The sequence below is a fragment of the Triticum urartu genome, chromosome 2, assembly GCF_003073215.2.
Source record: "Triticum urartu cultivar G1812 chromosome 2, Tu2.1, whole genome shotgun sequence".
Lineage (NCBI taxonomy): Eukaryota > Viridiplantae > Streptophyta > Magnoliopsida > Poales > Poaceae > Triticum > Triticum urartu.
Window position 1 is genome coordinate 94473143 of NC_053023.1, and position 70628 is coordinate 94543770.

Below are 70628 nucleotides of genomic sequence, written 5' to 3' on the forward strand. Positions count from 1 at the left end.
CCATCAACATCTTCACCAGCACCATCTCATCTCAAATCCTAGTTCATCTCTTGTATCCAATCTTTGTATACAAACCTCAGATTGGTACCTGTAGATTGCTAGTAGTGTTGATTACTCCTTGTAGTTGATGCTAGTTGGTTTACTTGGTGGAAGATCATATGTTCCGATCCATTATGCATATTAATACCCCTCTGATTATGAACATGAATATGCTTTGTGAGTAGTTATGTTTGTTCCTGAGGACATGGGAGAAGTCTTGCTATTAGTAGTCATGTGAATTTGGTATTCGTTCGATATTTTGATGAGATGTATGTTGTCATCCCTCTAGTGGTGTCATGTGAACGTTGACTACATGACACTTCATTGTTTGGGCCTAGAGGGAGGCATTGGAAAGTATTAAGTAGATGATGGGTTGCTAGAGTGACAGAAGCTTAAACCCCAATTTATGCGTTGCTTCGTAAGGGGCTGATTTGGATCCATATGTTTCATGCTATGGTTAGGTTTACCTTAATACTTATGTTGTAGTTGCGGATGCTTGCAATAGGGGTTAATCATAGGTGGGATGCTTGTCCAAGTAAGGGCAGTACCCAAGCACCGGTCCACCCACATATCAAATTATCAAAGTACCGAACGCAAATCATATGAACATGATGAAAACTAGCTTGACGATAATTCCCATGTGTCCTCGGGAGTGCTTTTTTCTATAAGAAATTGTCCAGGCTTGTCCTTTGCTACAAAAAGGATTGGGCCATCTTGCTGCACTTTATTTACACTTGTTACTTGTTACTCGTTACCAATTACCTTATCACAAAACTATCTGTTACCGATAATTTTAGTGCTTGCAGAGAATACCTTGCTGAAAACCGCTTATCATTTCCTTCTGCTCCTTATTGGGTTCGACACTCTTACTTATCGAAAGGACTACGATAGACCCCCTATACTTGTGGGTCATCAAGACTCTTTTCTGGCACCGTTGCCGGGGATTGAAGCGCCTTTGGTAGGTGGAATTTGGTAAGGAAAAAATTATATAGTGTGCTGAAATTTACTGTCACTTGTTACTATGGAACATAATCCTTTGAGGGGCTTGTTCGGGGTATCTTCACCCCGACCGGTAGAGCAAATAGTGGCTCCTGAACCTACTGAACCTACTAAAAATGTTTACTTTGAAATTCCTTCGGGTATGATAGAGAAACTGCTAGCTAATCCTTTTGCAGGATATGGAACATTACATCCCGACTTACACTTAATCTATGTGGATGAAGTTTGTGGATTATTTAAGCTTGCAGGTATGCCCGATGATATTATCAAGAAGAAGGTCTTCCCTTTATCTTTGAAGGGAGATGCATTGACATGGTATAGGCTATGTGATGATATGGGATCATGGGACTACAAATTGTTGAAATTGGAATTCCATCAGAAGTTTTATCCTATGCATCTTGTTCATTGTGATCGTAATTATATATATATAATTTTTGGCCTCACGAAGGAGAAAGCATCGCTCAAGCTTGGGGGAGGCTTAAATCAATGTTATATTCATGCCCCAATCATGAGATCTCAAGAGAAATGATTATTCAAAACTTTTATGCTCGGCTTTCTGACAACAATCGCTCCATGCTCGATACTTCTTGTACTGGTTCCTTTATGATGAAGACTACTGAATTCAAATGGAATTTATTGGGGAGAATTAAACGCAACTCTGAAGATTGGGATCTCGACGAAGGTAAGGAGTCAGGTATAACACCTAAGTTTGATTGTGTTAAATCTTTTATGGATACCGATGTTTTCCGTAAATTTAGCACTAAATATGGACTTGACTCTGAGATAGTAGCTTCTTTCTATGAATCTTTTGCTACTCATATTGATCTCCCTAAGGAGAAGTGGTTTAAATATAATCCTCCCATTGAAACAAAAGTAGTTGCACCTATTAAAGTTGAAGAAAAAACTATCACTTATGATGATCCTGTTGTTCCCACTGCTTATGTTGAGAAACTACCTTTCCCTGTTAGAATTAAGGATCATGCTAAAGCTTCAATTGTAGTCAACAAGAGTAATATTAGGACACACAAACCCCCTGAGCAAGTTAAAGTTGAACCTAATATTGCTATGGTTAAAGATCTCTTGGCCGATAATATTGATGGGCATGTTATTTACTTCTGTGATGAGACTGCTAGAATTGCTAAACCTGATACTACAAATAAACATAGACCTGTTGTAGGCATGCCTGTTATTTCTGTTAAAATAGGGGATCATTGTTATCATGGCTTATGTGATATGGGTGCTAGTGCTAGTGCAATACCCCATACCTTATACAAAGAAATTATGCATGATATTGCACCTGCTGAGATAGAAGATAGCGATGTTACAATTAAGCTTGCCAATAGAGATACTATTTCACCGATTGAGATTGTTAGAGATGTTGAAGTATTGTGTGGGAAGGTTAAATATCCTGCTATTCTTGTTCTTGGTTCCCCACAAGATAGCTTTTATCCCATTATATTTGGTAGACCCTTCTTAAATACTATTAATGTTAAGATAGACTGCAATAAGGATATTGTTTCTGTTGGTCTAGGGGATATGCCTCATGAGTTTAATTTTGCTAAATTTTGTAGACAACCCCATGATAAAGAATTTCCTAGTAAAGATGAAATTATTGGTCTTGCTTCTATTGTTGTGTCTCCTACTGATCCATTAGAACAATATTTGCTAGACCATGAAAATGATATGTTCATGAATGAAAGAAGGGAAATAGATGAAGTATTCTTTAAATAGGGACCTATTCTGAAACACAATTTGCCTATTGAAATCCTAGGAGATCCTCCTCCACCCAAGGGTGATCCCATGTTTGAGCTTAAACCATTACCTAATACTCTTAAATATGCTTATCTTGATGAAAAGAAAATATATCATGTTATTATTAGTGCTAACCTTTCAGAGAAGGAGGAAGAGAAATTATTGAAAACTCTGAAGAAGCACCGTGCTGCTATTGGATATACTCTTGATGATCTTAAGGGCATTAGTCCCACTCTATGCCAACACAAAATAAACTTGGAGGAAGACGCCAAACCAGTTATTGATCACCAACGACGGCTGAACCCTAAGATGAAAGAAGTGGTAAGAAAGGAAATACTAAAGCTCCTTGAGGCGGGTATAATTTATCCCGTTGCTGATAGTAAGTGGGTAAGTCCTGTTCATTGTGTCCCTAAGAAGGGAGGTATTACTGTTGTTCCTAATGATAAAGATGAATTGATTCCGCAAAGAATTATTATAGGTTATAGGATGGTAATTGATTTTCGCAAATTAATAAGGCTACTAAAAAAGATCATTACCCTTTGCCTTTCATTGATCAAATGCTAGAAAGATTATCCAAACATACACATTTTTGCTTTCTACATGGTTACTCTGGTTTCTCTCAAATACCTGTGTTAGCTGATGATCAAGCAAAGACCACTTTTACTTGCCCTTTCGGTACTTTTGCTTATAGACGTATACCTTTTGGTTTATATAATGCACATGCTACCTTTCAAAGATGCATGATGGCTATATTCTCTGACTTTTGTGAAAAGATTTGTGAGGTATTCATGGATGATTTCTCCGTTTATGGATCCTCTTTTGATGATTGCTTGAGCAACCTTGATCGAGTTTTGCAGAGATGTGAAGAAACTAATCTCGTTTTGAATTGGGAGAAGTGCCACTTTATGGTTAATGAAGGTATTGTCTTGGGGCATAAAATTTCTGAAAGAGGTATTGAAGTTGACAAAGCTAAAGTTGATGCTATTGAAAAGATGCCATGTCCCAAGGACATTAAAGGTATAAGAAGCTTCCTCGGTGACACCGGTTTTTATAGGAGGTTCATTAAGGACTTCTCAAAAATTTCTCGGCCTCTAACTAATCTATTACAAAAAATATATTCCTTTTGTCTTTGATGATGATTGTGTAGAAGCATTTGAAATACTTAAGAAAGCATTGATTTCTGCACCTTTTGTTCAGCCACCTGATTGGAATTTACCCTTTGAAACTATGTGTGATGCTAGTGATTATGCTATAGGTGTTGTTCTAGGGCAAAGAGTTGATAAGAAATTAAATGTTATTCAATATGCTAGTAAAACTCTAGACAATGCCCAGAGAAATTATGCTACTACTGAAAAGAAATTCTTAGCAGTTGTATTTGCTTGTGATAAGTTCAAACCTTATATTGTTGATTCTAAAGTAACTATTCAGACTGATCATGTTGCTATTAAATACCTTATGGAAAAGAAAGATGCTAAACCTAGACTTATTAGATGGGTTCTCCTTCTACAAGAATTTGATTTGCATATTATTGATAGAAAGGGAGCTGAGAACCCCGTTGCAGACAACCCGTCTAGGTTAGAAAATGTTCTTGATGACTCACTACCTATTGATGATAGCTTTCCTGATGAACAATTAAATGTCATAAATGCTTCCTATACCGCTCCATGGTATGCTGATTATGCTAATTATATTGTTGCTAATTTATACCACCTAGTTTCACATACCAGCAAAAGAAAAAGTTCTTCTATGATTTGAGACATTACTTTTGGGATGACCCACATCTTTATAAAGAAGGAGTAGATGGTATTGTTAGACGTTGTGTACCTGAGCATGAACAGGAACAGATCCTACGCAAGTGTCACTCCGAGGCTTATGGAGGACACCATGCTGGAGATAGAACTGCACACAAGGTATTGCAATCCGGTTTTATTGGCCTACTCTCTTCAAGGATGCCCGTAAGTTTGTCTTGTCTTGTGATGAATGTCAAAGAATTGGTAATATTAGTAGACATCAAGAAATGCCTATGAATTATTCACTTGTTATTGAACCATTTGATGTTTGGGGCTTTGATTATATGGGATATTTTCCTTCCTCTAATGGGTATACACATATTTTAGTTGTTGTTGATTACGTTACTAAGTGGGTAGAAGCTATTCCAACTAGTAGTGCTGATCATAACACCTCTATTAAGATGCTTAAAGAAGTTATTTTCCCGAGGTTTGGAGTCCCTAGATATTTAATGACTGATGGTGGTTCATATTTTATTCATGGTTCTTTTTGTAAAATGCTTGCTAAGTATGACGTTAATCATAGAATTGCATCTCCTTATCACCCACAGTCTAGTGGTCAAGAGAATTGAGTAACAGAGAGCTAAAATTAATTTTGCAAAAGATGGTTAATAGATCTAGAAAGAATTGGTCCAAGAAACTTGATGATGCATTATGGGCCTATAGAACTGCATATAAAAATCCTATGGGTATGTCTCCGTATAAAATGGTTTATGGTAAAGCATGTCACTTACCTCTTGAATTAGAACATAAGGCATATTGGGCTATTAAAGAGCTCAACTATGACTTCAAACTTGCCAGTGAGAAGAGGTTATTTGACATTAGCTCACTTGATGAATGGAGAACCCAGGCTTATGAAAATGCCAAACTATTTAAAGAAAAAGTTAAAAGATGGCATGACAAAAGGATAAAAAGGCGTGAGTTTAATGTAGGTGATTATGTATTGCTATACAACTCTCGTTTAAGATTTTTTGCAAGCAGACTTCTCTCTAAATGGGAAGGTCCTTACATTATCGAGGAGGTCTATCGTTCCGGTGCCATAAAAATCAACAACTTCGAAGGCACAAATCCGAGGGTGGTGAACGGTCAAAGAATCAAACATTATATCTCAGGTAATCCTATAAATGTTGAAACTAATGTCATTGAAACCGTAACCCTAGAGGAATACATAAGGGACACTCTCCAGAACGTTTCAGACTCTGAAAAGGAATAGGTATGTGGTACGGTAAGTAAACCGACTCCAAAACAATTCTAATGGCAATTTTTCTCCATTTTGGAATATTTAGAAAAATAGGAAAATAAGAAGCAGACCGGAAAGGACACGAGGCTCCCACGAGGGTGGGAGGCGCGCCCTACCCCCCTGGGCACGCCCCCCCTGCCTCGTGGGCACCTCGTGCGCTCTCCGGACTCCGTTTTCTTGCACGATACTTCTTTTAGTCGGTAAAATTCATTATATAATCTCCCGAAGGTTTTGACCACCATATCACGCAAATATATCTTGTCTTTGTTTCGAGCTGTTTTTCTGATAGATCCAGGTTGTCATGTCGTCTTCAAGTGCCCCCAAGGACCAGTTCTTCGAGAAGGTCATCAACCCCTACCTCACGGAGGTGCTGCAACACCCTCAAACCATTGAGACGCATGAGGGGTTGTTGCACATCCGCGATGTTGAGGGACCATGGAGGACCAGAAGCACAGAGGCAAGGCTCGAGGCATTGGAGCAGCAAGTTTTCAAGTGTCAGGAGATGGTGGAGCGTGGACTCAACTCCAATCACATTATGATCACGGAGTTCACCAACAAGCACGAGCTGGACGTCAAGGACATTGGGGAGGCCATCTTCAAGCTTCATGAGAAAATCAAGCACCTCCAAGCCCATATCTATGACCTGCAAAATCAAAACTGTGAGTATGAATATAGATTCAAGAGGATGAGTTTGGCTGCAGATTTGAGGATTCAGGAGACTCGATCATCCATCTATGATGGCGAGCCTATGCCTTGGAAGAGGGATGACAAGCCTACATCATCAATAACTCCACCCTCTCCACCAACAAAGAAGAACTGAGTATCTGGTATGGGCATTCCCCTTGGCAACTGCCAAGCTTGGGGGAGTGCCCCGGTATCGTATCGTATCACCATCACTTTTATCTTTACCATTTTTCTTAGTTCGATCCTTTTGATAATATCTTGATCTAGTAGAATAAAGTTTTAGTATGATCTAGTTGTGAGTTTTGCTTTATGATCCTTCTATGTAATTGAGTCCGTGAGCTATATATAATAAAGATTAGTGTTGAGTCAAGGGCTTGATTATTTTGCTATGACCTTGAGGGAATAAAATAAAAGAGAAAGAAATAAAAAGAAATAAAGAGATCATATGGATCTTATGGAGAGTAATGACTTCACATATAAAGAGTATGATGAATAAAAGTTGTCGAGAGTTGACAAACATAGTTTTGGTAATTGTTGCAATTAATAGGAAGTAATAAAGAAAGAGAGGTTCACATATAAATATACTATCTTGGACATCTTTTATGATTGTGAGCACCCATTAAAGTATGACATGCTAAGAGTTGACGTTGGACAAGGAAGACAACGTAATGTGTTATGTTTTCTTTCATCTGAGATGAATTATATTGTCATGGATCATCCAACATGTTGAGCTTGCCTTTCCCTCTCATGCTAGCCAATTTCTTTGCACCAAGTAGAGATACTACTTGTGCTTCCAAATATCCCTAAAACCAGTTTTGCCACGAGAGTCCACCATATCTACCTATGGATCGAGTAAGATCCTTCAACTAAGTTGTCATCGGTGCAAGCAATAAAAATTGCTCTCTAAATATGTATGACTTATTAGTGTGGGAGAAAATAAGATTTATACGAGCTTGTGATGTGGAAGAAATAAAAGCGACGGACTGCATAATAAATGTCCATACCACAAGTGGCAATATAAAGTGACGTTCTTTTGCATTAAGATTTTGTGCATCCAACCATAAAAGCGCATGACAACCTCTGCTTCCCTCTGCGAAGGGCCTATCTTTTACTTTTATCATCTACCTTACAAAAGAGTCATGGTGATCTTTGTTGGAAATATGCCCTAGAGGCAATAATAAATTAGTTATTATTATATTTCATTGTTCATAATAATCGTTTATTATCCATGCTAGAATTGTATTGATAGGAAACTCAGATACATGTGTGGATACATAGACAACACCATGTCCCTAGTAAGCCTCTAGTTGACTAGCTCGTTGATCAATAGATGGTTACGGTTTCCTAACCATGGACATTGGATGTCGTTGCTAACGGGATCACATCATTAGGAGAATGATGTGATGGACAAGACCCAATCCTAAGCCTAGCACAAAGATCGTGTAGTTCGTATGCTAAAGCTTTTCTATGTCAAGTATCATTTCCTTAGACCATGAGATTGTGCAACTCCCGGATACCGTAGGAGTGCTTTGGGTGTGCCAAACGTCACAACGTAACTGGGTGGCTATAAAGTTACACTACAAGTATCTCCGAAAGTGTCTGTTGGGTTGGCACGAATCGAGACTGGGATTTGTCACTCCGTGTAAACGGAGAGGTATCTCTGGGCCCACTCGGTAGGACATCATCATAATGTGCACAATGTGACCAAGGAGTTGATCACGGGATGATGTGTTACGGAACGAGTAAAGAGACTTGCCGGTAACGAGATTGAACAAGGTATCGGGATACCGACGATCGAATCTCGGGCAAGTATCGTACCGCTAGACAAAGGGAATTGTATACGGGATTGATTAAGTCCTTGACATCGTGGTTCATTCGATGAGATCATCGTGGAGCATGTGGGAGCCAACATGGGTATCCAGATCCTGCTGTTGGTTATTGACCAGAGAGTTGTCTCGGCCATGTCTGCATGACTCACGAACCCGTAGGGTCTACACACTTAAGGTTCGATGACGCTAGGGTTATAGGGAAAGCATGTACACGGTTACCGAATGTTGTTCGGAGTCCCGGATGAGATCTCGGACGTCACAAGGAGTTCTGGAATGGTCCGGAGGTAAAGATTAATATATAGGAAGTATGGTTTTGGCCACCAGAAGTGTTCCGGGCATCACCGGTAGTGTACCAGGACCACCGGAGGGGTCCGGGGGTCCACCAGGTGGGGCTACCAGCCCCGGAGGCCTACATGGGCCAATAGTGGGAAGGGACCAGCCCCTAGGTGGGCTGGGGTGCCTCCCACCAAGGCCCAAGGTGCCTCCAAGAGGGGAAGGGGGCAAACCCTAGGGCAGATGGGCCCTAAGGCCCACCCTAGGTGCGCCCCCCTCTCTCTCCCCCTTGGCCGCCTCCCAGATGGGATCTGGGGGCTGCCGCCACCCCTAGGGAGGGAACCCTAGGTGGGGGCGCAGCCCCTCCCCTCCCCCTATATATACTTGAGCAAAGGGGCGGCCCAATACACGATTCAATCTCCCTGTTGGCGCAGCCCTACCCCTCTTCCTCCTCGTCTCTCGTAGTGCTTGGCGAAGCCCTGCTGGAGTCCCGCGCTCCTCCACCACCACCACGCCGTCGTGCTGCTGCTGGATGGAGTCTTCCCCAATCTCTCCTTCTCCCCTTGCTGGATCAAGGCGTAGGAGACGTCACCGGGCTGTACGTGTGTTGAACACGGAGGTGCCGTCCGTTCGGCACTAGGATCATCGGTGATTTGGATCACGACGAGTACGACTCCATCAACCCCGTTCACTTGAACGCTTCCACTTAGCGATCTACAAGGGTATGTAGATGCACTCTCCTTTCCCTCGTTGCTAGATTACTCCATAGATTGATCTTGGTGATGCGTAGAAAATTTTGAATTTCTGCTACGTTCCCCAACAGTGGCATCATGAGCTAGCTCTATGCGTAGTTTCTATGCACGAGTAGAACACAAGTTGTTGTGGGCGTCGATTTTGTCAATTTGCTTGCCGTCACTAGTCTTATCTTGATTCGGCGGAATCGTGGGATGAAGCGGCCCGGACCGACCTTACACGTACTCTTACGTGAGACTGGTTCCACCGACTGACATGCACTAGTTGCATAAGGTGGCTAGCGGGTGTCTGTCTCTCCCACTTTAGTCGGATCGGATTCGATGAAAAGGGTCCTTATGAAGGGTAAGTAGAAATTGGCATATCACGTTGTGGTTTTGGCGTAGGTAAGAAACGTTCTTGCTAGAAACCTATAGCAGCCACGTAAAAACTTGCAACAACAATTAGAGGACGTCTAACTTGTTTTTGCAGCATATGCCTTGTGATGTGATATGGCCAAAAGGATGTGATGAATGATATATGAGATTGATCATGTTCTTGTAATAGGAATCACGACTTGCATGTCGATGAGTATGACAACCGGCAGGAGCCATAGGAGTTGTCTTAATTTATTTATGACCTGCGTGTCAACATAAACGTCATGTAATTACTTTACTTTATTGCTAAAGCGTTAGCCATAGTAGTAGAAGTAATAGATGACGAGACAACTTCAAGAAGACACGATGATGGAGATCATGATGATGGAGATCATGGTGTCATGCCGGTGACAATGATGATCATGGAGCCCCGAAGATGGAGATCAAAAGGAGCAAAATGATATTGGCCATATCATGTCACTATTTGATTGCATGTGATGTTTATCATGTTTTACATCTTATTTTGCTTAGAACGACGGTAGCTTAAATAAGATGATCCCTCTCTAAAATTTCAAGAAAAGTGTTCCCCCTAACTATGCACCGTTGCGAAGGTTAGTTGTTTTGAAGCACCACGTGATGATCGGGTGTGATAGATTCTAACGTTCGAATACAACGGGTGTAAGCCAGATTTACACATGCAATACACTTAGGTTGAATTGACGAGCCTAGCATGTACAGACATGGCCTCGGAACACGGAAGACCGAAAGGTCGAGCATGAGTCATATAGAAGATACGATCAACATGAAGATGTTCACCGATGTTGACTAGTCCGTCTCACGTGATGATCGGACACGGCCTAGTTGACTCGGATCATGTTTCACTTAGATGACTAGAGGGATGTCTATCTGAGTGGGAGTTCATTAAATAATTTGATTAGATGAACTCAATTATCATGAACATAGTCTAAAATGTCTTTGCAAATATGTTGTAGATAAATAGCTCACGTTGTAGCTCCCTGTTTCAATACGTTCCTAGAGAAAGATTAAGTTGAAAGATATTGTAAGCAATGATGCGGACTAGGTCCGTAGTCCGAGGAGTGTCCTCACTGCTACACAGAAGGCTTATGTCTTTGATGCACCGCTCGATGTGCAAACCCCTACAACGTCGTCTGTGGATGTTGTGAACACCTGACAGACACATCCTGATGACTACTTGATAGTTTAGTGCACCATACTTTACGGCTTAGAATCGGGATTCCAATGACGTTTTGAACGCCATAAGACATATGAGATGTTCCAAGAGCTGAAATTGGGATTTCAGGCTCATGCCCGTGTTGAGAGGTGTGAGACCTCTGACAAGTTCTTTAGCCAACAAGATGGAGGAGAATAGCTCAACTGGTGAGCATGTGCTCAGAATGTCTGGGGGCTACAATCACTTAAATCGAGTGGGAGTTAAACTTCCAGATAAGATAGTGATTGATAGAGTTCTCTAGCCACTATCACTAAGCTACTAGATCTTCATGATGAACTATGACATGCAAGGGATGGAGTTGATCCCGGAGCTGTTCGCGGTGCTTAAGACCGTAAAAGGTAGAAATCAATAAGGAGCATCAAGTGTTGATGGTTTAACAAGACCACTGGTTTCAAGAAGGGCAAGGGCTAGAAGGGAAACTTCATGGATGGCAAACCAGTTGCCTCTCCAGTGAAGGAACCCAAGGTTGAACCCAAACCCGAGACTGAGTGCTTCTATTGTAAGGGGAACAGTCACAGGTAGCGGAATTACCCCAAATGTATGATAGATAAGAAGGCTGGCAACTTTAACAAAGTATATACGTGTTATTAATGTGTACCTCACTAGTACTCCTAGTAGCACCTGGGTATTGGATACCGGTTCAGTTGTTATTATTGGTGACTTGAAGCAAAAGCTATGGACTAAACGGAGACTAGCTAAGGGCGAGGTGACGATGTGTGTTGGAAGTGTTTCCAAAGTTGATGAGATCACCATCGCACGCTCCATCTGCCTTCGGGATTAGTATTGAACCTAGATAAATGTTATCAGGTGTCTACGTTGAGCATGAATATGATTAGATCATGTTCATTGCAATACGGTTATTCATTTAAATTAGAGAATAATAGTTATTTTGTTTACATGAATAATACCTTTCATGGTCATGCACCCTATGTGAATGGTTCATTGAATCTCGGTCGTGGTAATACACATGTTCACGCCAAAGGATGTAGAGTTAATAATGATAGTACCACTTTCTTGTGGCACTGCCGCTTAGGTCATATTGGCGTAAGATGCATGAAGAAACTCCATGTCGATGGATGTTTGGAGTCACTTGATTTTTGAATCGCTTGACACATGCGAGCCATGCCTCATGGGTAGGATGACTAAGACCCCGTTTTTAGGTACAGTGAAACGGACAAGTGACTTGTTGGAAATCATGCATGCTGATGCGTGTGATCTAATGAGAATTGAAGCGTGCGGTGGATATCGCTATTTTCTCATCTTCACTGACGATTTGGGTAGATATAGGTATATCTACTTAATGAAGCACAAGTCTGAAACGTTTAAAAAGTTCAAGCGATTTCAGAGTGAAGTTAAGAATCATCATAACAATAAGATCATGTTCCTACGATCTGATCAAAAGGGGATTTTCTGAGTTACGAGTTTGGCAATCACTTAAGACATTGTGGAATTGTTTCACAGTTGAAGCCTACTGGAACACCACAAGGTAATGGTGTGTCCGGACATCGTAATCGAACCCTATGAGATATGGTGCGATCTATGATGTCTCTTACCAATCTACCGTTTTCATTTTGAGGTTATGTGTTAGAGACAGCTGCATTCACTTTAAATAGGACGCCATCTAAGTCCGTTGAAACGACGTCGTGTGAACATTGGTTTGGCAAGAAACCAAAGTTGTCACTTCTTAATGTTTGGGGCTGCGATGCTTAAGGCTTCAGCCGGAGAAGCTCGAACCCAAAGCGTACAAACACATCTTCATAGGATTCCCAAAGGTGACAGTAGGGTATACCTTCTATCTTAGATCCGAGGGCAGATTGTTTGTCGCTAAAAACGGGTCCTTTCTCGAGAAGGAGTTCTCTCAAAAGAATTGAGTGGGAGGAAGATAGAACTTGATGAGGTTGTCGAACCTTTACTTCAACCAGAAAGTGATGCAACACAGAAAGATGTTTTCTGTGGCACCTACGTCTGTTGAATAGGAAGTTAATGATAGTGATCATGAAGCTTCGGATCAAGTTGCTACCGAACCTCGTAGGTCGACAAGGATATGTACTACTCCTGAGTGGTACGGTAATCCTGTCTTAGATATCATGTTGTTAGACAATAATGAACCTACGATCTATGGAGAAGCGATGGTGGGCCCGTATTCCGACAAATGGTTAGAAGCCATGAAATCCGAGATAGGATCCATATATCAGAATAAAGTATGGACTTTGGTGGACTTGCCCGATGATCGGCAAGCCATTGAGATAAATGGGTCTTTAAGAAGAAGACGGACGTGGGTGGTAATGTTACCGTCTATGAAGCTCGACTTGTGGGAAAGAGTCTTTTCACAAGTTCAAGGAGTTGACTACGATGAGAATTTCTCACCCGTAGCGATGCTTAAGTCCGTCGGAATCATGTTAGCATTAGCTGTATTTTTCGATTATGAAATCTTACAAATGGATGTCAAAACAAGTTTTCTTACCAGTTTTCATAAGAAAAGTTGTATGTGATACAATAAAAGGTTTTGACGATCCTAAGAATGCTAAAAGGTATGCTAGCTCCAGCAATCCTTCTATGGACTAGAGCAGGCATCTCGGAATCGGAATATATGTTTTGATGGAGTGATCAAAGCTTTTAGGTTTATACAATGTTTGCTAGAAACTTGTATTTACAAGAAAGTGAGTGGGAGCACTACAACATTTCTGATAAGTATATGTGGATGACATATTGTTGATCCAAAATGATGTAGAATTTCTGGAAAGCATAACCGGTTGTTTGAAGAGTGTTTTTCAAAGGAAGACCTGGATAAAACTGCTTACAAATTGGGCATCAAGATCTATAGAGATAGATCAAAACGTCTGATGATACTTTCAAAGAACGCACACCTTGACATGTTTTTGAAGGAGTTCAAAATAGATCAGTCAAAGAAGGGGTTCTTACCTGAGTTGTAAGGTGTGAAGTTGAGTAAGACTCAAAGCTTGACCACGGCAGAAGAAAGAGGAAGGACGAAGGTCGTCCCCTATGCTTTTGTCATAGGCTCTATACGGTATGCCATGCTGAAGTACCGCACCTGATGTGTGCCTTGCCACATGTCTGGCAAGAGGGTACAAAGGTGATCTAGGAGTAGATCACCGGGTAGCGGTCAAAATTTATCCTTAGAGGAATAAGGAAATGTTTCTCGGTTATGGAGGTGATAAAGAGTTCGACGTAAAGAGTTACATCGATGCAAGCTTAACACCTATTCGGATAGCTCTGAGTAGAGATACCGGATACGTATAATGGAGCAATAATTTGGAATAGCTCCAAGTGGAACGTGGTAGCAGCATCTATGATATAAAGTTTTGCGAAATACATAGGGATCTGAATATGGCAAGACCCGTTGACTACAACCTCTCTCACAAGCATAACATGATCAAACCCAAAACTCTTTGAGTGTTTATCACATAGTGATGTGAACTAGATCACTGAGTCTAGTAGACTCTTGGATGTTGGTCACATGGCGATGTGACCTGTGAGTGTTAATCACATGGCGATGTGAACTAGATTATTGACTCTAGTGCAAGTGGGAGAATGTTGGAAATATGCCCTAGGGGCAATAATAAATTAGTTATTATTATATTTCATTGTTCATGATAATCGTTTATTATCCATGCTAGAATTGTATTGATAGGAAACTCAGATACATGTGTGGGTGGATACATAGACAACACCATGTCCCTAGTAAGCCTCTAGTTGACTAGCTCGTTGATCAATAGATGGTTACGGTTTCCTGACCATGGACATGGATGTCGTTGATAACGGGATCACATCATTAGGAGAATGATGTGATGGACAAGACCCAATCCTAGCCTAGCACAAGATCGTGTAGTCCGTTGCTAAAGCTTTCTAATGTCAAGTCAAGTGTCATTTCCTTAGACCATGAGATTGTGCAACTCCCGGATACCGTAGGAGTGCTTTGGGTGTGCCAAACGTCACAACGTAACTGGGTGGCTATAAAGGTACACTACAGGTATCTCCGAAAGTGTCTGTTGGGTTGGCACGAATCGAGACTGGGATTTGTCACTCCGTGTAAACGGAGAGGTATCTCTGGGCCCACTCGGTAGGACATCATCATAATGTGCACAATGTGACCAAGGAGTTGATCACGGGATGATGTGTTACAGAACGAGTAAAGAGACTTGCCAGTAACGAGATTGAACAAGGTATCGGGATACCGACGATCGAATCTCGGGCAAGTATCGTACCGCTAGACAAAGGGAATTGTATACGGGATTGATTAAGTCCTTGACATTGTGGTTCATTCGATGAGATCATTGTGGAGCATGTGGGATCCAACATGGGTATCCAGATCCCGTTGTTGGTTATTGACCAGAGAGTTGTCTCGGCCATGTCTGCATGACTCACGAACCCGTAGGGTCTACACACTTAAGGTTCGATGACGCTAGGGTTATAGGGAAAGCATGTACGCGGTTACCGAATGTTGTTTGGAGTCCTGGATGAGATCTCGGACGTCACGAGGAGTTCCGGAATGGTCCGGAGGTAAAGATTAATATATAGGAAGTATGGTTTTGGCCACCGGAAGTGTTCCGGGCATCACCGGTAGTGTACCGGGACCACCGGAGGGGTCCGGGGGTCCACCAGGTGGGGCTACCAGCCTCGGAGGCCTACATGGGCCAATAGTGGGAAGGGACCAGCCCCTAGGTGGGCTGGGGCGCCTCCCACCAAGGCCCAAGGCGCCTCCAAGAGGGGAAGGGGGCAAACCCTAGGGCAGATGGGCCCTAAGGCCCACCCTAGGTGCGCCCCCCTCTCTCTCCCCCTTGGCCGCCTCCCAGATGGGATCTGGGGGCTGCCGCCACCCCTAGGGAGGGAACCCTAGGTGGGGGCGCAGCCCCTCCCCTCCCCCTATATATACTTGAGCAAAGGGGCAGCCCAATACACGATTCAATCTCCCTGTTGGCGCAGCCCTACCCCTCTTCCTCCTCGTCTCTCGTAGTGCTTGGCGAAGCCCTGCTGGAGTCCCGCGCTCCTCCACCACCACCACGCCGTCATGCTGCTGCTGGATGGAGACTTCCCCAACCTCTCCTTCTCCCCTTGCTGGATCAAGGCGTAGGAGACGTCACCGGGTTGTACGTGTGTTGAACACGGAGGTGCCGTCCGTTCGGCACTAGGATCATCGGTGATTTGGATCACGACGAGTACGACTCCATCAACCCCATTCACTTGAACGCTTCCGCTTAGCAATCTACAAGGGTATGTAGATGCACTCTCCTTCCCCTTGTTGCTAGATTACTCCATAGATTGATCTTGGTGATGCGTAGAAAATTTTGAATTTCTGCTACGTTCCCCAACAATCTTCACCTTTCCTTTTTACTCCCTCCGTCCCAAAATTCTTGTCTTAGATTTGTCTAGATACGGACGTATCTGTTAGATACATCCATCGTATCTGTTAGATACATCTGTATCTAGACAAATCTAAGACAAGAATTTTGGGACGGAGGGAGTACATTTTATCCTTTGGCAAGCACAATATGTTGGAAAGATCCTGATATATATAGCTAATTGGATGTGAGTCTTCATGAACTATTATTGTTGATATTACCCTTGAGGTAAAACGTTGGGAGGCAAAACTATAAGCCCCTATCTTTCTCTGTGTCCGATTAAAACTTTATACCCATAAATATTGCGTGAGTGTTAGCAATTGTGAAAGGCTAAAAGATGGTTGAGTATGTGGATTTGCTGAAAAGCTCTTATATTGACTCTTTCCAATGCTATGATAAATTGCAATTGCCTCAGTGACTGAGATTAGAGTCATAAGAGATCATGTGACAATATATATATATATATTCTAAGAATGATCATGATGCCCTCATGTACGTATTTTATTTTTATCCACACCTCTATCTCTAAACATGTGGACATATTTTTTCGATTTCGGCTTTCGCTTGAGGACAAGCGAGGTCTAAGCTTGGGGGAGTTGATACGTCCATTTTGCATCATGCTTTTATATCAATATTTATTGCATTATGGGATGTTATTACACATTATGTCACAATACTTATGCCGATTCTCTCTTATTTTACAAGGTTTACATGAAGAGGGAGAATGCCGGCAGATGGGATTCTGGACTGGAAAAGGAGCAAATATTAGAGACATATTCTGCACAGCTCCAAAAGTCATGAAACTTCATGGAAGCTATTTCCAGAATATATAAAAAATATTGAGCGCAAGAAGTTCCAGAGGGGGGCCACACCCTGGCCACGAGGGTGGGGGCGCGCCCTACCCCCTGGGCGCGCCCCCTACCTCGTGGGCCCCCTAGTGGCCCTCCGATGCCCATCGTCTGCTATATGGAGTCTTTCATTGAGGGAAAAAATCATAAGCAAGCTTTCGGGACGAGACTCCGCCGCCACGAGGCAGAACCTTGGCGGAACCAATCTAGGGCTCTGGCGGAGCTGTTCTGCCGGGGAAACTTCCCTCTGGGAGGGGGAACTCATCACCATCGTCATCACCAACGATCCTCTCATCGGGAGGGGGTCAATCTCCATCAACATCTTCACCAGCACCATCTCATCTCAAACCCTAGTTCATCTCTTGTATCCAATCTTTGTATCCAAACCTCAGATTGGTACCTGTGGGTTGCTAGTAGTGTTGATTACTCCTTGTAGTTGATGCTAATTGGTTTACTTGGTGGAAGATCATATGTTCAGATCCATTATGCATATTAATACCCTCTGATTATGAACATGAATATGCTTTATGAGTAGTTACGTTTGTTCTTGAAGACATGGGATAAGTCTTGCTATTAGTAGTCATGTGAATTTGGTATTCGTTCGATATTTTGATGAGATGTATGTTGTCATCCCTCTAGTGGTGTCATGTGAACGTCGACTACATGACACTTCACCATTGTTTGGGCCTAGAGAGAGCCATTAGGAGGTAATAAGTAGATGATGGGTTGCTAGAGTGACAGAAGCTTAAACCCTAGTTTATGTGTTGCTTCATAAGGGGCTGATTTGGATCCATATGTTTCATGCTATGGTTAGGTTTACCTTAATACTTCTGTTGTAGTTGCGGATGCTTGCAATAGGGGTTAATCATAAGTGGGATGCTTGTCCAAGTAAGGGCAGTACCCAAGCACCGGTCCACCCACATATCAAATTATCAAAGTATCGAACGTGAATCATATGAACGTGATGAAAACTATCTGTTACCACTTATTTCAGTACTTGCAGAGAATACCTTGCTGAAAACCGCTTATCATTTCCTTCTGCTCCTCGTTGGGTTCGACACTCTTACTTATCGAAAGGACTACGATAGATCCCTTATACTTGTGGGTCATCACCCCTCCTCTCTTTCCACTAAGGCCCATAAGGCCCATTAAACTCCCCGGGGGGTTCCGGTAACCCCCCCCCCCCCGGTACTCCGATATATGCCCGAACTTCACTCAGAACCCTTCCGATGTCCAAACATAGTCGTCCAATATATCGATCTTTATGTCTCGACCATTTAGAGACTCCTCGTCATGTCCGTGATCAAATCCAGGACTCCGAACTACCTTTATTACATCAAAACACATAAACTCATAATACCGATCGTCACCGAACGTTAAGCGTGCGAACCCTACGGGTTTGAGAACTATGTAGACATGACCGAGACATGTCTCCGGTCAATAACCAACAGCGGAACCTGGATGCTCATATTGGTTCCTACATATTCTACGAAGATCTTTATCGGTCAAACTGCATAACGATATACGTTTTTCCCTTTGTCATCGGTATGTTACTTGCCCGATATTCAATCGTCGGTATCTCAATACTTAGTTCAATCTCGTTACCGGCAAGTCTCTTTACTCGTTCCGTAATGTTACATCCTGTAACTAACTCATTAGCTACATTGCTTGCAAGGCTTATAGTGATGTACATTACCGAGAGGGTCCAGAGATACCTCTCCAACAATCGGAGTGACAAATCCCAATCTTGATCCATGCCAACTCAACAAACACCATCGGAGACACCTGTAGAGCACCTTTATAATCACCCAGTTACGTTGTGACATTTGGTAGCACACAAAGTGTTCCTCCGGTATTCGGGAGTTGCATGATCTCATAGTCATAGGAACATGTATAGTTATGGAGAAAGCAGTAGCAACAAACTAAACGATCATCGTGCTAAGCTAACGGATGGGTCAAGTCAATCACATCATTCTCTAATAATGTGATCCCGTTAATCAAATGACAACTCATGTCTATGGTTAGGAAACATAACCATCATTGATTCAACGAGCTAGTCAAATAGAGGCAAACTAGTGACACTCCGTTTGTCTATGTATTCACACATGTACTAAGTTTCCGATTAATACAATTCTAGCATGAATAGTAAACATTTATCATGACTAGTCAATGTGCACATACAATGCACGTTAATTTGGAAGTATATTAAGTGCATGTGATTAGCATTATATTTGGCATGAAATTAACTGCACACTAAACGTGTTAAACGCTCGACATTGAAGCAGTCTAGGTCGTTCGATTGGCATGATTTGATGACCAAGATTAATTGGACCTGCCCCTTTGGATCTTTTTATATTGGTATAGATATAAGGAAATATAAATAACAACTTTATTATTTCCTCTAGGGCATATTTCCTTCACTTGCCGGTGACGAGATTGAACTAGGTATGATGATATCGACGATCGAATATCGGGCAAGTAACATACCGATGACAAAGGGAACAATGTATGTTGTTATGCGGTTTAACTGATAAAGATCTTCGTAGAATATGTAGGAACCAATATGAGCATCCAGGTTCCGCTATTGGTTATTGACCGGAAGTGAGTCTTGGTCATGTCTACATAGTTCTCGAACCCGTAGGGTCCGCATGCTTAACGTTCGATGACGATCGGTATTATGAGTTTATGTGTTTTGATGTACCTAAGGTAGTTCGGAGTCCCATATGTGATCACGGACATGACGAGGAGTCTCGAAATGGTCGAGACATAAAGATCGATATATTGGAAGGCTATGTTTGGACACCGGAATGGTTCCGGATGAGTTCAGGCATTTTCCGAAGTACCGGGAGGTTACCGGAACCCCCGGGGAGTCAATGGGCCTTATTGGGCCTTAGTGGGAGAGAGGAGGAGGCGGCCAAGGTGGGGGCGCACCCCCAAGCCCAACCCGAATTGGGAGGGGGCCGTCCCCCCTATCCTTTTCTCCTTCTCCCTCTTCCTTCTTCTCCTACTCCAACTAGGGAAAGAGGGGAAACCTACTCCAACTAGGAGTAGGAATCCCCCTTGGGGGGCGCCATAGAGAGGGCTGACCCTTCCCTCCTCCGCTCCTTTATATACAGGGGAGGGGGCACCCCATAGACACACAAGTTGATTGTTTAGCCGTGTGCGGTGCCCCCCTCCACAGAATTCCACCTCGGTCATATTGTTGTAGTGCTTAGGCAAAGCCCTGCGTCAGTAACTTCATCATCACCGTTATCACGCCGTCGTGCTGACGAAACTCTCCCCCGGCCTCAACTGGATCAAGAGTACGAGGGACATCACCGAGCTGAACATGTGCAGATCACGGAGGTGCCGTGCGTTCGGTACTTGATCGGTTGGATCGCAAAGACGTTCGACTACATCAACCGTGTTTCATAATGCTTCCGCTTTCGGTCTACAAGGGTACGTAGACATACTCTCCCCCTCTTGTTGCTATGCATCTCCTAGATAGATCTTGCGTGATCGTATGAATTTTTTTGAAATATTGCGTTCCCCAACAACCATCAGGGGTAAAAGGATGGGGTTTTCATCATATTGCTTGATTTTATCCCTCTACATCATGTCACCTTACTTAAGGCGTTACTCCGTTCTTATGAACTTAATACTCTAGATGCATGCTGGATAGCGGTCGATGTGTGTAATAATAGTAGTAGTGCAGGCATGAGTCGGTCTACTTGACACGTACGCGATGTCTATATTCATAATCATTGCCTTGGATATCATCATAACTTTGCGCTTTTTTATCAATTGCTTGGTAGTAATTTGTTCATCCACCGTATGTTTTCTTTCAAGAGAGAAGCCTCTAGTGAAACCTATGGTCCCCGGGTCTATTTTCCATCATATATTTTTAGATCTATAAACCAAAAACCGAAAAATACTTTGTTGCAATTTATTTAAATTTACTTTAGTTTGCTCTTTTATTTATCTTTATACCTATCTCTACTCCTAATGGAGCAGTTGGTAGTCTCGCTTCCAGGTTTTTTTCGTCCCACCTTTCATGTTTTTTTGGTACCTCCTCCCACCTTCGCTGGTTTTTTTTTGTAGATTTTTTTTGTCCCCTCCCCCCACTTCATCGGTTTATTTTCGCGTCACCCTCTCACACAACGAAAGAAATCTAAATAGATCAGAACTTTCCATACTGGCGCAAGTTATTTAGTAATGTAGAATCAATCACGAACAATCTCTAAAGATCAAATCTAAATTAATTAACCTTACCTTAAATCACTCAATTACATTAATTAGAAAACAAATAATTGATTTTCAAAAAATCGCTCAATCACGTAAACCTTACCTTAACTCACGGATGGTAATCAATCTCCAAACAAAGGAAACAATACATCGATGGAGCAGTAAATAAACTCCCTTTCTTATGACATGTATGTCGGATTTCGGGTTCCGGCAGACCCTTGAGGTTCGAACACTGGGGTGCGCGCGGAGATTTCGCCTCCTACCTTCCTGCACCCCTCCGCCACGCTAGGATCAAAGCTATGAAAAGAACAACACAAGGGACACAGGGTTTATACTGGTTCGGGCCACCGTTGTGGTGTAATACCCTACTCCAGTGTGTGGTGTGGTGGATTGCCTCTTGGGCTGATGATGGTGAACAGTACAAGGAAGAACAGCCTCGCGGGGGTCTGTTCTTGGCTGGGGAAATGAACTGTTGGGAGGAGTTCAGCCACCTCTCTCTATCTCACTCCCTCTCTCTGCTTACCACCTCTCTACTTGTCAAGCCCTTGGAGGAGACTGAGCCGAACCCTTGCTACGTGGGTGGCCGGTCCTATTTATAGTGGCCCTGGTCCTCTCCCCAAATATTGAGCGGGAAGGGAGCCAACAATGGCGGGCTAATTTGAAAGGGGACAGCAAGTATCAACTATCCTGACAAAAGTAGTCTTCGCCTGCGCAAAGCTCTGGTGATGACGCCGTCTTGGGCTCCATGGTGACCTCCGTCTCGTAGCCCTCCTTGTCTTGGTCTCATTGCACCGAAATGGCAACCTTTGCATGATGCCTCGGTACTCCGCGGCTGCGCTTGCCCCCTTTGCACCAAAGAGGAAAGGAGGACGCTGCGCGGGCTGGCACCCGCCTGGCGCCCTGAGTCGTCATGGCTTGCGTCACGGGCACCTCGCGAGGTACCCCGCCTTGATCTCTCCGCCTCCTCGTGAGCCAGCCTGATGAGGCCGTGCCTGAGGAAGCTCCATGTCGTCCGCCCCGCGAGGCTTGGCCCCTCGCGAGGGTCTTGAGTTTGTGTTGGTGAAGGTGGGCCATGCTGGGCCCCCCTTTGAGCCACACCGTAGGCCGCAGGCAAGCAAGTCTGGGGACCCCCGTTCCCAGAATGCCGACAGTAGCCCCTGGGCCCAAGGCGCGCCCGGACTTGGCCGTGCAGGGAGGCGGAAGGGCAAGAGCGAAGCGCCGCGGGCCCTATCAGCCTGCGGCCTTGGGCACCGCGTGGCGGTTGATTGGACGTGGGCGTATCCACTTCCCCATGGCGCCTCGGCAACTGCACGGATTGGACAAGTCCCTGCATGCAAAGCGGGTCATAATTACCTGCGATCGTGGGGGCCGTTGGTTGGCCATCGCCAGCCATAAGTATGGACTGGGGCGCGCCCTTCCAGTTCATCCCCCCTTGCTTCTCCTTTTTCTTCATGGCCCCGTCGAGGAGATTCTCAGCCATCGAGAAGGGGAAGGCTTGCCGGGTTGAGCCCGCCTCTCTCCCACCCAAGCGCGGCCGTGGGCGCCCTCGCAAGCATCCTGTGGCCACCATGGTGGCTCCCCGCGGCCGTGGAGGCGATCTTCAGCACGGCGACGGGCGGATTGCTGCAGCCGGGGGGCGCGCTCCGGCTGCGTGTCCCCCCAGGCCGCGCGTTCGTGCTGCTGAAGTGCTGTCGGAGTTCATCTTGTGGTCGGCGGAGCCGGCTAGCACCCGGCTTCCGCTTCCTCGCTTCCTCCTCGGCGAGCTCCCGGCCGGCGCCCCGGGCGGCCTCTGGCTCCAGGCCGATGGCTGCTGCAGCTGGGTTTCATGGGTCTCTCTAGAGGTCTCCGCGGCCGGGAGCCTGTCCCTGGCCCGCGGTTGGCAGACATTTGCCCGCGCGCGTGGCCTGAGCCGTCGGTGCACCCTACACTTCAAGTTCGACGGTGACGCCACCCTCTACGTGAGGGTGTTTGGGGAAGATGGTCGCCGCGCAGGGTGTTGCCCCGAGGGTGACGACCGCGGCTGGGAACCCAGCTCCGGTGATGATGGAGAGAGCAGCGCTCGCACGGCTGGCGGCGTTCGGGGTTCCCCAAGCTTCTCCGGTTCTTCTTCAGGCGGCGACTCCTCTAGCGGTGGCCGCGATCAGCCTCCACGTCGTCGTGTCTGCTTGGGGGTGGCAACGTGTCCGCCCGCCGCCGCGCCCTGGTGAAGCGCGAGAGGGAGTCCGCCTGAGCTCCGGAGGCAGCTCGGGCCTTCCCTGCGGGCCGGTGTGAGGCGAGCCGCGCCGGATTTGTTCTTCCTTTTCCCTTTTTCCTGCATAACAAAGACAATAGTGTGGAGCCCCGCGGGGGTGTGTTTGGGTTATTGCTTGTTAATCATCATTTTGCTTTCGTTACCGTACCTTCCGGCTATGTGCCCGAGCGTGGATAGTTCCCCGCCCCGGCCGTGGGGGGGGCGACCGACCCAGGCCCTTTGTTTGTGTCGCGGTGCCTGTGGGGCACGGACTGGAGGGGTGCTCCTGTAAGGGGCCCAGGTCACGAACTCTTTGAGTGACTAGGATAGGAACACTCGCGAGGGCGCTCGGCTCCCCCCCTCGCGAGGCCTTGCACAAGCGAAACCGAGGCAGAAGAGCGAAAAGCCGAAGAACTGCAAGCCAAAGACGGCAACAACTTCAATAAAACTCCAAACGAAGAGGAACAAGCCAACTGCGGAAAGAAAATGAAAAGCCGCGTCCGGCACCTAGTCTAGTCTTCGACGTCTTCTCACCAGCGCGGAGCTAAGTGCTGCCACTGGGCGTGGGAGGGAGCCCCAGGGCCTGAGGCCGGCGCTCCTGAGACTCCGGGGCGTGTACAGCCCCAACTCATTATTACGTGAGAGTGTCACGGGTGGTGAGCTTCACAGGCGTTGGCCTTCTTCACAGGCTCCGAGCCTTTTCCAAAACGCGATGGCTTCACAGGCACTCGCCTTGCTTCACAGGCTCCGGGCCTTTTCCAAAACGCGATAGCTTCACAGGCACTCGCCTTGCTTCACAGGCTCCGGGCCTTTTCCAAAACGCGATAGCTTCACAGGCACTCGCCTTGCTTCACAGGCTCCGGGCCTTTTCCAAAACGCGATAGCTTCACAGGCACTCGCCTTGCTTCACAGGCTCCGGGCCTTTTCCAAAACGCGATAGCTTCACAGGCACTCGCCTTGCTTCACAGGCTCCGGGCCTTTTCCAAAACGCGATAGCTTCACAGGCACTCGCCTTGCTTCACAGGCTCCGGGCCTTTTCCAAAACGCGATAGCTTCACAGGCACTCGCCTTGCTTCACAGGCTCCGGGCCTTTTCAGGGGTAGAACCTCCGGAGGTGCTGGATGTTCCATGCATTCTGGACCGGCACTCCCTCTTGAGTCTCCAAGCGCGCGGAGCCGGGCCTGGAAACATGAACAACCTTGAACGGGCCCTCCCACATGGGAGAGAGCTTGTGCAATCCCTCCCTGGAGAGAACCCGCCTGAGCACGAGGTCTCCTACCTCAAGAGTCCTGGGGCGGATGTTGCGGCAGTGATATCGCCGCAGTGCTTGTTCGTACCTCGCCGCTTGCAGCGCGGCTTCCCGGCGACGCTCCTCCCCCAGCACGAGGTCCGTCCCCCGCATGGCGTCCTGCTGCGCCTCGTCGAACGCTAGGACCCGCGCGGAGCGACGTTTGATCTCGTGAGGGAGGACTGCTTCTGCTCCGTAGACCAGGAAAAACAGGGTCTCTCCAGTCGGCTTGGTCGCGGTGGTGCGAGTGGACCACAGCACGGACTGTAGTTCGTCGTACCAACCTCTGCCGCAAGCCTCCAGCTTCTTCTTGAATGTCCTGGTCTTGAGGCCCCTCAGGACCTCCGCATTGGCTCGCTCGGCCTGGCCGTTGCTTCGGGGGTGCGCCACTGAAGCGTAGCATATCTGCGTTCCAAGGTTAGCACAGTATGTTTTGAAGAGGTTACTGGTGAACTGCGAACCGTTGTCCATGATGATGCGATTCGGCACCCCGAACCGGCTCACAATGCCCTTGATGAACTTGACTGCAGAACCCGCAGGAATGGTGCGGACAGCCTCCACTTCAGCCCACTTGGTGAACTTGTCCACGGCAACGTAAAGGTGGCGGTAGCCCCCTGGCGCCCGAGGAAACGGACCCAAGATTCGAGCCCCCAGACTGCAAATGGCCACGAAAGGGGGATAGTCTGCAAGCCCCCTGCCGGCTGATGGATCTGCTTGGCGTGGAACTGGGCAGGCCTCACAAGCCTTCACTAGTTCAACGGCGTCATTGAGTGCGGTGGGCCAGTAAAACCCACTGCGGAACGCCTTGCCAACGAGGGTCCGTGATGACGAATGATGTCTGCAGTCTCCGCCGTGTATATCTTCCAGTAGTTCCTTCCCTTGCTCCCTGGAGATGCAGCGCAGGGATACATCGTTTGGTCGCTTCCGGTAGAGCTCTCCATCTTTGATGCAGTATGCCGTGGCCTGGCGCGCCACTCGCTCTGCTTTCCTCCTTCTCCGGCAGGGTCCCTTGCGTTAGGTAGCTCCGGAGCTCCGTGATCCAACATCCCTCCTGAGGTTCCATCGTCAGGAGCAGGCGTGCTCCCGAGGCCGGGCCACAAGCCGGAGCTCCTGAGGCAGGTGGCTGAGGGAGCTCCTCCCTGGGCTGAGCCGTGTTTGATAATGACGGTAAGGCTGAAGGCTTGAAGAGCCGCTCCTCGAAAACGCCAGGCTCCTGAGGTAACCGCCTGGACGCGCGTTTGGCGATGTCATCGGCTTCCTGATTGGTGCCACGGGGCACATGCTGCAACTCCAACCCCCAGAACTGCTTCTCCATCCTGCGGACCTCTGCAAGGTAGGCCTCCATGTGCTCATCCTTCGGCTCGTACACCTTGTTGGAGAAATTGACAAGGAGTTGCGAATCGCCCTTGATGGTGAGGCATTTCACCCCCAGGGCAGCTGCGGCCTTCATGCCCGCTATTAAACCTTCATACTCCGCTATGTTGTTGGAGACCTTTTCGCCTTGCTAGAAACAAAGCTGCATGGCGTAATAGAGCTTGTCCTGGGTGGGCGATATAAGCACCGCCCCAGCCCCTGCGCCATGTCTGGAGAACGCCCCATCGAAGTACATGACCCAGCCTTCTGGCGCCTCGCTTCCCGAGGACAGGGACCGATCCTCATCGGCCTTGAGGCCTGGCGCCTCCGTCCATTCTGCCACAAAATCTGCCAACGCTGCTCCCTTGATGACTCTGGTCGTGCTGAATTCGAGCTGAAACGCTTGCAGCTCTATGTTCCACTCAACGACCCTCCCAGCTGAATTGGGGCTCCTGAGCGCCCTCTCCAGGGGGTATGACGAGACGACCTTGATGGGGTGACCCTGAAAATAGTGCCGCAGTTTGCGCGAAGCCACCAGTAGCGCGAGGAGGAGTTTTTGAGGCATGGGGTACCGTGCTCTTGCATCCCGCAGCACTGTGCTGACGAAGTACACTGGGTGCTCAACGAGGTGGAGTGCGTCAGTGCTGGTGGCTCCCTTCGGAGACCGTGGCGCCTCTTGAGGCAATGGGGCCTCCTGAGACTGGCCATCTGGAAGAGGGGCCTCTTCCGCCTCTGGTGCGCCCCTCTGCGGCGGCTGATCCTCCTCAGCCGTGATGGCGGTTTCTGTGGGCCTTCCTTGTCCCTGTTCTGCCTTATCCCGGGCTGCTGCCGTGGTTTTGATCCGGCGCTCCTCTCTGACTGCTACCAAGGCTGCGCTGGTGGAGTAGGGAGTGGCGGCGAGGTAGAGCACCAGGGGCTCCTGAGGGCGCGGGGCCACCATGACCGGTGGGCTGGTCAGGTATCTCTTGAGATCCTGGAACGCCTTGTCGGCCTCTTCAGTCCACTCGAAGGGCCCCTTTTTCTTCATTAGCTGGAAGAAGGGCAGGGCTCGTTCCCCCAACTTGGAGATGAAGCGCCCTAGCACGGTCACGCGCCCCGTGAGCTTCTGCATTTCTCTGAGGGTCTTTGGCGGGCTCATGTCTTCCACCGCCTTGACCTTCTCCGGGTTAGCCTCGATGCCTCGGTGGGACACGAGGAAACCCAAGAGCTTGCCCGAGGGGACTCCGAACACACACTTCTCTGGGTTGAGCCGTAGGTTCACTGCGTTGAGGCTCGCGAAGGTTTCCTCCAGGTCTTGTATCAAGGTCCTGGCCTCCCGAGATTTTACCATGATGTCATCGACGTAAGCTTCAACATTCTTCCCGAGCTGCGGGCCCAAGGTGATATGCATCAGCCGCTGAAAGGTCGCCCCTGCGTTACGCAGCCCGAATGGCATGCAGGTGTAGCAGTACACCCCGCACGGGGTTAGGAAGGCCGTCTTCTCGACGTCTTCCACCGCCATCTTGATCTGGTGATACCCAGAGAAGGCATCCAGGAAGCACAGCAGGTCGCATTCCGCAGTGGAATCAACGATCTGGTCGATGCGGGGGAGCGGGAACGGATCTTGCGGGCACGCTTTGTTGAGGTTGGTGAAGTCGACACACATGCGTTCCTTCCCTCCCTTCTTCGGCACAACGACAGGGTTGGCCAACCAATCTGGGTATCGGACCTCGCGAATGACCCCAGCGGCCTCTAATTTGCGGGTCTCTTGGACGATGAAGGCCTGCTTTTCTGTGGACTGCCGCCTGGCCTTCTGCTTCACAGGGCGCACGTTGGGGCACACGTTGAGGTGATGCTCGATTACGCTCCTGGGGATCCCTGCCAACTGGTCCGGCTCCCAAGCGAATACCTTCTTGTTTGCGCGCAGGAACGCGACCAGGGCCTCCTCCTACTCGGGTTTGAGGTGGGCGCCTATGGTGAAAGTGGCGTTGGTGGACCCGTCCTCATCGACGGGTACCTGCTTGGTTTCTGCCTTGTCTTGGGTGAACAACTGCTTCTTCTTGGCGGGCGCAGCCCCCTTGGGCTCGGGGGCCCCCAAGTCGGCAGGCTGTGCCGACGCTGCTGTCCTAAAGACGAGCTTGAGCACCCGCAGAGCGTCACCGGTATCCCCGTGCGTGGTGAGGACACCGCTGCTCCCGGGCATCTTCATGAGGTTGTACGCCGGGTGCGTCGCGGCCATGAACTGGGCCAGCGCTGGGTAGCCGAGGATGGCGTTGTATGGGAGGCCGATGGGGGCGATGTCGAAGTCGACCAGCTCCGTGCAGAAGTTGTCGTAGGTGCCGAAGGTCACTGGGAGCCGGATCTGCCCCAAGGAGCTGGACGACCTGCCCCCAACGCCTGAGAAGGGCCGGCTGGGCTGCAATCGTTCCAGGGGTATGCAGAGGAGGTTGAAGGCCTCGACTGAGAGCACGCTGAGGCCCGCCCCGCCATCGATAAGAGTTCTGGTGACGGCCACCTGGCAGATGGTGGGGGTGCATAGCATGGGGAGCGCGCTTGAGCCGGCCGGGTTGGAGGGGTGGTCCTCCGGGCTGAAGCTCAGGCCGGTCTCGGGCGCCGCCCGCCCCAGGGGAGCCCCCTGCCGTGTGGAAGCGGCGCTGACCCGGCGGATGAACGGCTTGACTTGGTAACTTGTAGGTGGCGCCTGCGAGCCGCCCAAGAGGGCCGCGACGATGGGGGGTGTTGGTGCAGCGCGATAGGCGGGGAAGAGGTTGCGGGGCTCCCTGGGTGCGCGGAGCACGCGGGACGAAGAACCAGCTGGGGTGAGCGAGTGAGCTACGGTGCGGCCGTCTTGCCGCACGGACAGATGCCGGGACGATGCTTGCCGCTCGTCCCCCGCCGGGCCGGTGGCAGCGTTGACGGCGCGCGACGGGGAACGGCGAGGACGCCCGCCGACAGGGGCTGTCTGGGCGACGCGGGAAGCGAGGGCGGCCCGGCGCTCCGCGCGGGCCCGACGTGCGTCAGACATGAGTGTGATGGTCGGAGGAGAGCGGAGCGGCGGAAGACGAATTCCGGCGCACCCCTACCTGGCGCGCCAAATGTCGGATTTCGGGTTCCGGCAAACCCTTGAGGTTCGAACACTGGGGTGCGCGCGGAGATTTTGCCTCCTACCTTCCTGCACCCCTCCGCCACGCTAGAATCAAAGCTATGAAAAGAACAACACAAGGGACACATGGTTTATACTGGTTCGGGCCACCGTTGTGGTGTAATACCCTACTCCAGTGTGTGGTGTGGTGGATTGCCTCTTGGGCTGATGATGGTGAACAATACAAGGAAGAACAGCCTCGCGAGGGTCTGTTCTTGGCTGGGGCAATGAACTGCTGGGAGGAGTTCAGCCACCTTTCTCTATCTCACTCCCTCTCTCTGCTTACCACCTCTCTACTTGTCGAGCCCTTGGAGGAGACTGAGCCGAACCCTTGCTACGTGGGTGGCCGGTCCTATTTATAGTGGCCCTGGTCCTCTCCCCAAATATTGAGTGGGAAGGGAGCCAACAATGATGGGCTAATTTAAAAGGGGACAGCAAGTATCAACTATCCTGACAAAAGTAGTCTTCGCCTGCGCAAAGCTCTGGTAATGACGCCGTCTTGGGCTCCATGGTGACCTCCATCTTGTAGCCCTCCTGGTCTTGGTCTCGTTGCACCGAAATGGCAACCTTTGCCTGATGCCTCGGTACTCCGCGGCTGCGCTTGCCCCCTTTGCATCAAAGAGGAAAGGAGGACACTGCGCGGGCTGGCACCCGCCTGGCGCCCTGAGTCGTCATGGCTTGCGTCACGGGCACCTCGCGAGGTACCCCGCCTTGATCTCTCCGCCTCCTCATGAGCCAGCCTGACGAGGCCGTGCCTGAGGAAGCTCCGTGTCGTCCGCCCCGCGAGGCTTGGCCCCTCGCAAGGGTCTTGAGTTTTTGTTGGTGAAGGTGGGCCGTGCTGGGCCCCCCTTTGAGCCACGCCGTAGGCCGCAGGCAGGCAAGTCTGGGGACCCCCGTTCCCAGAACGCCGACAATGTATATGATCTTTCCTTCCCTCTACGTTGTCGAGCGTTCTTGATTCTCGAGGCCGATGCTTGGGCTGTGTCACTGGGTCGCGACGGTGCTGGAGGACGAGGACGGCGAGGCCAGGTGCCGCGGCACCGCGTTGGCCGCGGCCGGTGAAGAGGGCAAAGAAGGGCGGCTTCCCTGGCCCTGGCCATGGCTGTGGCCCTGGGAGTTGGTGCGGTGGAAGTGGCACTTGAAGGACACGGTGTGGGTGGCCGACGCGCAGACGCGCTTGGAAGTGGGCCTGTGGCCCGTGCCGGACGGCACCGACGCCGACCCGGGCCACCTCCTCCGCGTATTCTTGGAGCTGTGGCTGGCCGATTTACATGGAATTAATTTCCTCAGTTGTGGTGGCAAAAATAATACACATAATCCATATTATTATATACTAGCGTGTGTGTGTGAAATAGATGGATTATGGTCCCGTACCCAATAAGATGGATATGTGTGTGTGTTAGAGAGAGAGGGAGAGGGGGAGAGAGAGTGAGGAAGAGGGAGGTAGAGAGTGTGTGTGTGAGGAATTGATGGTAAAAAAGGTCGTCAATGTTACTTGATATGTATGAGAATATTAATATTGAACTTTTAAAGATAATGTGGCCCCGTTGCAACGCACGGGTGTTCTTCTAGTCTCTTTTAGATCTCACTCTTGTTCGAGACTGTAAAGGTATTGACAAACCCTTTTCGCGTTGAGTGCAAGTGTTTGTTAGATTGTGCATGTGCATAGATTGGAGACTTGCTTGTGCCTCCTACTGAATTGATACATTGATTTTTAATTGAGGAAAATATTTATCTCTACTTTGCTGCATCACTCTTTCCTTTTCAAAAAAAATCAACATAATCTCAAGAAGTAGCAGCTACAAAGTGCTTGTGACAAATGAGAAGTGGACTCAAAGACTTGCTGAAGCCACTCCAAAAAATTAAGATTGAGCATACTCGTTGAAGACGATGACAAAGAGGACGAAGATACCAACTTCACTCGAAGGATTTTTTTTACTCCACTAACTTTAGAGATCGGCTAGGTCCGGTCATTGTTAGTGGAGTAAATTTTTATTCCACTAATTTTACTCGGGAGTTTACTCCTCTATTTTTAAGGGATAGATTAGAAATGCCCTTGGTTTCTTTTTCTTCATTACTCCCTCCGTCTCTTACAACTTTATGTAAGATGTATTATTTTTAGCACAGTGACCAAGACATAAAATTATAGACAATTTTGAACAAAATTATCCTTGGCATATAGTTGTTAGTGACAAGTAAATCAGTTAGTCCAGGAAATAAAGAGATACGCACAATCAAGAGAAATACTTTCCTTCTTTTTGAGACAAGAAGAGATACATGCAACAGGAGAAAGATACTTTCTTTTTTTAGAGGGATAAATAGAAACGAAACTAGGAAGAATTAGAACAACTGCATCTTAAATTACGAAATTTAATCAAATACAAATATACCTTATATTATACTACTACAAAGGAACGGAGGAAAGAGTATGTCTAAATTTATTGCTCCTTCGCAATGCACGGACGTTATCATTAGTTAAAATCCGATATAAATCTGGGTACCGATCCTTGCCTAAAATCTCGGTGCCAAGTGGGACGGCAGTTTCCGAGTCCACCTCGACGCCGCCGCCGTCGCAAACCATAAAAAACACCCCCCACTACCCACCCCAGGTCCCCAAACACCACCTCTCCGGTCTCCGACGGAGAGACGCAGGGGTTAGCAGGGGGTTGTCGGGGGCGGCGATGGGGGAGTACGCGGCGGCCAAGACGGCGGTGTGGTGGGACATCGAGAACTGCGCCGTCCCCCGCAACTGCGACCCCCACCTCATCGTCCAGAACATGAGCTCCGCCCTCGCCACCGCCGGCTACGTCGGCCCCATCTCCGTCTCCGCCTACGGCGACACCAGCGGCATCGCCCACAACGTCCAGCACGCCCTCTCCAGCACCGGCGTCTCCCTCCACCACGTCCCCGCCGGTACGGTCCCCCCCTCCGCCCCCTCGCCCCTCTTTCTCCCAAATCCCCAACCACCCCGCTCTGCTCTTATCTAATCGCTCGTGCCGTGGTGGTCCGTTCACCTCTCGCCAATGCATGTGGGTTGCGCCGCTTCGATGGTTGGTGTACTCGATGGATCTGTCGCAAATACTTCAGGATGATAGTGGAATCATAGGGTTTGGATCGGGATATGATATGGGAAGTTCTAGTAGTCGTGTGTTTCTACCCAAGGTGCAGTGGTCTAAAAAAAGGAGAGACATGTCTGTCTTATTCTGTCGACACTTGAATTCTTGCTGTGCTATTGTGGGCATCAATGGTGAAGCTTCTATTGCAGGCTTTTTCTGGAGTTATGTTAGTTTCTGCACGCCTCAAAATCCATATCTGTCTCATGGGATACTTGTTAGAAAACTCCATCCCGACTTTATTAGAGAATATATGCAACTGGTTATTGCTCGGAACAATATATATTTCATTTTTATGTGTGTGCAGGCTGAACTTTTCTAACCTGCCCTTGTTGGTGTATTAGTGTCTAGGGCACATCTAGATGTGCTCTAGTTATTGCACATCTAAATGAGTGAATCAAGCATAAAGAGAAAAGAGAAAAAAGAGAGAAAATATTCACACGAATCTCAATGTAAGATCAATGACATATGACTTAGATGTGCAATACTTATGGCACATCTAGATGTGCTTTAGCAAAACTGTATTAGTAAACACTTAGATTGGGCATTAGAAAATCAGAGACCAACATTTGTTTTCGCTCAATGGAATACATTTCCAAGTGGATTCGGCTTTTATGTGACTCAGAAACTAGATTTTATTTTATTTTTTCTTGGGATTTATCTTGACATCCAAATAATTAAGGCCATAAAGGTTTATTACTAGCATTGAGACTTTTTACTCTTATAAGAAGTAGTGATAGAAAGCTGAGTTCTTCATTGAATGAGTGGGTTGTGAACTTGTGATGATTAGTTACCATTCTCATCTCTCAGATCCTTATTTCTTTTCATTGTTTCCCAACCATTGCAGGCATTAAAGATGCAAGTGATAAGAAGATCTTGGTTGACATGCTGTTCTGGGCTATTGACAACCCTCCGCCAGCGAATTATCTGCTAATCTCTGGTGATCGGGATTTCTCTAATGCCCTTCATAAGCTTAAGATGAGGCGGTACAATATTCTTTTAGCACAACCTCCAAATGTGTCTCAAACGCTTACTGCTGCAGCAAAGAGTGTTTGGCTCTGGAGAAGCCTTGTGGCTGGAGAACCACCATTAGCAGTGTCACCATACATAAGCAGCGCATCAAGTGGCAATAAGGATGATTTGGATACGTCAAGGAACACTGTTCCAAATTCTTCAGCAGCAGCACAAGATACTAACCCTCAAGTGCAGAATTCTTCTCAGCGTGATTATCAAAATGGTGGTAATGGGAAGGTAGATAAGCAATCCAAAGTGAAGCAACCTCGAAAAAATCAGACAGACAATGCATCTAAACCAGCAGGCAAAAAGGAAAATTCAGTTGATGGAGTTGCTGATAATTCCAAAGGAAGCACTGCTAACCAACCAAGTCAGCCTTCTACACCATCATCAAGTTCTTCATCTAGTCCTGAACGCCAGAATAGGGCAAAGGTGAACCAGACAAGTATACCTAAAAACCCACCCCTTTTCCTGCCTAAAAAGCCTGCAAAACCCACTAATTCCCATCAAAAGAGTGTTCCTCATGACTATTTTGGTAGTAAGAAGTCTGGTGTGTCAACTGAATCTGCACAGAAAAATGGTGCTCCTGATTCTGGCAATGGTAGTGCCCATAATCATTCAAAACACCATAACCAATCCTCTCAGCCGCCAAGACCACATAATCCAGTGACTCCTCGTCCTCACAATGGACCTGGTAATTTCCACACATCAAATTTACATAGAAGTAGTTCATGTCCACCACAAGCTCCACAAGGTGGGCATACTGGTGTTCCCACGTCACCATTGCAGTCCTGGCCAAGTGCTCCTCCTCCCCCCTATCATGTCCCGCCAGTTAATTATCCTGATATGAGTCGGCTGAATATTTCTGGATACCCAATAGGGGCTCATGACAACCAAGGTTCAAACGTCAGCTACCATCCAAACTATTCTGGTGCTGTTCAGCCTCCTTACAATAATTATAGTTACAGACATCCAACTCCACCTAATATATCCAGCAACATGCAAAATGCTGGACAATGGGGTGCAAACACTGGATGTTCGCAGCCATCTTCTGACTCTCAAATTCTTATAAGAAATATCTTAAGTGCTTTGGAAGTACTGAAGACTGAGAAGCTTGCACCAACCGAACAGCATATATCAGATTGCGTGCGTTATGGAGGTGCTAATCTACCACAATTTGATGTTAAGAAGGCTCTTGAAGTTGCCATTCAGCATCAAGCCATCGTAACGAAAAAGTTAGGACTTGTGTCATTCTTTCTGGGAAAAGGTGAAAATCTCTGGAAATGCGTGAATATAATGGATACCAATGCTAGGCACTCAAAAGAGACTCTAGATACTGTTCATAGGTACATATCTACCGCCCCTGGATGCTCTGCGATAAAGAACTCCCAATCAAGGTGAGATCCCACACCCAGTAATGTGTTGATTATTTCTGTATTTTTCTTGACTTTGTGGTTAGTATTTTAATTTTTATTTGTTTCTAGGTATCACGCTGCAACTCTCTTGAAGAAAACATGCTTGAAACGTCTTTCCCTTGGTGAAGTTCTTCAAGTTTTGTATATCGCAACCGATAAAATGAAGTGGTTTGTTCCTCACTCTTCAGGCTGGCAGCCTCTATCATGGAACGTGACAGTGGCTGATACTGCTCCAGATGCTAGTGGAAAATCCTAGCCTGGCTACATTTCTCTAATCATATCGGGTGGACAATTTGAGATGTGGTAGTTGGTACAAACCCTCGAGAGGCTGTGGTCTGGTGAGGTTAGAACTAATATGGTGGCCCAGTCTACGTTTTGCCAATATTTCCGTTTCAGAATGATTATCGCGGGTAGTTTAAACTTGGTGTATGAGCTCAGGTTTCACTATTATTACTAGAATGGTACTTCTGTCAGTTAGTTTTTGCAATTCGAAGACATGGAGGGATACAGAAGGTTCATGATCTTTTGTTCAGGTAGTGACCTGATTTTAGAGGTTATGATCTGTTCTTCCCCAAGTGGGCGTAAGGCATACCAGGAGTTGATTTCGAGCTAGCCTGCCGTGGTGGCTCCTGAAGCAGTTGCTATCCAAGGTGCTCAACGAAGCACCAGCATAGAAGCTCACTTGTAAGTCTTAAAATGCATGGATTGTTAGATCTTGTGGGTGGTTCGATTAACAATCTTGTACTGGGAACTTAATCAAAAGCTACCATTGCTATGGCTCCTGGCACATGGCAATAGTCTGAAGATTGCATTTAAAATATGCCTTCAGCATAGTTTGCCTTGCCAAACTTGTCATGCTGTGTGTAGATACTGTCCCGGTGCTTGCCAAACTTGTCATTTGAAATGCCTTAAGCATAGTTAACTCCATGGCATCCTTTTGTTGCCTTTCCCTGCTGAGGAAAGGTTGGGAGTCATCCCATACATTGGGATGCTGGGGTGCCTTGTAATAACCATGATGACAATTACCTTCTGTGGTCAATGTAAATTATCTTTAGTTTTTGCTTCTGCTAGTGGTGATGGGTATCATGTTGATGTTGTGGCATTGCCTGTGGTGATTGGCACCTTGTTCACGCCTTTTATAACGAGCTGTGGGTAGCTGACACTAGGCCAACTTTTATGTTCATCGTGCATGTAAAAAGATGCCAAAATGGTTTCAACATGACAAAATTTTCGACGATTTGTACCAACTAGTAAGTTGGCACGTGCAACCCACGTGTAATCTTTAAAAGAATTCTGAGCCTCCCATCTTGGTTGCCATCCATAGTAGCCCACTCTGCCCATTCACATGACATATGACATCTTTGCTCTTTTGTAGTACTCCTCCGATCCAAAACAAGTGTCGTGGTAAACTAAAACCACGACACTTATTTTGGATCAGAGGCAGTATATAGCGGACATATGTGCCACAATTATCCCTGACATTTACCAAATTGAGATAGCATTAATGAATGAATTAACGTCAACACTATATTTTATCCATGAATGGTTATTTATAACAGGTGATACCTAATATCACATGCTTATGGCTAATCCCGATCTTGACAAACTCACCATATGATACCCCAAAAGAAAACCCAATCAATCAAAATAACATGAACGATAACTTCTGAAGTACTCCCTCCGTTCCTTTATATAAGGTGTATTTGTTTTTTGATAAAATTTCATAATGTAAGGTGCATTTCTTATAAAACCTCATAATTCCTTTTTTAGCCCTTCAAAAAAAGGAAAGTATCTCTCTCCCGATTGACTGTATCTCTATTTCTAGAAGAAGAAGGAAAGCATCTCTTTCCTGATTGTGTGTGTCTTTTCATTTCCTAGCCTAACCGATTTACTTGCCACTAACCAACAAAATTTTAAAGTGTAATTTTGTTCTAAATTATCTATAGTTTGTTGCCTTGGTCACCGTGCCCAAAAAAATACACCTAACATAAAGGAACGGAGGGAGTATTTAATAACAGCAAAAGAAAACTACTAAATTAAACTTCGCATCAGGGTAACTTATGGTTCTTCTCGAGAATTAGAATCTCTGAATCATAAAAATCGACGTGGCTTCCTTAGAGATATAGCTCAAGTTTGTTAATGTAGTTCAAAGCAATGGCCTATTGAAAAAGTTTGTACCGGAGCTCGTTTCAGCCAAGTTAAGTATGATTCCAGTGAAATCAATCATCTGATCCACTATTGTGTGCATAATGGGATTATACATAGAAGATGAAATTAGTGAACGGTGAGTACACACCTTTTATTTCACCGGGGCGTCCAGATATATAAGTTGTGCTCACACATCTTTCTTCACCTTGCATGTCATCTATACCAATATAAAAAGACCCAGTGAGGCAGATCCAATAAATCTCAGTACATCCTGATCGTACCTCGCTGGTAATTTAAATTAGCGCATATCCTGATCGTAGCGGAGAAGCACCCGAATGACTATTTTGCATCTGCGAGATGTGTGTACAAAATCAGTGAAATCAGTATAATATGCATGAACATGGATGAGCAAATTTCAGGCAATGCAAATCACACTGGTAATGAAGCTTAAGTGCTAAATGCCTGCATTCAAATCGCCGATCAAAGAGTTTTAAACTCTGTTAACAAGCTTGATTTGCCTTCAGTTATCAAGTGTATACGGGGCTACTTTTCGGTTGATCGATCTTAGGTAAGTGAAACGTTAATAAGTACATCACGTATGCCAAAACAGATAGCACACGTGAACCAATCTATAAAATGTGAAGCAAAGGTGAACAAAAGACAGTACAAATGAAAGACCTCTCCGGCCGTCAGGCCTGGCGGCGGTGTGTTTGAAGGTAGCACATCCCCTGACCGTGCGAGATGACGGGGAGATGTGAACTCACGGCGTGACCGACGGCCCAGGCCAGGCGGTTTAGGCGGCGTCCCCGACGGCCGGCCAAGCAGTTTAGGTGGCGGCGCTAATGGCCGAGGCTAGGCGATCCGATGGGTGGGAGCGGCACGGAGCTGTGAGGGGCAGCGGCCCTGAAGGTGTGGCAGCTCGATCAAGGCGATGGGGGTGGCGTCCTGAATAGTGCGGCAGGTCGATGCGATGGCGGCGGCGTGCAGCGGCTCAAGGCTATTTGGGCGGCGCGAGGCGGCGTCCCCGACGCTGCGGTGGTTCCCTTCTATCCTGAACGTGCGGCGGTTTCCTTTCATGCGAAGTGTTCGTAAGGAAACAGACCAGGGAAGATAATCAGGAAAGAGAAAGTATTGCTTAGCGCTAAATGTGTTTAGTCGCTCACCATCAGGACAATAAGGACAGTTGAATGAACGCAAATGGATGACTAAGATTTATTGGATCTGCCTCACTGGGCCTTTTTATATTGGTATAGATATAGATATAGATGTAGTAAAGGATGTCCATGAATGAAGAAATTATAAGTAGGAACTATGGTCTGAATGGATCTCCGAACTCACACACTTGCTCCTAGAATATACGTACCCGCAAACAAATGGGAGTGGCGTTTCGGCTCCCAGAAGCATATGCTCCTGGGGTGAACAAAAACTCAACAAATAGGAAACAAACTAAAAAACTATTTTGTGTATGTTCAATATTAGTGTTTGATGTGTTCTTGACAATTTTCACACAAAAAGGAACAGTTGTGTTTTGTCAGGAAAAAAAGACAAAGATATAGTGCTCTAGAAATGCCAAAAATTGGCACTCAATTATGGTTGCAATGCTTGGGCTTTCACCATAAAAATTTGCAAATGACATTTGAAAATGAACATTTGAATGTCTGAATTGTCTTGTATTTTCTTCACATTTGTAAATGTATTTTTGGCGCGTAGGAGCATTTTTTTTCGATCAGAGGGGCCACACGGCCCCCATTTTCATTACGAAAATGGAGTCACAGCATACGAATCAAGTTTCATACAGATTCAACTTCTTTCGATGCCTAACATATGCATCATGAAAAAAAAAACTACTCCTACATCTTGAGGCACTTCATCTGCACCTATAGGATGCTACAACATCTTGAAGCTCATCAACATCTTGAAGCTCATCAACAAAAAACTTCATTTTTGCATTAGGTGAAATAACTCACTACAACCTGAGATACCAAACTCTGCACCTACAGGGTGCTATAGCAAAAGAACAAGAGAGATCATCGCAAATGCTACATCTATCACCACTTGATCAACAGAGCCTCCGTACAGCAGCCCCCAGCCGTAAGCACGCTTGAAGACGTCCCTCGCTATCTGGGCCAACCTCTTGGTCACTTCCTTAAGAGTTTTTTGCACTCCTCTTTTCTATAGCACACCCCACGAATCCAACACGGAACATAAGGAGAAGATAATATCAATAGGATCATTAGGTAAAGAACTTTGAAAGCAAGATTTATTTCTTGTTTTCCAGATCAACCATAATAAAGCAGCCGTACCAATAGCTATAACCACTCTATCTTTCCTAGTATACTTAGGAAGCCAATTCTGGCAAAAGTCAAAGAATGACAGGGGTGTTTGGGGATTTCCCAAAGCACTCCCAACTACATTCCAAAGAAACCGAGCAAAAGAGCAAGTGAAAAACAGATGGTCAATACATTCATTGGCATCACAAAATTCACATTTGTTGGTGCCTTTCCAGCCTTTTTTACATAAATTGTCCTTGGTCAAGATCCTCTCTTTGATAACTAACCAAATAAAAGCCTTAATTTTTAAAGGTACCTTCAGTTTCCACAGAAACTTAAAAGGGAACACTACTCTCCTAGCAATAATATATTGATAAAGAGATTTAACAGAGAACTGGCCAGAGCTGGTCAAAAGCCATTTGACTTTGTCAGGTTCCTCACTCAGAACAACCTGACTGCACATATCTAGAAGTTTATTCCACATATCCAATGTCTCCCCATGTAAACATCTCCTAAATCTAATGCAGTTAAAATCTTGTTCAAATGCTTTAGCAACCGTAATGTTTTGATGGAAAGTAAGTTTGTACAAGCGAGGAAAAAGTTGACAGAGAGGCTTGTTGTGGATCCAAGCATCTTCCCAAAATCTAGTTTTACACCCATCTCCAACAATTCTCTGACAACAGTTGTAAAAGATATTTTTAACACTCATGATACCATTCCAAAAATGAGAGTTGGTAGGAGATGACTCACATTGAGACAAAGTTTTCCTCTTCAAATACTTTGCTCTAATCATCTCCTGCCAATCCCCATCTTTATTCTCAAGTCTCCAGAGCCATTTACACAAAAGACTAATATTCTTGATATCCAGATTAGTAACACCCAACCCCCCTTGGTCTCTAGGTTGACAGACATCAAGCCAGTTAACTAAATGAAACTTCCTAAACCCCTCTTTCTCTTGCCAAAGCACCCGAGCTCGAAAGAAGTCGATTCTTTTGCCTACTCCCTTTGGTAGATGGAAAAAGTTAAATAAATGACTAATGACGTTACTCAAGCAAGTTTCAGTACGGATAAGCCTACCACCCATAGATAAAAGAGCCCCCTGCCACGCTGCAGCTCCTTTCTCTACTTTTTCTTCCGCTGGCTTCCAATCAGCATTACAAAGCTTTTTATAATGCAGGGGAAGACCTAAATACTTAAAAGGGAAGCCCCCAATAGCACAAGTAAAAATGCCGGCGTAGTCAGCTTGTTTCTCCAAAGCTTTACCGAAACAGAAAATTTCACTTTTTAAAAAATTAATCTTCAGACCGGTCAAATGCTCAAAAACACATAGAATTATTTTGAGGTTCCTAGCCCCCTCGAGGTCATCTTCAAAACAGAAAATAGTATCGTCCGCATATTGCAAAAGAATACAACCTAGGCAACACTCCCTTGATAAATCCTTGTTCTTGCGCCCTTTGCACCAGGGTAGCAAGAACATCAGCCGCCAAATTGAAAAGCAAGGGGGAAAACGGATCCCCTTGCCTCAAACCCTTCCTGGTAACAAAATACGGGCCAATAACATCATTAATAGTGATGGCAACCTTTCCATTACTAACGACATCTTTTGTCCCATCTTTTGTCCACTGGACAAAACGTTCAGGGAAGCGGCGCGCAGGAGCATATGCTCCCTAGAGCTAAACTGAACATCTACAAAGCATGTGTCTTTTCTTTGAAATCACAAACAGTGATTGGTGCCTTTATTCAGTGCAGAGATTGTTTTGCATCTCAAATTGCAACACACAGATCTTCTCTTCTATTAGCTTATATGGATATCGACAGTACAATGAGTTTCCATTATGGAAGAAAAGGGTTCTGAGAGGAACACACATCCTTTTGCCGCTGGTATGCCCTTCATGAAACCAAAATGGATTTCTCAATCAGCAATAAGAATGTAGATCTTGATGTTTTTCTCTTGCAAAAAAGTGTAAGTATGGTTACCTCGAAGCGCTGTAGGAACCAAAGGAAACTGCGGCACAAATTATGAGCAGAAAGGGGGCTTTAACCAATATCTTGTTTGATCTTCTGTATCCCGTTGGAACACCAGACCTCATTACATGTACTGCATTTCACGCATGATCATCTCATCAGCTACAAAGATGGAGGAAACAACAAATCTGCATTCTGAAACCAAATTTACCTTCCATTCTGTTCCCAAATCTTCGACCTGCAAACCGCAACAAGCATACCATAATCCCATCAGTCAAATCAATAACCAATACCATAAACCGCAACTTAGGTGCCAGATGATAAAGGAAAAACAAAGGCTGGTTATCAAAGTGAATAACATACCATCCTTCAAACAAGAATATGCTTCTACTACCTGCAAAACACAAACACAATTAAGATTTATAGATTACAATTGTGAGAAAGAAATCAAATGCAGAAAATTGATTGTGATCCTCGTGCGGAAAACCACATTCAGGCCTCCTTTGGTTTGTAGGAATGGATTCCTACTCCTATGTAGGATAGGAATCAATCCTTCACATTTCAAAGGAAAAAAGACATTAGCCTAGACTTAATGGAAAAATTCCTATCCTATGCATCAAATGACATCTCTTTCCCTATAGGAATTGAGATGCATGTCATCTCACTTCCTATGATTTTCTTACTCCTATGATATTCCTATCCTATGAACCAAAGAATGCCTCAAATTTAATATTCGCTCAACTGGAAAAGGTATGAGTGTTAGCACATTCAAATTTGCAGAAACTCTCTTGCATGCTTGGGAATGCCAAATATACTATGTCCATAAGCTGAACAGGTCACCTAAAGCTCAGGAACTACATTAAGATCACATATATGCTCATTTTGATATCAACGATTTAATTGTGGAAGGGCAATTAGCATGGTAAATCCAAAAGCTATACAAGCATTCTAAAGCTCAGCAAGTACATTAATATCACATCTATGCTCATTTTGACATCAGTGATTCAATTATGAATGAGCAACTAGCATGGTATAAAGGTTGCTTAAAAAATTAGCATGATCAAGCTAAAATACTCGTCTAATTGCCTTTCATGCCTGAATAACACCATGAACAAGGAACATGCAAATAACAAGCATCATGATGCCTGAAGTTCCTTCACCACGACTGATTACCTGACCTGCTTGAATTTTGACTCGGCTTGAGGCTTCTGATCAATCGGGACGCGATCGGGATGGGACTCCATGACCATTCTTCTATACGCAGCCTTAACCTGCAACAGAAGATTCAGAGCATATATGAACTCAAATTTGGGAGATTGACACCAACGTTTAGCCAAAATCCAGCAGAAACTGCTAGCAGATTAGCTCGTCCGAGCAAGAACTAGCCGGACAAAGCTGGACTACCATCCTGAGATGATCCGCCGTGGGATATTCGCAGGGGGAGCAGCGCGGCAGGGAGGAAGGGGTCGGGGGGCGGAATTGGGGAGATGGATGATACCTCGGAAGGGGACGGGCGGGAGTAGGGAGCGAAGCCCAGGAGCTCCATGGCCTCGCTGCTCCTCATCTCTCTCCCTTTCTTCCTCGTGCGATCCCGCCGGACAAATCGCGGCGGCAGAGGCGACGACGGCGGGGCGGCTGGCCGGTCAGGTTGGTCGCGGTAGGCGCAGCGCTCGAATGAAGCAGGAGCAGCCAAGGCCGCTCCACGTATTTGCTACGCGCGGCGGCCTCGCTGGCAGCTTCCTTGCCGTCAGATCCAGCCTCCGCCGATCGCACGGCCGAGACGCGCTCGCCGAGCCGTCACAGCGTGCTGTTCGTGCACCCGCCGAAGCCGAGCTCGAACGCTTCAAGCAAGCTCTCGGCGATGCGCGCGCGAGGGGGCGGCGCGGCCACGCCGCGGCCGGAGCACCTGGCGGCGCACGCGCGGCTCGTCAAGTCGGCCGACGCGGACCCGTTCGTCGTCAGCACCGTCATGCGCGCCTACCTCCGCGCCTCGCTCCCGCTGCAGGCGCTGGTCGTCCTCCCGCGGGCTCCTCCCGCGCGCGCCCCGCCTCCTCGCCAACTCCTTCTCCCTCTCCCTCGCCCTCCAGGCCTGCGCCGCCTCCGCCGCGCTCGCTTCGTCGGCCGCGACCCGGCCGCTCGGCGCCTCGCTCCACGCGCGCGCGGTCAGGTCCGGCTTCGCCGCCGCCGATCTCTTCGTCCGCACCGCGCTCGTCGAGATGTACGCCAAGTCGGGCCGCGCGGAGCTCGCGCGCGCCGCGTTCGACGAGGCGCCCCGCCGGGACGTGTTCCTCTGCAACGTCATGCTCGCGGCCTACGTCGCGCGCGGCGAGGTCGCGGAGGCGAGGAGGGTGTTCGACGGAATGCGGGACCGGGACCTGGTGTCCTGGAACACGATGATCCACGGGTACGCCGTGAGAGGGGACGTCGGCATGGCGAGGGAGATATTCGACGCGACGAGCGACAGGGACGCCTTCTCGTGGAGCTCGATGATCTCCGCGTACGCCAAGGGCCGTCGGTCCAAGGAGGCGCTGGAGCTGTGGAAGGTGATGCGAGCGGCGCGTGTCGCTCCAGACTGCATCACCATGGTGAGCGTGCTCTCGGCGTGCAGCGACATGGGGGCACTGACCATTGGCGCAGAGGTGCACCGGTTTGTCGAGAGCCACAGGGTTGAGGTAGACATGAAGCTGGGTACTGCTCTGGTTGACATGTATGCCAAGTGCGGTGACATTGAGAATTCTCTGAAGGTGTTCCGCGCTATGCCTGTGATGGACGTGCTTACTTGGAGTTCAATGATCATTGGACTGGCCAATCACGGACTTGGCCATGATGCTCTAAGTTTGTTCTCAGAGATGATATCACAAGGACTGCAACCAAATGAGATCACCTTCGTTGGAGTTCTTATCGCGTGCACTCATGTTGGTCTAGTGAGTGATGGCAAGAAGTATTTCAGCTCAATGACTGACGTTCACGGTGTGGTGCCAAGGGTCGAGCACTATGGATGCATGGTCGATCTTTTGGGTCGTGCAGGCCATGTTGAGGAGGCAATGCAGCTTATCAGGAGCATGCCTTTTGAGCCGGATGCAATTATTTGGAGAACACTTCTTGGCGCCTGTCGCATCCATAAGAATGTAGAGATTGCAGAGGAAGCTATGGCCAAATTGAAAGTACTGGATCCTCTTGCAGATGGACACTATGTGTTGCTGTCAAACATATATGCACAAGCAAACTCGTGGGAAGGTGTTGCAGAAATGAGAAAAACGATCAAGAGGGAGAACATTCAGAGGGTTCCTGGAAGAAGCTCGATCGAATGGGAGAACACAGTTCATGAGTTTGTCTCTGGTGATAGATCGCATCCGAGGATTGAGGAGATCTACAAAATGTTGGAAGAGATGATTGGCCGGTTAATACAAGCAGGATATAGGCCCATGACAAGCTTGGTATTGCAAGATATTGATGAGCAGTCTAAAAAGCGGGCACTGGCTGAACATAGCGAGAAACTGGCCATTGCTTTTGGGCTGCTGACCACCCCTCCAGGGTCAACTCTTCGAATAACAAAGAACCTCAGAGCTTGTGAAGACTGCCATTCAGCGATTAAGCTTATATCCTTGGTATATGGTCGCAAGTTGATTATTAGAGACCGGAATCGTTTCCACCATTTTAGTGAAGGGCAGTGCTCATGTAAGGATTACTGGTAAACTTAGAACCTTTTGTACCAGAAAAAGTTCTGGTGTACCAATTGTTTGTCCGTACCTTGCTAGTAATCTGAAGTTTAAGGTTGCTAGATATTCTTATACTTGAGCATGTATCTGAAAGAACTGCACTAGAAGAACAATCTTCTAATATTATATTCTTCCGAAAGTCAGGGAACTCATTTAGAAGCTGAAGGATTGACAGAAGATCTGCCTTCCAGTATACATCAAACTTAAGAGGGGGAAACAAAGAACAGGTAATTCTTATATGCGCACTTCAACTGTTTACATAATATTGCATACATAGTCAGTAGCAAATCTGCCCAAAGTAATAAAAATAAAACTATCATGAACCATCCAAGAGAAATCTTTTTTTCCTCGGCTGGTCAATATTTGGTATTTGAATGGTGTAGCTTGTATATCTACAACTTGGTTTTACAAAAATGTGTCATACATGGTACCTAGTGGTGGCCTGGTGGGTCCTCTTGTTTAAAAGGGAGGATCCATTTACCTAGTAGGCTCTCTTGCTAGAAAAAGGGTAGGGGGCCCTTTCATCAAAAGCTACTATTAAATCGATAAAGCTCTTGTCTTATGGAGTCATTCTTCAGAAGTTGCTGGCTTTTGCATATTCCCAAGTCGTCTGAGAGCGTTGCACACAGCTGCAGCAAGAATGGCATAGGTTATAAATTGTAATTTGGATGTTGTGCTGTGACCGAAATGATCAAGAAATAAACAGATTATTTAAAACGGACTCAGCAAGGGAAGTAACCCTACCTGTCTGTATAGGGAGCAGTCTCCACATGACCTTTTGAGCTCAACAACATAAAGAGATTCATTGATCTCAAACACCTGGAATCACAACACAACTATGTTAAGATGCAGTAATGTCTAACAGGAACAGATTGCACCATGAAATGGAAGCTGTATTGGATAGTTACTTCTTCTTTTGCATTAATCTGTATTTTTAATTGTGACAATATGATAAAAGTACCTCAGCAGAAATTAATAATGATCCATGCCCTCTTGGATTTGTTGGTCCCTTGCGCTCTTGGATCACTTTTAGCTGTAGAACATGATAATATAGCTGTCAACATCACTGACTGAAGAAAACAAAGTTTGTACACAATCCATTGAACTGTGAGTTTTAACGTGATGCAGTTCTTAGTCCATAGACACATCTGAGGTCACTAACCTTGCCATTGTTCTTCTGTACTTGGAAGCCCATATTTATGACATTGCTCTCTATCTTCTCAAATAGATAAGTAGGGGGGTAGTTTGATGCAAATCTGGTTTTTCTTTCTGAGACGTCCTGCAATGAAGCCACACATCTGAGTTTAGTGGAGGGTCACTACTACAATGGAGGACATTTATAACTCCATAATATTGGCATAGCAGATGCGCGGTGAGGACATGTACATAATTATGACAATAATCAGTGGCTTTGTCAGTCAATTGTTCCTGTCTGCTATTGTTTTCTCACATTGCCTAACGTTTTTGTTGTTTGCTGTGCTTATTATCCCAGGTGTGGCTCTTCCAAGTTAGATCCTGTTGGATGTATGGGTTTGGATTGTATCTAGCTTAGACCCTTTGGTAGTAATTTTGAGGAAGTAAATGTTAAGGAGTATTAGTGCTGGTCTAGGAGTCCTTATTAGTCTATGTTTAGTTTCCTTGCACCTCAAGTCATGTGTAATATATATATGCCCCTTGGGCCTTCAATAAAGTTAAGTTGCTTTCCTAACAGTAAAATGCATGAACATACACTAACAGATGAGATGAAGAAACAAATATTGGACTCACTTCTTTCTCAAAAAACCCAGATAAATCAAGGCACGAGGACATTCCGATGAGTTGAAAAGCATTCATCTGGTTGATTGCGGGGTTGTCTTGAATGCCATTGTTCTTCAAGAAAAAAAACAGATGAAGTTCAGTCTTTGTCACTCAGTTAAAATTTAAAACCATGCGGTTATACAACAAATATTAGTGCACATCACATAGGCTACCTTGGTCATGTGGGAGTTGTCATCACCAACGTAATTATCGTCATCATCATCAAAAGGCACTGCTGGAGTATAACTTTGATTGAACCAATCGTGTTCCCTTAGTCCGTCCATGCCAAGGCGGGTAATGGGGTTTGGATCCAGGAGTTTTCGCAGTATATCTTGGGCTCCTGGCGAAAGCCATTTAGGAATACGATAATCCCCTTTTAGAATCTGAGGATAATATCACACTGTGAGATATATGGCCGCAGCAAAAAAGAGAACACATTTTGCTAGCGTGGGCCTCGATTCTTTGCTTCATACCTTTTGATAAAGGACAACCATATTTTCGTCATCGAACGGAAGATTCCCTGTAAGCATCACATAGAGGATAACGCCACAGGACCATACATCTGACATGGAGCCATCATAACCTTTGTTGAGAAGGACCTACATACATACACCACCATCAGAAATTCCATCCTCCTTATGGAGTAAGCAGAAGAATCATGAACCAGTATCAGGTTCAGAGCCAGATGAAATAATGCTTAGTCCTTACCTCAGGGGCTATGTAGTTAGGGCTACCACACGTGGTATGCAGTAATCCATCTTTCTGAAAATGGGGCTTTGTTTCAGACACCAGGGGAATGATTCAGCTACCTAAAAGGAAAAAATACCATACCCGTTGATGCTGTGGAAGGGCACTTAGTCCAAAATCAGAGACCTTTATGTTCCCTTTCGCATCAACCAGGACATTCTCGGGCTACAGAAGGTGCGGAAGAATGTCAGGTCTTAATCTCGTATCCATTCGTAGTTCGGGATCAAAAGGTGGAAACTCTCAGTAGTTACTTACCTTAAGGTCCCTATGATAAACCCCCCTCTCGTGGCAATAGCTTATAGCATCCATTAGCTGCTGGAACAGTTTCCTCCCTTCCTTCTCTGAGAGCTTGCCCTTTAGTGCCTGGCATGCATCAGGGAGTGTTAGAGATGGATGCATGTGAAGCATGCTTATCACAGTGGGAGCGTATGAGAAGAATCCTTACGATTTTCTCAAATAGCTCTCCTCCATTTACGTACTCGAGCACCATGTATATCTTGGTCTTGCTCGCGGCAACCTGGAGAAGAAGGGGTGAAATTGTAACACACTCAGGCTGGCCAAGGATAAAGTGGGCGTGGATAGTTGTTACAGAAATGCCTGATTGCTTAACCTCTTTAAAATAAAATTGGTATGATTTCTGTTTTTTCCGTGCAATTTTATTGTTCAGGGAATCACATTTTCAATGGAGGATGATGGCCTCAGCTTTCTTGGCTGGTACTGCATCTCCGATAGATTGCAGTTTCGTCGTTACTGTATAATAATTTAGAGATTGTAGGGTGCAATTCTACGTTTCAGGGGACCAAATTTCTAATGCTTTGCTTCGGCGTGCAGGCATCGCTTTCCTAACCTTTCTTTCCGATCGCAGGAAGCCAAGGAGCAAGCCTAACATAACATGGATGGAGTTGGAGTTTATCCACTAACGCAATCAGTCGGTGAGCCGAACACTCGAAAGAAACGGTCTAGTTTCCCCCCAACAAGCCTCCCTTTTCCAGGTTATCCTTGAAATTACTACTGTTGTCTAGCCCGTTTGGCACTTATCTCTCCATTGCAATCCTATCGTGTAGCCTGTTTGGTTCTTATCCTCTCTCTCTCTCTCTGCATTGCATTTTGCAGTACTGTGATGTGATGCTGGCGTGCAATGCCTTGCAGGACCGAGGAGCTGCCTGAAACGCACAAACGATAAACTAGACGGCTCCCCCTCCCTCAATGATTGTGTTCCGCTTTGGGAGCACCCGTTTGGTGGCTTCCGGGTTGCTTCAGTTATCGTTAACATTAACACAGGGCGTCCTGATCCGATCGCCTCCGTGGAGCGATGTCGGCCACCGGATCCCCAGATCACACGGCTGAGATGGCGCGCAGACGTCCGGTCAGGTTAGCATGATCTTGACTAGTATCATAATGCCCAATGGACCATGGACGTCATCAGATGTGACAGCCCGTGTTTTGTTTTCTTGCTGCACGTAACTACGCTGGATCTTGGCCAATCTCAATGGTCGCACTAGTATAATACACAGGACAGAAAAGTAATGCTCGCCCTGGTATAATAATGCTGAGGAAATAGTGCAAGGCAGAAAATTAATGGTGGCGTGTAACACGAGAGCGACAGGGCTCTTGCCCTTTCCTGCCCCGGCCGGGTAGAAAATTCATTGTTTGGCTAGTCACCTCAGGCGTTCGGTCCTTTTTACACCGATGTCGCCACCAAGAAAAAGGATAGAACCCATTTTTAACCGCGCATGTGGGCGGTTATTCAAAGCGGACGACTGCTGGGTTGCTCGGTGAGTCTTCTTCTGCCTATCGTCTCCGCAGCCAAAATAAGTTTAAGTTGAGATAAAATAATTGGAACCCGCCGCAGCTTTGGAGGTTCAGACGGCAACTTCAATGGCGCACGGTGTGGCTGCGGATCGATGTGCCGATCACGCGATTGGCGCTCATTTACTCCTACCCACCCACCCCGGCTCCAAGAACATTTCAGCGCCAGGGAAAGAAAAAGAGGACCAAATCTTACGAACTCTCTCGACTTGTGGGCTTGGGCGAGGGATGGTGGGGGTGAAATTTACCTCGTAGAGGCGGACGACGTTGGGGTGCTTGAGCAGCTTCAGCGTCGCGATCTCCGTCTTTATCTGCGTGGGCCGCCGCAAGCAAGCAACCACGGTGAGCACCCGGAACGCGCAAGAGCGGGACGGAAGAAATCGATTGGGCGGAGGGGGGGCGCGCACCTGCTCGTCGATCTTCATGGCGAGGATGCGCTGGCGGTCGAGGATCTTGATGGCGAAGGCGCGGCCGGTGTCGGCGTGCCGCGCCAGCCTCACCTTGCCGAAGTGCCCCTCCCCCAGCGTCCGCCCCATCTCGTACTTGCCCATCCGCATTGCCCCCTCCGCCGCCGCCATGCCGGCCCGGCGCGCGCGCGGGCGCTGGTTCGCCGGCCTGCCGGCACCTCCCTCTCGGCGGGGGTGAAGGTCAAGACGGCTAGGACTCGAGAGCGAGAGCCTGAGCGCGCGCGGGCGCGGGTTCGCCGACCTGCCGGCACCTCTCGGCGGGGGGAAAGGTCAAGAAGACGCGGGAGCAGCTAGGACCCGAGAGCGAGAGCGAACTAGAGCGCGCGCGCGCGTGCGTGCGTGGCGGGGTGGACTAGAGGCTGGGAGAACGTTAGGTGGGGGGCAAGGAGAGCGCGGGCTTTTATCGGAGCTTGGCCCTGGCGGGGTGGCGCCTCGGGTGCTCCAGGGAGTTTTTATGAGGGAGGAGGAATGGTTTCTGATGACCCGACCCAGGCTCAACCTCAATTTGACTTCATCAAGCCCTTTTTTTCCCAGTTCCAAAAGAAAAGTTCTTGTTTTTTATAGTATGTTTTTATGTTTGGAGGAATCAGGGGGAATCAGGCTTGGCCGCACGTTAAAGAGTGTGTGTTTGCGTGCGTGTCTTATCCGGATGGCGATTCGCAGATCATTCGTATTAATTTGTTTGCATAATTGATTAATTGAAGCTGGGTGAGAAAAGTCGGAGTTCGGTCCGTCTGCTCGACTGTTGATCGTGTCTTTGGGCGTTTTGTTTCTCGACACTTTGTCAAATTATTAGAAAGCTGTATCGTATCATCCACCAAATGGAACGCCTTTTCGCCTCTCGACGGCCGTTTATCCTCTCCAAAGCACGCGGGAGAATATGCAACCATTTTGTGCGTCCCCTTCAGAACAGGAATAAAATAAAGGGGGAACAGCTATGTGTGTCGCGACCACATTTCAATTGCGAGAGCTCATGCGTTGGTGTCATGCTCTCAATCAGCAGGCACGCTGATGTCCAAGTCCAACGCTAGATTCAAAGACATGATTGCCCAGGGGGGCCGATATCATGGTGCCTCGTTGCTTTCTATCTAGCCTTTGTAGAGCCAGATCCACGTGTGTGCTCGCAATTGAAGCCGCTAAATCATACGCCACGCACGCAACTACCAGCCCTGATTACCACACTTCATTCCTGGTTCAAAGTACTCGAGTTTTAAAAGGAAAAATGTTCAAAGTACTAGTAGTACTCGACTGTTGGCTCCAGGTACACGCCATGGTGTGTGTGTCCGTACATGTCAATGAAGCGTCGGGGTATTACTTAACTGAGTATAAACCAAAAATTGCCAAACCAAATGAAGCAACTCTGTCCCACATCGATCGGTCACAGATTTTGATTTGATCCTGACAGGACGTGTATGTATGTACGTATGATAGTATGATACACGAGCGGCGGGACCGCTTCTTGTCCATACACTCCTAGCGCGACTGCCGTTCACCGCATCCATTCATCCCGAGGCCATTTGGAGAAAAAACAATAATATTGCGTCCGAGACCGAAGTGAGGCTGCGGCGCGGCCGCGCGTCTGCTCCTGTGCTGCCGATCGCCTTCCGCCGATCCGTGCGTCGGCATCCGTATCAGAATCGCGGCCGGGTGGGGTGGGTGTGGCCTGCGGGTGGCCCCGTTGATCGGGTCGAGCAGTCCGGTGATCGGTCGATCCGGTCGGCGCGGCTGTGCGTGGCCGGCAGGGGCCGCGGGCCGCGGTCACCGCGTTGTCCCCGCCCCGCGCGGCATCCCACCGCCGCCCAGCCAGAGCGCGCGCTCGCCCTCCTTATAATTTCCCGGAGATTCTGGCCGTGAGCCGCCCCCCGCCTGGCGTCGTCTGGTGGCGTCGCCGCTTGCGTGTGCCTCCGCGCGCGTTGACTGGTGGGTGCGGGTGTGGGTGTGGGGCGGTTGCTTCCTGGGTCGCCGGCGCCGCGCGGGGAAGCGTTCGGGTTTTTGCACGCGTTTGCGGCGAAAAGGCTGGCGGCTCCGGGGACTACGGGACCGGAAAAGGAGAAGCCAGCGTTACGGCCCGGTGGCGTGACGCTTTCCAGGGAACAGCTTGACGGCGCCGGTCGACGGCGGTGGCAGCAACGCTTCGAAGGCCGTCCGTGGGCGGCGCGTGGCACCGGCCGAGGGATGCCGGCGGTGACCGTGGCACGCACGCGCGCTCTTCGGGTGAATGCTGCTGGCTTGATCGCTGCGCTTCAGATCTCGGCCATACAATCTTGCGGCTATAAACTAAAGAGGACCTTCTGCGGTGAAAGATCGCAGTGTCAGTCGAGTACACAACACCACGTGTTATCTAAGACGGGCCGTGACGCGTCGGAACTGCACGCAGATCTGGCGGATAAGGCCAACTTGCACCGCGCGATCCCAAACGGACGTCTGTTTTGTCCGGATTCTATCCGTTTGGGTAGGGATTTGGAATCGCGTCTGGGCGTGTCCTGGGATGCGGTGGCCGTGCGCTCAGCGCGCGGACGCATCCCGGCCACTGTCGTGGTTCTAACTCTGACAGTGATGTAGGGGGGTAAGTATGGAGAGGCTAGATCTCAGCTATTGGGAAGTTGTAAACACACCAAGATGTACGAGTTCAAGCCCTTCGCGGAGGAAGTAACAGCCCTACGTCTCGGTGCCCGGAGGCGGTCGATTGGATTACTGGCGCGTGAATAACAGGGGTGCGAACCCTTCATACCGAGGAGGGTGGCTTATATAGAGTCCGTCGGCCCCCTCCTGCCCTCAGTAATGCAGGGTTTAAGGTACATTTAAGGTTGGGCGTTACTGGTAACGCCCTTAATAAAGTGATATGATGACCATAAAGACTACTCAACAGCTGACCGTTTGCCTGCGGAGTGACTGTAGGTCTCCTGGCGGTCGAGTGGTTGGCTTCATGGTCGAGTGATAGCTTTCTGGTCGAGTGTCTTGAGTCCGTCGAGTGGGATACCTTTAAGTCGATTGAAAGGTGACTTCTCCTAGGGATGTCCTAGGGTAGGACTCTTTGGTCAGGTCCATGTCCCCACCCTAGGTACATGTCTTCATCATTAGCCCCCGAATGGATCGAGGTTAGAGTGGGGAAAGAGTTGGAGATCTTTCCGACTGGATCTTCGGGCTACGTGAGCGCCTCATTTTGGGTCAATCATCACGGATGACGTTGCCAACCTTTTTCAGTCGCCTTGATCCATTCCAGGCCTTCCGTCGAGTGAATTTCTTTGCTTGTGACATACCGAGCGCAGGTGCGATCGGGGTCTTCTGTTTTGACAAGTTGTTTTGTGGCCCGCGGATGTCGCGGGATTCGGATTTTGGAAAGCGCGCGGGACGGGAGCGGCCGCAGTAATCGGAAGCGATAGAGCGGAAGCCCCTCGATCCCCGCGTCGCCTTTTTCGCCACGTACTGCGCGCGCGTCTGCTGCCGGATTTGACTGGATAGCCTGGGCCTACCAGTCAACCACTCGGAAGCGGTCCCTTATAAATCGCCGGCTCGGGGTTTCCAAGCAGTGCGCTCTCTTCTCCTCCTTTCTTCTTTCTCTCTCCCTTCGCAAGTCCTTCCGCCACCTCCGTTCTCGCCCTAGCGCAGTAGGCTCGTGCGAGACCTCGCCGGCGACGATGACGAAGGGCAAGACCTCCGCTCTGGAGCGCGCGAAGAAGGCGGCGGCGCAGGGGAAGGGAAGTGTTGGGGAACGCAGTAATTTCAAAAAATTTCCTACGCACACGTAAGATCATGGTGATGCATAGCAACGAGAGGGGAGAGTGTTGTCTACGTACCCAACGCAGACCGACTGCGGAAGCGCTGACACGACGTAGAGGAAGTAGTCGTACGTCTTCACGATCCAACCGATCAAGTACCGAAACTACGGCACCTCCGAGTTCGAGCACACGTTCAGCTCGATGACGATCCCCGGACTCCGATCCAGCAAAGTGTCGGGGAAGAGTTTTGTCAGCACGACGGCGTGGTGACGATCTTGATGAATTACAGCAGCAGGGCTTCGCCTAAACTCCGCTACAGTATTATCGAGGAATATGGTGGCAGGGGGCACCGCACACGGCTAAGGAATAGATCACGTGGATCAACTTGTGTGTTTCTGGGGTGCCTCTGCCTCAGTATATAAAGGAGCCAAGGGGGGAGGGGGGCGCCGGCCAGGAGGAGGGCGCAGGAGGAGTCCTACTCCTTCCGGGAGTAGGACTCCCCCCCCCCAATCCTATTCCAACTAGGATTCCCCGAAGGGGAAAGAGAGAGAGGGGGGCCGGCCACCTTCTCCTAGTCCTAATAGGACTAGGGAAAGGGGGGAGGTGCGCAGCCCTTGTGGGCAGCCCTTTCACCTTTCCACTAAGGCCCATATGTCTCCCGGGGGGTTCCGGTAACCTCCCGGTACTCCGGTAAAATCCCAATTTCACCCGGAACACTTCCGATGTCCAAACATAGGCTTCCAATATATCAATCTTTATGTCTCGACCATTTCGAGACTCCTCGTCATGTCCGTGATCACATCCGGGACTCCGAACAACCTTCGGTACATCAAAATGCATAAACTCATAATATAACTGTCATCGTAACCTTAAGCGTGCGGACCCTACGGGTTCGAGAACAATGTAGACATGACCGAGACACGTCTCCGGTCAATAACCAATAGCGGGACCTGGATGCCCATATTGGCTCCTACATATTCTACGAAGCTCTTTATCGGTCAGACCGCATAACAACATACGTTGTTCCCTTTGTCATCGGTATGTTACTTGCCCGAGATTAGATCGTCGGTATCCAATACCTAGTTCAATCTCGTTACCGGCAAGTCTCTTTACTCGTTCCGTAATACATCATCTCACAACTAACATATTAGTTGTAATGCTTGCAAGGCTTATGTGATGTGTTACCGAGAGGGCCCAGAGATACCTCTCCGACAATCGGAGTGACAAAACCTAATCTCGAAATACGCCAACCCAACATGTACCTTGGAGACACCTGTAAGCTCCTTTATAATCACCCAGTTACGTTGTGACGTTTGGTAGCACCAAAGTGTTCCTCCGGTAAACGGGAGTTGCATAATCTCATAGTCATAGGAACATGTATAAGTCATGAAGAAAGCAATAGCAACATACTAAACGATCGGGTGCTAAGCTAATGGAATGGGTCATGTCAATCAGATCATTCAACTAATGATGTGACCTCGTTAATCAAATAACAACTCATTGTTCATGGTTAGGAAACATAAACCATCTTTGATTAACGAGCTAGTCAAGTAGAGGCATACTAGTGACACTTTGTTTGTCTATGTATTCACACATGTATTATGTTTCCGGTTAATACAATTCTAGCATGAATAATAAACATTTATCATGATTATAAGGAAATAAATAATAACTTTATTATTGCCTCTAGGGCATATTTCCTTCAGTCTCCCACTTGCACTAGAGTCAATAATCTAGATTACACTGTAATGATTCTAACACCCATGGAGCCTTGGTGCTGATCATGTTTTGCTCGTGGAAGAGGCTTAGTCACGGTCTGCAACATTCAGATCCATATGTATCTTGCAAATCTCTATGTCTCCCACCTGGACTAGATCCCGGATGGGTTGAAGCGTCTCTTGATGTGCTTGGTCCTTTGTGAAATCTGGATTCCTTTGCCAAGGCAATTGCACCAGTATTGTCACAAAAGATTTTCATTGGACCCGATGCATTAGGTATGACACCTAGATCGGATATGAACTCCTTCATTGCTGCTTCCGAAGCAGCTATGTACTCCGCTTCACATGTAGATCCCGCTACGACGCTTTGTTTAGAACTGCACCAACTGACAGCTCCACCGTTTAATGTAAACACGTATCCGGTTTGCGATTTAGAATCGTCCGGATCAGTGTCAAAGCTTGCATCAACGTAACCTTTTACGGTGAGCTCTTTGTCACCTCCATATATGAGAAACATATCCTTAGTCCTTTTCAGGTATTTCAGGATGTTCTTGACCGCTGTCCAGTGATCCACTCCTGGATTACTTTGGTACCTCCCTGCTAAACTTATAGCAAGGCACACATCAGGTCTGGTACACAGCATTGCATACATGATAGATCCTATGGCTGATGCATAGGGAACATCTTTCATATTCTCTCTATCTTCTGCAGTGGTCGGGCATTGAGTCTTACTCAACTTCACACCTTGTAACACAGGCAAGAACCCTTTCTTTGCTTGATCCATTTTGAACTTCTTCAAAATTTTGTCAAGGTATGTGCTTTGTGAAAGTCCAATTAAGCGTCTTGATCTATCTCTATAGATCTTAATGCCTAATATGTAAGCAGCTTCACCGAGGTCTTTCATTGAAAAACTTTTATTCAAGTATCCCTTTATGCTATCCAGAAATTCTATATCATTTCCAATCAGCAATATGTCATCCACATATAATATCAGAAATGCTACAGAGCTCCCACTCACTTTCTTGTAAATACAGACTTCTCCGAAAGTCTGTATAAAACCAAATGCTTTGATCACACTATCAAACGTTTATTCCAACTCCGAGAGGCTTGCACCAGTCCATAAATGGATCGCTGGAGCTTGCACACTTTGTTAGCTCCCTTTGGATCGACAAAACCTTCCGGTTGCATCATATACAACTCTTCTTCCTAGAAATCCATTCAGGAATGCAGTTTTGACATCCATCTGCCATATTTCATAATTATAAAATGCGGCAATCGCTAACCTAATTCGGACGGACTTATGCATCGCTACGGATGAGAAGGTCTCATTGTAGTCAATCCCTTGAACTTGTCGAAAACCTTTCGCAACAAGTCGAGCTTTGTAGACAGTAACATTACCATCAGCGTCAGTCTTCTTCTTGAAGATCCATTTATTCTCAATTGCTTGCCGATCATCGGGCAAGTCAACCAAAGTCCATACTTTGTTCTCATACATGGATCCCATCCCAGATTTCATGGCCTCAAGCCATTTTGCGGAATCTGGGCTCACCATCGCTTCTTCATAGTTCGTAGGTTCATCATGATCTAGTAGCATGACTTCCAGAACAGGATTACCGTACCACTCTGGTGCGGATCTTACTCTGGTTGATCTACGAGGTTCAGTAGTATCTTGATCTGAAGTTTCATGATCATTATCATTGGCTTCCTCACTAACTGGTGTAGGTGTCACTGAAACAGTTTTCTGTGATGAACTACTTTCCAGTAAGGGAGCAGGTACAGTTACCTCGTCAAGTTCTACTTTCCTCCCACTCACTTCTTTCGAGAGAAACTCCTTCTCTAGAAAGGATCCATTCTTAGCAACGAATGTCTTGCCTTCGGATCTGTGATAGAAGGTGTACCCAACAGTCTCCTTTGGGTATCCTATGAAGACACATTTCTCCGATTTGGGTTCGAGCTTATCAGGTTGAAGCTTTTTCACATAAGCATCGCAGCCCCAAACTTTAAGAAATGACAACTTTGGTTTCTTGCCAAACCACAGTTCATAAGGCGTCGTCTCAACGGATTTTGATGGTGCCCTATTTAACGTGAATGCAGGCCGTCTCTAGAGCATAACCCCAAAACGATAGCGGTAAATCAGTAAGAGACATCATAGATCGCACCATATCTAGTAAAGTACGATTACGACGTTCGGACACACCATTACTGTGGTGTTCCGGGTGGCGTGAGTTGCGAAACTATTCCATTTTCAAATGTACACCAAACTCGTAACTCAAATATTCTCCTCCACGATCAGATCGTAGAAACTTTATTTTCTTGTTACGATGATTTTCAACTTCACTCTGAAATTCTTTGAACTTTTCAAATGTTTCAGACTTATGTTTCATTAAGTAGATATATCCATATCTGCTTAAATCATCTGTGAAGGTGAGAAAATAACGATATCCGCCACGAGCCTCAATATTCATCGGACCACATACATCGGTATGTATGATTTCCAACAAATCTGTTGCTCTCTCCATAGTACCGGAGAACGGTGTTTTAGTCATCTTGCCCATGAGGCACGGTTCGCAAGTACCAAGTGATTCATAATCAAGTGGTTCCAAAAGTCCATCAGTATGGAGTTTCTTCATGCGCTTTATACCGATATGACCTAAACGACAGTGCCACAAATAAGTTGCACTTTCATTATCAACTCTGCATCTTTTGGCTTCAACATTATGAATATGTGTATTACTACTATCGAGATTCAATAAAATAGACCACTCTTCAAGGGTGCATGACCATAAAAGATATTACTCATATAAATAGAACAACCATTATTCTCTGATTTAAATGAATAACCGTCTCGCATTAAACAAGATCCAGATATAATGTTCATGCTCAACGCTGGCACCAAATAACAATTATTTAGGTCTAATATTAATCCCGAAGGTAGATGTAGAGGTAGCGTGCCGACCGCGATCACATCGACTTTGGAACCGTTTCCCACGCGCATCGTCACCTCGTCCTTTGCCAGTGCCCGCTTATTCCGTAGTCCCTGTTTCGAGTTGCAAATATTAGCAACAGAACCAGTATCAAATACCCAGGTGCTACTGCGAGCTCTAGTAAGGTACACATCAATAACATGTATATCACATATACCTTTGTTCACCTTGCCATCCTTCTTATCCGCCAAATACTTGGGGCAGTTCCGCTTCCAGTGACCAGTCTGCTTGCAGTAGAAGCACTCAGTTTCAGGCTTAGGTCCAGACTTGGGTTTCTTCTCTGAGCAGCAACTTGCTTGCCGGTTCTTCTTGAAGTTCCCCTTCTTCTTCCCTTTGCCCTTTTTCTTGAAACTAGTGGTCTTGTTGACCATCAACACTTGATGCTCCTTCTTGATTTCTACCTCCGCAGCTTTCAGCATTGCGAAGAGCTCGGGAATAGTCTTATTCATCCCTTGCATATTATAGTTCATCACGAAGCTCTTGTAGCTTGGTGGCAGTGATTGGAGAATTCTGTCAATGACGCAATCATCTGGAAGATTAACTCCCAATTGAATCAAGTGATTATTATACCCAGACATTTTGAGTATATGCTCACTGACAGAACTGTTCTCCTCCATCTTGCAGCTATAGAACTTATTGGAGACTTCATATCTCTCAATCCGGGCATTTGCTTGAAATATTAACTTCAACTCCTGGAACATCTCATATGCTCCATGACGTTCAAAACGTCGTTGAAGTCCCGATTCTAAGCCGTAAAGCATGGCACACTGAACTATCGAGTAGTCATCAGCTTTGCTCTGCCAGACGTTGCTCCAGCAGCAGGCCTGGCACCCAGCGGTGCTTCCAGGACGTAATTCTTCTGTGCAGCAATGAGGATAATCCTCAAGTTACGGACCCAGTCCGTGTAATTGCTACCATCATCTTTCAAACTTTGCTTTCTCAAGGAACGCATTAAAATTCAACGGAACAACAGCACGAGCCATCTATCTACAATCAACATAAACAAGCAAGATACTATCAGGTACTAAGTTCATGATAAATTTAAGTTCAATTAATCATATTACTTAAGAACTCCCACTTAGATAGACATCCCTCTAATCTTCTAAGTGATTACGTGATCCAAATCAACTAAACCATAACCGATCATCACGTGAGATGGAGTAGTTTTCAATGGTGAACATCGTTATGTTGATCATATCTACTATATGATTCACGCTCGACCTTTCGGTCTCCGTGTTTCGAGGCCATATCTGCATATGCTAGGCTCGTCAAGTTTAACCTGAGTATTCTGCGTGTGCAAAACTGGCTTGCACCCGTTGTAGATGGACGTAGAGCTTATCACACCCGATCATCACGTGGTGTCTGGGCACGACGAACTTTGGCAACGGTGCATACTCAGGGAGAACACTTCTTGATAATTTAGTGAGAGATCATCTTATAATGCTACCGTCAATCAAAGCAAGATAAGATGCATAAAAGATAAACATCACATGCAATCAATATAAGTGATATGATATGGCCATCATCATCTTGTGCTTGTGATCTCCATCTCCGAAGCACCGTCATGATCACCATCGTCACCGCGCGACACCTTGATCTCCATCGTAGCATCGTTGTCGTCTCGCCAATCTTATGCTTCCACGACTATCACTACCGCTTAGTAATAAAGTAAAGCATTACATCGCGATTGCATTGCATACAATAAAGCGACAACCATATGGCTCCTGCCAGTTGCCGATAACTCGGTTACAAAACATGATCATCTCATACAATAAAATTTAGCATCATGCCTTGACCATATCACATCACAACATGCCCTGCAAAAAACAAGTTAGACGTCCTCTACTTTGTTGTTGCAAGTTTTACGTGGCTGCTACGGGCTTAGCAAGAACCACTCACCTACGCATCAAAACCACAACGATAGTTTGTCAAATAGACTCCGTTTTAACCTTCGCAAGGACCGGGCGTAGCCACACTCGGTTCAACTAAAGTTGGAGAGACAGTCGCCCGCAAGCCATCTATGTGCAAAGCACGTCGAGGGAACCGGTCTCGCGTAAGCGTACGCGTAAGGTTGGTCCGGGTCGTCTCGTCCAACAATACCGCCGAACCAAAGTATGACATGCTGGTAGTAGTATGACTTATATCGCCCACAACTCACTTGTGTTCTACTCGTGCATATAACATCAACATAAAACCTAGGCTCGGATGCCACTGTGGGGAACGTAGTAATTTCAAAAAATTTCCTACGCACACGCAAGATCATGTGATGCATAGCAAGAGGGGAGAGTGTTGTCTACGTACCCAACGCAGACCGACTGCGGAAGCGCTGACATGACGTAGAGGAAGTAGTCGTACGTCTTCACGATCCAACCGATCAAGCACCGAAACTACGGCACCTCCGAGTTCGAGCACACGTTCAGCTCGATGACGATCCCCGGACTCCGATCCAGCAAAGTGTCGGGGAAGAGTTCCGTCAGCACGACGGCGTGGTGACGATCTTGATGAACTACAGCAGCAGGGCTTCGCCTAAACTCCGCTACAGTATTATCGAGGAATATGGTGGCAGGGGGCACCGCACACGGCTAAGGAATAGATCTCAATGATCAACTTGTGTGTTTCTGGGGTGCCTCTGCCTCAGTATATAAAGGAGCCAAGGGGGAGGGGGGACGCCGGCCAGGAGGAGGGCGCAGGAGGAGTCCTACTCCTTCCGGGAGTAGGACTCCCCCCCAATCCTATTCCAACTAGGATTCCCAAGGGGGAAAGAGAGAGAGGGGGGCCGGCCACCTTCTCCTAGTCCTAATAGGACTAGGGGAGGGGGGAGGTGCGCAGCCACCTTGGGCTGCCCCTTTCTCCTTTCCACTAAGGCCCATGAAGGCCCATATGGCTCCCGGGGGGTTCCGGTAACCTCCCGGTAACCCGGTAAAATCCCGATTTCACCCGGAACACTTCCGATATCCAAATATAGGCTTCCAATATATCAATCTTTACGTCTCGACCATTTCGAGACTCCTCGTCATGTCCGTGATCACATCCGGGACTCCGAACAACCCTTCGGTACATCAAAATGCATAAACTCATAATATAACTGTCATCGTAACCTTAAGCGTGCGGACCCTACGGGTTCGAGAACAATGTAGACATGACCGAGACACATCTCCGGTCAATAACCAATAGCGGGACCTGGATGCCCATATTGGCTCCTACATATTCTACGAAGATCTTTATCGGTCAGACCGCATAACAACATACGTTGTTCCCTTTGTCATCAGTATGTTACTTGCCCGAGATTCGATCGTCGGTATCCAATACCTAGTTCAATCTCGTTACCGGCAAGTCTCTTTACTCGTTCCGTAATACATCATCTCACAACTAACATATTAGTTGTAATGCTTGCAAGGCTTATGTGATGTGTATTACCGAGAGGGCCCAGAGATACCTCTCCGACAATCAGAGTGACAAATCCTAATCTCGAAATACGCCAACCCAACATCTACCTTTGGAGACACCTGTAATGCTCCTTTATAATCACCCAGTTACGTTGTGACGTTTGGTAGCACCCAAAGTGTTCCTCCGGCAAACGGGAGTTGCATAATCTCATAGTCATAGGAACATGTATAAGTCATGAAGAAAGCAATAGCAACATACTAAACGATCGGGTGCTAAGCTAATGGAATGGGTCATGTCAATCAGATCATTCAACTAATGATGTGACCTCGTTAATCAAATAACAACTCATTGTTCATGGTCAGGAAACATAACCATCTTTGATTAACGAGCTAGTCAAGTAGAGGCATACTAGTGACACTTTGTTTGTCTATGTATTCACACATGTATTATGTTTCCGGTTAATACAATTCTAGCATGAATAATAAACATTTATCATGATTATAAGGAAATAAATAATAACTTTATTATTGCCTCTAGGGCATATTTCCTTCAGGAAGAAGATCGGCTCGGGGCGGATCCTCCTCTAGAACCGCTCTGCCCAAAGGTTGGATTCAGGGCGACTGGATGCCGTCGGTGCTCCGTCAAGAGGATCTCGACGACATGGTCGAGGGGGGAGTCATCCCCCACCTAGCCACGCATCTTTCGGGGGGAGAGATCGAAGCTCAACCCCGTGACGGTGAGTGCGTGCTCCTAGCCACCCACATCGACCGAGGGTTTTCTCTGCCGCCCCATCCCTTTTTCCGGAGTTTTCTGAACTTCTTCGGGGCGCAGCTCCATCACTTCACTCCCAACTCCATCGTATACCTCGCCGCTTACATTTCTATGTGCGAGGCCTTCTTGGGTTGCCGCCCCCACTGGGGACTCTTCAAGCACATCTTTACCTGTCGGTCTCAATCGGTCAAGAAGGCCAAGTTGAGTGACGAGAGGACGCAGGTGATCCAGCTGTGCGGGGGTCTGGCGATCCAGGCGAGGGGGAAGAGTTGTTTTCCTTCCATCACTTTCCCGGAGTCGGTCCGCGGTTGGCAGGCAACCTGGTTCTACTGTCAAGACCAGGCGACCCGAGGGCAGTCGACTGGACTTCCTCCATTCTCTCTCGACCGAGCTGAAAAGCCTGCTTCTCTGAAAGTGTCACCGGAGGAAAGGGCCCAGGTCAAAGTGTTGGCGGGTCGAGTGGTTGAGCTCGTCCGTGAGGGTGTGACTGGCATGGACCTGCTGGAGGTCTTCCTCCGGAGGCGTATCCAACCGCTCCAGGCCCGTGACCACCCGATGTGGCTGTACGCGGGCCTTGACGACACCACTCGGGTCCACCCGGAGGAGGTCACTGACGAGATGCTGGAGGGGTGGCTGTCGAGCATTACGGGGAACAAAGACAACCCCCGAGGAGTCAGGAGGGTGGTTCCACTCGACAATTCGTATGAGGTGGACCAGGTATGTCTTTATGTTCCCGACTGGAATCTTGTTTTCTGCATTGGTCTTCTTTGAGTTGGTCGATTGACATTCGTCTTGTCTATTGTCTTCCAGGCGACCACCGAGATGTACTCGACGCCCAACGGGGCTCAGGAGCCAACTGAGGAAGGGGAGGCGAGCGGAGGTGAGAGTGGGGACGACCAAGGCGAGTGGGAGTCCAACGGTGAAGGAGAGGGAGATGACAACGTCGACTCCAGCGAAGAGGAGGAGGAGGAGGTCGAACCCCCTTGCCTAGAGGGGCGGTCCAAGCACGCACACGACCCAGCGCGGGAACGTGGTAAGGCGACTGCTTCTGTTGGGCAGTCGTCGAAACGCCCTCGGACCTCTTCTCCTATGCCGATTGGGAAGGTTCCCAAGCACCCACGCACGACGCTGTCCAAGCCGCCCAAGGCTCTGCCCAAGATGAAGATAGCTGTCCCTACCATTTCCGGGTAATAATAAAACTTGCTTTCCTTCGTCGACCATGGACAGATCCTTGGTCGATTCATTGAGCCAACTGATTGACTTTCGAGATTTGCAGCGCTGCTACTTCTGAGGTCTCCGCCAAGGACGGTGACCAAGAGATGGAGGATGCTGTTACCTCCAACCCTGGTACGGTTACTGACGTTCTGCTTTGAGTCGACTGATCATTTATTGCAACCCTGGTCGATTGAACCTTTCCTTTGTAGCCCCTCCTCATGTTATCGACCTCCCGGATGACGATGACAACGGTCCGTTGAGAGTGAGGAGGCACAAGAGGACGTCGGCTGACAAGACCCCCCAATCCTCTCCGGCGTCCTAGGCCGAGGCTCGGGATGGTGGTGACACCACTCGGGCTTCAGTGACCTTCGCCGTTCCTCTAGCGAGTGTGTGGCCCTCGTCGTCGACTGCGGATCCGTCTTCGCTTTTTGCCACATGCCCTGTCCCTGAGGACCAAGCGGCTGCTGCAAAGGAGGCTATACGCCAGGCGGGGATCATGATGGAGCAAGTGAAGATGGCTCGGGAGGCCAGCCAAGCAACCTATGACGCGAGTTCGGCTCTTCAGAGCAACGTCCAGGTCAGTCGACTCAACACTTGGTCTGTTATGATATGCTGTTTGGAGAGTCTCTTTTCCGAAGATCTTTGTATCTGTACACCCACTGGGTGTGTCTGCCAATCCTTGGACAAGTGGGGCACGCTAAGTGCACCCACTGGGTGTAGTCCCCGAGACTACGGTGGACTGCTGGCAGTCGACTGTAGTCTTTACATTGTGTTGCTGTAGTTGTATTTCTTCACTCGGTTTGGTCGGGCCAGGTCAAGTGGAACTTTTGATCAAACCAGTGGGGGCACGCTGAGTGCACCCACTGGGTGTAGTCCCCGAGACTACTGTCGAATGTTTTTGATTCGGCTGTGGTCTTAGAAACGTCGTCATTGTCCCTTAGTTACTCGGAAGCAACTTATCTTGGACGTCTGTCGACTGATTTTGCTTTTACAGAAATCCTGCGAACTCGTAGCTCGCTATACTGAGTTGGAGAAGCAGAAGATTCAACTGAACCTTGATCTGGAGCTGGCCAGAACAGAGCTGCAGAAGGTCAGAGACGGCGCCGCAGGTAAGACGGCTTTGTCGGTTGGTTAGTCTTTGGGCTTGAGTACCCTTTTGTTATTTCCGATTCAATCATCATTTCTTCGGAGAAAAACTGAACGAAGCTCTGGCGAAGAAGGATCAGGACTTGGCTGTTGCCCGTAAGGAGGCTGATGACAAGACCGCTCTGGCCGCACAGAAGCTGGCTTCGGTCGACCACTTAGAAGAAGAGAATACCAAGCCGAAGACCGCTCTGAATGAAGCCAACAGGGAGTGTTCACGTTGGAAGAAGGAGAACCTCACCCTGAGTGAGAAGCTGGAAGGCATCGCTCGCAGGAGGGACGACCTGGAGAGCTACTTGGGGAGCCTCGCCAAGAAGTTGTACCTTAAGCTTGAAGGTGCACATTCAGTTCCGACTGGTTTTTGTGTCGACTCAGTCTATGAAAATTGACTTATCCTTGGATCGTGTATGCAGAACTTTGCCAGAATTTTGAAGAGGAGACCAGTCGAGTGGAGCCAAGCTTGGACCCTGTTAACTCTCTTGTGAAGGACGAGGCTGCAATGAACGTGCTCCGGCTGGAGTCTCGTACTGCCAGCGTCGTTGACTATCTGGCTCGGCTGAAAGTGGCGATGTCGCGGATCGACACATCACTCTGGCCTGGGACGACGCTTCAGAACGACCTCGAGTCTCTGATGGCTCGACTTAACGAAGTCCCAGGTCGAGTGGCGGAATGGAAGAAATCTTCTGCTAGATGTGGTGCTGACGTCGCTCTGTCTCTGGTCCGCGTCCATTGCAAGGAGGTGCGAGAAGAAAAGCTGGCGGCCATCCAAGTTGCTAATACTAGGAAGCACAGCTTTCAAGACTTCATGGAGACTTTCATCGCTGCTGCCACCCGTATTGCCGACGGGATCGACTTGGATGAGTTCGTCGCCCCTTCCAGTCCTCCTCCTGAGGAGTAAAAAACTTTTGAATTTACCTCGGAATGCCGAGTGGATTTGTAACCGTTTAAACTCTGTCGAGCCGAGGGCTCGAGTACTTTGAGGTCTGGGACCTTTTAGGCTTTTTCTGAACTAGATTTCTCGTTGGATATCTTCACAGTTTGATTCGTCGAGTGGAACTGGATCTTCACTCGAAATAATCTTGTATTTGCGACGCAGCTCCGAGGGAGAAGGTAGCGGTCGATTCGCGAATTGGGCTGTGTCCTGTACTTAGGCGAGCGTCGTGCTGCAGCTAAGCCCCCGAGTGGGAGGTTTGCTCTCCACTCGGTAGGATTTTTAAACACTTAGGCGAGCACTGACTGCGGCTAAGTCTCTTAGTGGGAGAACTTAGGCGAGTCCTGGACTGCAGCTAAGCCCCCGAGTGGGAGGTTTGCTCCCCACTCGGTAGGATTTTTAAACACTTTAGGCGAGCACTGACTGCAGCTAAGTCTCTTAGTGGGAGAACTTAGGCGAGTCCTGGGCTGCAGCTAAGCCCCCGAGTGGGAGGTTTGCTCTCCACTCGGTGGGATTTTTTGAACACTTAGGCGAGCGCTGGGCTGCAGCTAAGTCCCCGAGTGGGAAGTTTGCTCTCCACTCGGTGGGATTTTTAAACACTTAGGCGAGTGCTGGGCTGCAGCTAAGTCCCCGAGTGGGAAGTTTGCTCTCCACTCGGTGGGGTTTTTAAACACTTAGGCGGGCACTGACTGCAGCTAAGTCTCTTAGTGGGAGAACTTAGGCGAGTCCTGGACTGCAGCTAAGCCCCCGAGTGGGAGGTTTGCTCTCCACTCGGTAGGATTTTTTAAACACTTAGGCGAGCACTGGCTGCAGCTAAGTCTCTTAGTGGGAGAACTTAGGCGAGTCCTGGACTGCAGCTAAGCCCCCGAGTGGGAGGTTTTCTCTCCACTCGGTAGGATTTTTTAAACACTTAGGCGAGCACTGACTGCAGCTAAGTCTCTTAGTGGGAGAACTTTAGGCGAGTCCTGGACTGCAGCTAAGCCCCCGAGTGGGAGGTTTGCTCTCCACTCGGTAGGATTTTTTTTTCAAACTTAGGCGAAACGGATTCACAGCTAAGTCACCCACTGGGGGATTTCGTATGTAAAAAGTGACAACAATTACTGGAACACTCTTGCCTTTGATAAAAATGAACTGCAGAAATTTTTCTTATTACATCTCTGCCAAGGGAGAACTCAAGTGTAAAAGGGGCGGAGTAGTTCCGCATTCCAAGCTCGTGGCTCGTCGATCTGGTGATCAACATTGTAGAGGTGATATGCTCCGTTGTGAAGGACTCTGGTAACGATGAAGGGGCCTTCCCAAGTAGGAGCAAGCTTGTGTGGTTTCTGTTGATCCACTCGGAGGACCAAATCTCCTTCTTGGAAGGCTCGACTCTTCACATTCTGGGCGTGGAATCGACGCAAGTCTTGCTGATAGATGGTCGATCTGATCATGGCCATCTCCCTCTCTTCTTCTAGGAGGTCGACTGCGTCTTGCCGGGCCTGTTCTGCTTCATCTTCGGTGTAAATCTCCACTCGGGGCGCGTTGTGGAGAAGATCACTTGGCAGAACTGCTTCGGCTCCATAAACCAGAAAGAATGGAGTTTTTCCAGTCGACCGGTTAGGGGTGGTCCTCAATCCCCACAGAACTGATGGAAGCTCGTCGACCCAAGCACCTGCCGCGTGCTTGAGATCACGCATCAGCCGAGGCTTCAGTCCTTTGAGAATCAGACCATTTGCTCTTTTAGCTTGTCCATTCGACTGAGGATGCGCGACCGACGCGTAGTCGACTCGTGTGCCTTGAGAGGCGCAAAAAGCTCCGAACTTGTCTGAATCGAAGTTTGACCCATTGTCAGTGATGATGCTATGCGGGACCCCATACCTGAATATCAACTCTCTGATGAAACCGATAGCAGTGCTAGCATCAAGATTTTTGATAGGCTTGGCTTCAATCCATTTGGTGAACTTGTCGACTGCCACAAGCACATGCGTGAATCTGCTCCTGCCTGTTCTCAGTGGACCAACCATGTCCAGTCCCCATACAGCAAAGGGCCAGACGAGTGGAATGGTCTTCAGGGCTGATGCAGGATTGTGTGACATGTTGGAGTAGAACTGGCAGCCTCCACACTTGTCGACTATCTCTTTCGCCATCTCATTTGCTCTAGGCCAGTAAAATCCCGCTCGGTATGCTTTAGCCACAATGGTCCGAGAGGACGCATGGTGGCCACAGGTCCCCGAGTGGATATCATCAAGGATTATCCGACCTTCTTCTGGTGTTATGCACTTCTGACCGATTCCAGTCGCGCTTTCTCTATACAACTGCCCCTTTATGACTGTGAAGGCCTTGGATCGGCGGACGATCTGTCGAGCCTCTTCCTCGTCCTCTGGGAGCTCTTTCCTTAGGATATACGCGATGTACGGTATCGTCCAGTCGGGAGTGATTGCCAAGACTTCCATGATTAGGTCGACCACAGCAGGAACTTCGACTTCAGTCGGATCTGTGGCACTTTTCGGTTGTGGGGCTTCTTCTGTGAAAGGATCCTCCTGGACTGACGGCGAGCGGATGTGCTCCAAAAACACATTGCTGGGAATGGCTTCTCTCTTGGAGCCTATCTTTGCCAGATCATCAGCTGCTTGATTTTTCAGTCGGGGGATGTGATGAAGCTCTAACCCCTCGAATTTCTTTTCTAGCTTTCTCACTGCATTGCAATAACCAGTCATAGCCGGACTTCTGACGTCCCACTCCTTCATCACCTGATTAACCACCAAATCTGAGTCACCATAGACCATGAGGCGACGGACGCCGAGTGAAATGGCCATGCGCAACCCATACAGAAGTGCTTCATACTCTGCTTCATTATTGGAGGAATCGAAGTGAATCTGGAGAACGTATCTGAGCTTATCTCCTCGGGGGGAGACTAGAACTACCCCAGCACCGGAACCATTCAGCATCTTAGATCCATCGAAGAACATGGTCCAGTGCTCCAAGTGAACTTGAGTCGGAAGCTGCTGTTCAATCCACTCGGCGATGAAATCTGCGATTGCTTGGGACTTAATAGCCTTCTTTGCTTCAAACTTGATATCTAAGGGAAGGAGTTCAATCGCCCACTTGGCCACTCGACCAGTTGCATCTCTGTTATGCAGAATCTCTGACAGTGGGGCGTCGCTGACGACTGTAATGGAGTGGTCAGAGAAGTAATGTGCAACCTTCTTCGTGGTCATGTAAATCCCATATACAAGCTTCTGGTAGTGATGGTTTGTTTTGAAGGGGTCAAAACTTCAGACAGATAATAGACTGGGCGCTGAACTCTGAAGGCCTTTCCTTCTTCTTCCCGCTCGACCGTGAGTACTGTACTGACAACTTGTCCCGTGGCCGCAATGTACAGCAGCAGAGGCTCTTTGCTGATTGGGGCAGCAAGCACCGGCTGGGTGGAGAGCAGAGCTTTGAGCTCTGCAAACGCTGCGTCAGCTTCTGGAGTCCACTCGAACTTGTCAGACTTCTTCATCAGTCGGTAAAGAGGCAACGCTTTCTCACCGAGTCGAGAAATGAATCGACTTAGAGCGGCCAAGCAACCTGTAAGCTTCTGGACATCGTGTATACGCACGGGGCGCTTCATCCGGAGTATGGTGCCAACTTTCTCAGGGTTAGCGTCGATTCCTCGTTCGGAAACGAGAAAACCGAGTAACTTTCCACCTGGAACTCCGAATGTGCACTTTGATGGATTGAGCTTGATATCATATCTCCTGAGGTTAGCAAAGGTTTCAGCAAGGTCAGTCAGTAGGTCGGAACCTTTCCGTGACTTAACCACAATATCATCCATGTATGCTTCTACGTTCCGACTGATCTGAGTGAGCAAACACTTCTGAATCATCCTCATGAACGTGGCTCCAGCATTCTTGAGGCCGAAGGGCATGGTGACATAACAGAAGCACCCAAATGGGGTGATGAAAGCCGTTTTGATCTCGTCAGGTCCATACAGACGGATCTGATGGTACCCTGAATAAGCATCTAGAAAAGACAAATGCTCACATCCCGCGGTCGAGTCCACTATCTGGTCGATGCGGGGTAGAGGGAAATGATCTTTCGGGCAGGCCCGATTGATATGTTTGAAATCAATGCACATGCGAAGTGACTTGTCCTTCTTGGGGACCATTACAACATTGGCAAGCCACTCGGAGTGGTAAATCTCTCGGATGAACTCCGCTACTAAGAGCCGAGCCACCTCCTCGCCAATGGCTTTCCTCTTCTGGACGGCGGACCATCTAAGATGTTCTTTCACAGGCTTGAACTTTGGGTCGACTCGCAGACGGTGCTCAGCCAGCCCCCTGGGAACTCCAGGCATGTCAGAAGGCTTCCATGCGAAGACGTCCCAGTTCTCACGGAGGAACTGGATGAGCGCTTCTCCCTATTTGGAGTCGAGCGTCGTCGAGATGTGAGTCGGAGCAGCGTCGGGGTCGGTCGGGTGAATGTGAGCTGTCTTTGTTTCACCGGACGACTGAAAAGCTGACTCTGAAGCAGGCTTCTTGGCCCGTAGCAATTCACTCGGATAGGCAGTCTTTTGGTACTCTTGCAGCTCGACCACTGCCATCTGAGCATCTGCAATCTTTGAGCCTTTCTGAAAGCACTCTTCTGCCTTCTTCCGATTGCCTGTAACAGTGATTACCCCTTTAGGGCCAAGCATCTTCAGTTTGAGGTACACGTAACATGGTCGAGCCATGAAGCGCGCGTAAGCTGGCCTGCCCAAAATGGCATGATAAGCACTTTGGAAGTCCACAACCTCGAATGTCAACTTTTCCTTGCGGTAATTCTTTGAATCACCGAAAACCACATCAAGAGCAATCTGGCCGAGTGATTCGGCTTTCTTGCCAGGAATGACTCCGTGGAAGCTCATGTTACTGGTACTCAGTCTGGATATCGGAATGCCCATTCCTTTCA

At 47.7% G+C, this 70628-nt stretch overlaps 4 protein-coding genes across 8 annotated transcripts; 2 read left to right on the forward strand and 2 right to left on the reverse strand.

Moving 5' to 3' along the window:
* Positions 1-31922: 31922 nt before the first annotated feature.
* Positions 31923-35997, forward strand: LOC125536067. The gene is made up of 3 exons (XM_048699193.1): positions 31923-32298; positions 33346-34909; positions 34997-35997. Exons 1-3 carry the CDS (start codon positions 32067-32069, stop codon positions 35181-35183), a joined length of 1983 nt encoding a protein of 660 aa, XP_048555150.1. The 5' UTR covers positions 31923-32066; the 3' UTR covers positions 35184-35997.
* Positions 35998-41019: 5022 nt separating this feature from the next.
* Positions 41020-42999, reverse strand: LOC125536070 (chaperone protein DnaJ). The gene is made up of 6 exons (XM_048699197.1): positions 42809-42999; positions 42489-42581; positions 41674-41704; positions 41522-41548; positions 41323-41443; positions 41020-41233 (listed from the first exon to the last, which is right to left on the reverse strand). Exons 1-6 carry the CDS (start codon positions 42872-42874, stop codon positions 41179-41181), a joined length of 393 nt encoding a protein of 130 aa, XP_048555154.1. The 5' UTR covers positions 42875-42999; the 3' UTR covers positions 41020-41178.
* Positions 43000-43149: 150 nt separating this feature from the next.
* LOC125536068 (pentatricopeptide repeat-containing protein ELI1, chloroplastic-like) lies at positions 43150-48926 on the forward strand. Of its 5 annotated transcripts, XR_007294911.1 has the most exons (4): positions 43150-44988; positions 45174-45256; positions 48439-48565; positions 48687-48926. XR_007294911.1 is itself a non-coding variant. In XM_048699195.1 (2 exons), exons 1-2 carry the CDS (start codon positions 43527-43529, stop codon positions 45184-45186), a joined length of 1479 nt encoding a protein of 492 aa, XP_048555152.1. In that variant the 5' UTR covers positions 43150-43526; the 3' UTR covers positions 45187-45470. The 5 variants fall into 5 exon arrangements, 2 of the variants coding, with proteins under 2 accessions (XP_048555152.1, XP_048555151.1); XR_007294912.1 differs by having other exon boundaries at positions 45170-45256; positions 48439-48926; XR_007294910.1 differs by having other exon boundaries at positions 48439-48926.
* On the reverse strand, positions 45233-50278 carry LOC125536069 (CBL-interacting protein kinase 21-like). The gene is made up of 13 exons (XM_048699196.1): positions 49790-50278; positions 49631-49693; positions 48019-48090; positions 47829-47936; positions 47658-47738; positions 47535-47588; positions 47300-47425; positions 47000-47209; positions 46797-46898; positions 46192-46308; positions 45991-46062; positions 45774-45848; positions 45233-45658 (listed from the first exon to the last, which is right to left on the reverse strand). The coding sequence occupies exons 1-13, from the start codon at positions 49958-49960 to the stop codon at positions 45554-45556; spliced, it is 1356 nt and encodes a 451-aa protein (XP_048555153.1). The 5' UTR covers positions 49961-50278; the 3' UTR covers positions 45233-45553.
* Positions 50279-70628: the final 20350 nt, after the last annotated feature.

What these genes read in the sequence shown, in the direction of transcription:
- LOC125536067 (XM_048699193.1), top strand. Translation starts at nt 32,067, where the DNA reads ATGGGGGAGTACGCGGCGGCCAAGACGGCGGTGTGGTGGGACATCGAG. An exon ending in CCTCCACCACGTCCCCGCCG is followed by an intron (nt 32,299 to 33,345) that starts GTACGGTCCCCC and finishes CAACCATTGCAG; the next exon opens with GCATTAAAGATGCAAGTGAT. An exon ending in ATAAAGAACTCCCAATCAAG is followed by an intron (nt 34,910 to 34,996) that starts GTGAGATCCCAC and finishes ATTTGTTTCTAG; the next exon opens with GTATCACGCTGCAACTCTCT.
- LOC125536070 (XM_048699197.1), bottom strand. Translation starts at nt 42,874, where the DNA reads ATGAGGAGCAGCGAGGCCATGGAGCTCCTGGGCTTCGCTCCCTACTCC. An exon ending in ATATTCTTGTTTGAAGGATG is followed by an intron (nt 41,549 to 41,673) that starts GTATGTTATTCA and finishes TGCGGTTTGCAG; the next exon opens with GTCGAAGATTTGGGAACAGA. An exon ending in GGTTCCTACAGCGCTTCGAG is followed by an intron (nt 41,234 to 41,322) that starts GTAACCATACTT and finishes GGTTTCATGAAG; the next exon opens with GGCATACCAGCGGCAAAAGG.
- LOC125536068 (XM_048699194.1), top strand. Translation starts at nt 43,527, where the DNA reads ATGTACGCCAAGTCGGGCCGCGCGGAGCTCGCGCGCGCCGCGTTCGAC. An exon ending in TAGTGAAGGGCAGTGCTCAT is followed by an intron (nt 44,989 to 45,173) that starts GTAAGGATTACT and finishes TCCGAAAGTCAG; the next exon opens with GGAACTCATTTAGAAGCTGA.
- LOC125536069 (XM_048699196.1), bottom strand. Translation starts at nt 49,960, where the DNA reads ATGGCGGCGGCGGAGGGGGCAATGCGGATGGGCAAGTACGAGATGGGG. An exon ending in ACGTCGTCCGCCTCTACGAG is followed by an intron (nt 48,091 to 49,630) that starts GTAAATTTCACC and finishes CTTCTTCTCCAG; the next exon opens with GTTGCCGCGAGCAAGACCAA. An exon ending in GAGAGCTATTTGAGAAAATC is followed by an intron (nt 47,937 to 48,018) that starts GTAAGGATTCTT and finishes GATGCATGCCAG; the next exon opens with GCACTAAAGGGCAAGCTCTC.